Source organism: Papio anubis, chromosome 3 (assembly GCF_008728515.1).
Source record: "Papio anubis isolate 15944 chromosome 3, Panubis1.0, whole genome shotgun sequence".
NCBI classification, from domain to species: Eukaryota; Metazoa; Chordata; class Mammalia; order Primates; family Cercopithecidae; genus Papio; species Papio anubis.
In genome coordinates, this window is record NC_044978.1 from 31,337,847 (window position 1) to 31,409,935 (window position 72,089).

Genomic DNA, 72,089 nt, shown 5'->3' on the forward strand with positions numbered 1-72,089 from the left:
TAGCAGTTTCTACCCATTAGACTGGATTAAACATGTTAATACAGGCAAAGCACTTAAGAAGGTGCCAACGCATGTTAATAGTAAGCCCTGCCTTTAGTCATCCACCTCTCACCAACATGTCCAAAGAAAGCTCCTACACTCTTGGCCACACCACCAGACTCTAACCAGAGCCGTGATTGACCTTCTTAACCTTGATTGACTTTGTATAGGAAAACTTAGAGGGCTTTCAAAAAATACTGACATTTAGGTTCCTACTCTTAGTGAGTTTGATTTAATTGGGTTAGAGTTTGACCTGAGCATAGAGATTTGTAAAGGCTCCATAGGTAATCCTAAAGTGCAGATAAAGCTTAGGGAAAACTGGACTAGATGTGATCAATAGGGCTTGTCTATCATTAAATCTTATAGCTTTTCCTCAGAGTATCTAGAAATCAGCAATAATATATCAAAATCACTCCTCTTAGATTTACAACTCTTTTTATGCTAGATGAAATCCAGATAGGTAATATCTTTATAATGTAACATATTTTTAGTTCTGGATTAATGCCTCTTTGGCCCAGGGTGTGTGAGTTGTTAAATTCGTTTCTGTCATTTTAGTGTTATCTTTGTGAGAAATGAACATGCTGTTTAATATTACATTTTACACATTTATATACTTTAGAAGTGGCATATTTTCAAAGCCTCTTTGTAGAGACTACTGCTTTGACTTTATATCAAGGAATAGAATGGCTAATGCTCTCTGAATAGGCATTTGTTTTGCTGTAAGAATTCCTTAAGCATGAGGTCGGCGACTGACAAGATGAAAAACGGTTCTGTGATTCATTTCCAGCCTCAGGCTAATAGAACCACTTAAATATTTTGAGATGTCCTCCTACATCCTGAAATTGTACTAAATCAGAACTGAAAAGATCTCAACAGTCTGAGATTGATCCAAGGGTTAAAACATCATACTCTATTTCTTTTCCATAATATACCAATGCTATGAAAATAAAGTTTACTAAGAAAGATTAAATATGATTAATAGTCAAATTTGAGCTTGAAACTCACTATCATACTTCATTATAAATTATCTGAACAAGTTAAAAAAAATGTTACATGCCTCTCTCATACTCCTAAACATCAGATGCTCCTAATGAAACAACATATCCATGGATTCTTGAAAGCATTCGCAATTCCAGACCATTTTGAGCCAGTCATTAAAATCTTTTGTTCTCTTGATGCCTTGTAAAGTTATTCTCAAGCAATGTTCCAGCTGACTATGACTCATAGTCAGGGGACCAGGCCAGTGGAACTTAGCGTGAAGTGTTTCTGTGGTATAAAGAGGCTTCTACTGTATTTCAATGTATGGACTTTGAAAGCAACACACAGTAAAACCAGATGGTAAACACATGTTGACCCCATTCAGAAAACACGGTCCTGAGATTCAACATAAGCTCTACATCAAGAAAGAATGCAAGGTTGTTAAAGAATAACAGACTCTCACTGAAATAGATAAACAATAGTGTAAGGGCCTACAAAAATAATTCAACTGAAATACTTCCTTGTTGGTTTTAGCAAAAAGAGAGTATCCTTGATATTTTCAGATGACTGACTATATTCATGTATCAGACTTCATTTTAGACACAGCCTCCTGACTGTAATATTTATTATAGATTTATTCATTCAACAAATATATAGAGAGTGTCTACCATGTGTCAGGTATTGTGATAGGAGTTGAGACTTAGTGAACAAGATTAGCATGAAACTTATTAGGAGCACTGGAGAAGCACCCAGAGGAAATTATTATTTATATAGTTATGCTCATATGAAGTCCACCAAAATCTAGAATAACACAACACATATAGAACTTAATGTGTGTGAGATTCTGTTCTGAATGTTTACATATAATAACTCATTTAATCTTGCAAAAATCTGTGAAGTGGTTTCTATTACTATCCCACTTTAATGTGTGAGGAAAATGAAACAAAGAGGGGTTAAGTAACTTGCCTAGGGTGACCCTGCTAGCCATGTCAGAGCTGGGGTTCCTTGCTTTTCAGATAGTCTGGTGTCTGTTTTACCTTTTGAGCTACATCATGAGCTAGTGATACAATTACTTGACACTAATCATACCTTACAATAAAGCATAATAATTCAAGTAATTTTCGTACAGTAATCCTTTGATGTTTATTATCTGAAGGAATAGTACAGGTTAAGACAGAATAACCAGAAAACTTGAATGATAATAAAGAGATACCAGGGAGAAAGTGTCACTTTATGTATTATGCCCTAACATTTAAAATATTTTTAGTAACATTAATTTTAATTTTTAAATATAAAAATAATTAACACTCATAGCAGAAAATATAGAAAAGTAAAAAACCACCATACACTCTCTCATTTTCAAGATGAGAATGTTTTATTACTATTCTTTTTCTATATGTAAGATCCAAAGAATTATAACATTATAGTGATTAAAATAAAATTATATGCTACTTATTGCATACATTAGTATAATATAAACATATCTCACAGTAAAATAGTTATTTCTAAACCTGAGTTTCAAAAGTAGCTCCCCATCCCATCTTTTTAGGAAAAGAGGATTATCTTCCACATTATTCCTTGATACCAATGTTATCCAGAGTCTGATATTTATCTAAGCCAGCCTGGTGGTTTGGGAGTTCTTGGACATATGCAGAAGGATGGTCTGGAAAAACCTAAGTTATTGTTCAACAGCTGAATAAACTATCAGTATCAAGAGAGCAGTACACATCTCTCTAAATAATTCTTTTAAAAGGAAGCCATCACAATGGAAATGGGTGAATATTTATCCTTTGTAATATTATGATGCTAATTTCCAATTACTGAACCCAATGTCAGCTCCTGAACAAGTGAGATAAATGCCTTAGCTCATAGGTACTTTTGACTCCCGAGACATGTCACTCTAAAACCTCATGTTCATTTATTTCACCAACATTTAATACCACAGCACATGATTTATTTGGTATGATTCCAATGCATTGGTGGAGAGAATAAATAATAGTTCTCTGTATATAATTATCTAGGAGACTAGGTCTTTGACAGGGGAATTACCCATTTAAAGATGAATGGCAAATGCTGCTAGTCATTGGAGAATGTCTGAAAGCATTTTCTTGTTCCGAAATGAGTCTTTAAAGAAGGCATCTGTAGAACAAGTGATTATAGAGATCACATAGTTCAAAAGACAAATTCTGCTAACAAAGCAAGGCTCCTGTGTATTACTGGGCGCTTTTGCTTCTTAGGTCATGGAAAGAGAAAAATAAAGAGATAGCGAGGAAAGGAAAAGCAATTGTTCTAAAAACCACCACTATCACCAGCACCACCAATGTTAACAATAAAATCACCAAAACGATTGCAACAAAAAGTAGATAAAGTTGAAGAGAGAGAGCAGAGGAGGAAAAAGGGAAGTGAAATATGGAAAAAAGTACATATGGTAAGAATTATGGAGAAATTCTACCAGTGGTATTAATTGAATAAACTGTTGAACTGATGTAATATATGGTTCAGAGGACTGACAGCTGAATTTCACGTATCTTCATTAGTGACTGTGCACCTTTAAAATGGGGCATATCTTTATTTTCTCTTCTTGAAATAAAACAATAGAATATCAAGAAACTCCATTTACCTATAAGACCCTAATCAGAATGAAAGGATGGGTATTAGATAATGTTCTAAACATGATTTCAAATATAAAGACCCTTTATTTTTATTTTATTATGAACAGATATTTTTGTGATATTCTCTGATCTAATTTTCATCCTTTAAATCTCTGTATGATTGGTATATTTATCTAAATTCAAAAAAACAGAGCTGTTTACCAATATCAAGTGAAAAGTCTCGTAATAGTGAACAGTTACTAACTGATTAAAATACTAACCTAAGAGGTCAATGTGAATTTTCTCATATAATTCTCATAAATTTATTTGAGTTAGGTGGTATTGTTATACTTTTTTTTACAGCTGGGGAAACTGATTAACAAAGCAGTTAAGTAACTTGCTCAATAGAGGAGCCATGACTTACAGCCCAGGCAGTCTAATTCTGGAAGCTGTGCTCTTAACCACCACATGAAGTAAAAGAAAAGTAAAAGAAAAACAAGCCAGGTATAAATGAGGTTTCTTCAAGCATACTTTATGATTTTTACTTAATATTTTCAACATTGATTTAACTAATATTTACTAAGTACCTTCTACATTCGTTGTACCATGTGCACTGTATTACTGTGATTGATGAATGATATGCGTGGTGCCTGCCACATGGAATATATAATTTAGAGAGATAATGAAATACAAATCATTTGTCAATTTTTCGTTTATTGCAAACACTGACCTGGGTGTTCTGGGACCATTTTAATTTTTACAATATAATTATTACTAAAGGTTAAATAGCTTAGAATACATATGTATACATATACGTATGTTAGTGTATATATATACAATATATGTACATATACAATATATACATATATTGGGTTTGTGAGGATTTTATTCTAATGTTAACTTTCCTAAAATTGTTGAGTGTGTTATTAGGCAAGTTGTAACTACTTTTTACATCAAGTATCCCATTCACCAAACAATGCTAATGCCTACTACAAATGCAGGAAAAAATGATGACATAATTTTTGGGTAGAGTTCTCAGCTCTGTGGTAGGGCAAGAAAAACAAAAACCTTCATTGTCCACCTTGAATAATTACTATATAGTGGAGACTAATCCTTGATCTCAAGTTAATAACGGGAAGCTACCTGAAGGTGCTTACTTTGAAAGGTTACAGGCTTAAGCAGATACAGAGGGATCAGAAATAGCAGACATATTGTGAAATAAAATTTTACTCCAGGAGTACTAAGAATGTTTTTCCAAGGATGTTGAAATAATGGGTTGAATTGAGTTAGGAAACTCGGTTAGGCATTGGATCAGGCATGGAGATCAGGCATGGAGACTGAGTTAGGCATTGGATCAGCTGTTTCCACATTGTGCCAGGGGTGAAAAGATGAAGGTGAAGAGTGAAGTTATGGAGCTGTGAGAAGATTATAAGTAAACTAAAAAGTGGATTGAAAGAGTAACTATGTTTCTGTAAGGAGTTTCCTAAGTCAAAAAACGTTTCCTGGCATACCCATAGAACATCTCGTTTTTATGCTGAAAAGAGAGTCCACATTAATGTAGTTTAGTTGTGTTCGCATCCTTGTGATTTTCTGAAGCTCATAATAAGTGTGCTAGGAATAGCTTAATTATTGTAGTTTACATCATAAAGTAATTACCACCATCATGGTGGTCAGTGGAGATCTTCTAAGGGCAAAATCTGTGCTAGTATTTTTTTTACTTTGCATCATTTTTTTTTTCTTTTGTCTATGATTTCTTGGGAATAACATAGAGACAACAAATGATGTCTTAAATTCATAGTTCTTACTCTTCTCCCTCCTACCTCTTTTTTTCATGTAACTATTCCCTGGTTGGAATAGGATTTTCTACCTTTGGAATATGTGTATTAAAATCTGAATTTGTGGCCAGGTGTGGTGACTCATGCCTGTAATCCCAGCATTTTGGGAGTCTGAGGCAGGCGGATCACTTGAAGTCAGGAGTTCGAGACCAGCCTGGTCAACATCGTGAAACCCCGTCTCTACTAAAAATACAAAAATTGGCCGGGCGTAGTGTCGTATGCCTGTAATCCCAACTACTTGGGAGGCTGAGGCAGGAGAATCACTTGGACCTGGGAGGTGGAGGTTGCAGTGAGCTGAGATGGTGCCACTGCACTCCAGCCTAGGTGACAAAGAGTGAGACTCCATCTCAAAAACAAACAAACAAACAAATGGAATTTGTAATTGTCCAAAACATACAAACAAACAAACAAACGGAATTTGTAATTGTCCACAACAAAAATTGACAGGAGAGAATATAACCAGTTGTATCTACTTGTAAATAGATGGTTACATTTTGTGTTTGTTCATAACATAGAAATAATGATATTATTAAAAATCTCTCTTTTTTTTTTTACTGGACATGGGCAAAGTAGTAGTGATGTATTTCAGTATGTGAGACATGGGTAGATAGCATCAGCATTACCCACAAACCAGCCTTTTTACAGCCCTACTGAATTAGAAACTGTTGGTAAAGTTCAGGAATAGATGGTTTAACTAGGTTCTCAGGTGTCTTTATGAAAACTAAAGTTTGAAAAGTCCTAGTTCATGTCACTTTCATTCACATTCTCTTGGCCAGAACCCAATCATATGACACTAATTTCATGCAAGCCTGTGAGAGCAGCCAGTTTCCAGAGCAACTCTACCCTTTGGTGCACAGAAATACCCAACTCGACCTAGCCTTTGGCAAACAACTAGCTATCTCTAGCTAGCATTAATCTTTCAGAAGAAAAGTTGTGCCACAAGAAAATAAGTTTTAGAAGACACTGAAAATGTTGTTTCATCAATAGTCAACCCAATTTTATTTATTTGTATTGCTTTATATCTGAAATATAGTGATAATTCTATTTTATATTTATGGTACTTTGAAAAAAGTTTAATCAAAAGCCTTGATAGAAAAAAAAGTTTCAATGAGAAGGATGTGTTCTGAGCAGAGCCAAATTTCTACTTATTTCTACCAATTGCTAACCAAGTGGCTTTGGGAAAGTTTAACCTGTTTTAAGAAATTCAAATTAAAATAAAAGCTTGAACATGAGGTTACTTGAGGTTTGACAGTTTTATGTTTTCTAAGTTAATATTTTGGGATTATAATTAAATCCAATGATTAAATGAATATGTATTTATTTTATGCTTTGCAAAGGTAGTTACTGGGGATTAAAACCTAGTCTCGTGATAAGAGAATTAGATATGTAAATAAATAAAAACACTACATATGTAATTTTATTGTCCTTTGATAAGTTTCATATGTTTCAGCTTTAAAAATGAATCTATTAAAATAGTTAATTCACAATTTAGGATTATTTCTAATGGTATTATGAGACAGACCATGCAGCAGTTATTTTTTTATTTTTTTATTTTTGAGACAGTCTTGCTCTGTCACCCAGGCTGGAGTGCAGTGGCATAATCTTGGCTCACTGCAACCTCCTCATCCTGGGTTCAAGTCATTCTCCTGCCTCAGCCTCCCAAGTAACTGGGATTACAGGCATGTGCTACCACGCCTGGCTAATTTTTTTTTTTTTTTAGTAGAGATGGGGTTTCACCATGTTAGACAGTCTCATCTCGAACTCCTGACCTCAGGTGATCTGCCTGCCTCGGCCTCCCAAAGTGCTGTGATTACATGCATGAGCCATTGCACCAGGTCCCATATAGTATTTATTAATTACATGTTTTAAATTTTTTCTCATTACTGTATAAACAATAACTATTTATTACTGTATTCTCAGTTCCTGGAACTGTATATACTTAGAATAGTATGCACTATATATTTGTTAAATGAATGAAACAAAATATTAAAATATTAAACCCCATGGTTTAGTTATGACTCAGAGTATCTTCCTTACCATTCCCTAGCACATTGTGGCCAACAATTTTCATGCCTTATGTATCTATCAAGCAATGTGATCTTTGATAATCACCAGAGTAACTAAAGAAAAATAAAAAAAGCTTAGTGTTGTTATCTCTGAAAAGTGAAGTGAGTCAAGTGGTCACTCTGGTGTATGTGGATTTTTAAAGCTTTGTGCTGGTAATAAAGAAGTCCAATTTGTAAAGGAGAAAAAAAACACATAGCAAAAGGAGAAGACTTCTGTTGGAGCCTCTGAATAGGCAAGAGAAATAAGATAGATTTAAATAGGAAAATTATATAGCTCTTCAATTAAAACAATAAAACTAAAAGATGTTAGAGTGTCTTTTAAAAGAAATGAATGCTTAGGATAAATTCAGGTTTTTAATTGTTGTTGTTTTGTTTTATTGTCACTTATCATTAACTTGTTTGTCGACCCAACCCCAGTGGCACTTTCTAGAGATCTTTGGTTTATTTCTTAGGAGTGGGCTGTCTTCTTTCTCTGTTTCAAAGCAATAGCCATCTATTTCCTCTCCTAGGCTCTAAAAATGAATCATACAAAATGTGTCATTTGTTCAGAGCAAAGATAGCCTCTTCTATGTTCAACAGGACCAAATCAGGTAATATACATCAACAGCCTCATATAACTTGTTTTTGCTGTTGTTTTTAGAATCTGGAGAACAACTACCCGACTGCAGAGCGCGGGTGTTGCTGCTGCCCTGTGTGTGTGTGTGTTTTAAGAGAGTAAGTGAAATCACCCATTTGAAAGGACAGATCAAAGACATTTAAACAAAATTGAATGTGGAGTTCAGACGAAAAATTTAGTTCATTTTCTTACAAGAACCAAACTAAATCAAACCATGTTTTCATTTTGTTCACCATTCATTGAGAACATTATGGATTTTTTTCTGTTTTCTTAATTTTATTATCATATATTAAAATTTGGTTTTAAAGTTTGTTTTTTTGTTTGTTTGTTTTCAGATGAGATTGGGTGCGTTCAGGGCGGTATGACCGTAGTCTGGTTTTTTTATTTTCAGAAACGATGCCTTTAGTCCTTTAATTTCCTCTTTCCTTGCTCATCTGACATGTGTTCATGGCTCTCATTCTCCTGCTTCTCCAAATAATATTAAGTAACAGAAAATGTGCTATTTAAGAAAATTAAAATGAAGTATATTAGCATATTTTTCAGAATACTGTATGTATTCTTAATATTTGTTTATGTCCAGATAATTTTTACTGTAACATAATATGACCCTAGGACTAATTAAATTGGAAGTACATTCTAAAGGCTACTTACTCCACCATTCTATGTTAACTCACAAACCATATAACAGAAAAAAGTCATTTTGTTCTCTATGATAAATCTTAGATTAATTTTGACAAGCTCAGCATGGCAATCAAACTTGCTGTACAACTTTAATTTATGTGAAAACACACACACACACACACACATACTATCCATCAACTCTTAAAAATTTCTTCTGATTGATTGGCTAGAGAATGAAAGATTTACAGGAATATATTAGACAAAAGAACAAGGTATGAAGCTAAAATAATTACTAATGACAGAAGGGCAATAACATTCATAGGGAAAAGTATCTCTTCCCCTGAAGTAACTTAAAGGTCGTCTATTGATGGCTTCAGTGCTTTTCAAGGGTTAAACAAGACAATCAAATTAAATTCATATTTGCATATATGTAAATATGGTTGAACAGTATAAATGCCACCTTTATGTCTAATAAATTATACTACATGAAAAAGACGGACTACTCATCTTCAACATATTCTAATTAAATCTCTTCTGTGAACTGAAGTGTGCAGTTCACAGTATGTGTGAAAGCTTTCCAGGCTTTCAGTTTCTTGAAGCATTTGAGAAGAATCACAAATCTGTAAACAAACAGAGTCCTCTCTAAGTAACCAAATTAAGTCTCTTATCATAATTAAAATAATTTTCTTAAAGCACATGATCCAAATTGAGCCTAATAATTAATTTAAAAAATAAGCAGAAAATAAAATAATATTCAATATAAAACTGAAACTATCTACAAAATCACCTTATATACAGAAATATGTTATGTGATGACAGTGAATCATATGTTATATGATTACATATTCTTCCCACTTTGCTAGAAATCAGTGCTTGTGGGGGAAGAAAGTTTGAGAATTACCAGGATAATATTTCTTCTTATTTCACCAGGTACATATTAACATCTCAGTTTTCCTAAACCAAATGTATGCATTTTTTCATTATAAAGTACCTTTACTCACTCAAAGCTTCCAGTTAGCAGAAAGTTCACTTCTGTGTGGCTTTGGGATTTGTACTCTTTATTTGGACTAAAGCCTTGTGAAGCAAAGACAGCTGAGGGGAAAGGACAAGAAGCTACATGGAATTCTTCACCTTAAGGCTGGAGCCAGAAAGGAAGGGAGCACCAGTGGCCCCAGACGGGTGTTGAGGCGTTCCCCTCCCAGAGACTTGGAGCCAACTCCAGCCACTACCTGGTGAGATAGTGTACTGCCACTGCAACAGAACCATCTCCAGGATCCACTTCACTTCTTTACAATAGCTTGCTCTGTGACAAACCCAGTGCCCAATCCTACTGCCCTGAACAAAGAAGAAGATTCAGGTGCACACTCTTTGCCAAAAACTTTAATATTGACAGTAGTCTTTACGATGTGTTTCAGTCCCACTGATAAGTGCAGGAGGCAACTTGAGAAGAACTGATTGCGTATAAACTAGAGCCTTGGCAAACATATCACAATATCAACACTGTATATAGCTGGAAGGCATTGGCTTCCAAAAGTCTTGGCCACATCCCCAGAGGGGCACGGGAATGACGCAGAGGTGGGGAGGGGCACGGGAATGACGCAGAGGTGAGGAGGGGCACGGGAATGACGCAGAGGTGAGGAGGGGCACGGGAATGACGCAGAGGTGGGGAGGGGCACGGGAATGACGCAGAGGTGGGGAGGGGCACGGGAGTGACGCAGAGGTGGGGAGGGGCACGGGAGTGACGCAGAGGTGGGGAAGGGCACGGGAATGATGCAGAGGTGGGGAGGGGCACTAGGATGGGGACCATGCAGAGTTCTGTTACCTTTGGGTTCCACATGTCAAACAAGCACCAGCTACAAATGACAGTTCCAAAAGACTCAGCATTGGTACATTGGAAAATACCCAATAAATGTGGTAAACATAAAAAAAAGTGAAATTTGACAATTTATCAAAGTTGTGATTATCAAAACAAAGCCCCCCAAATTTAAAATGGCAATATTTAAACCATAGACTGTAGTGACTGTACAGGCTGTAATGATAGTGAATGAATATCTTAAATTCAGTTCTGGTGACAACTATGACCGAAGGTGATATTTTCTAAATTTATTCCTTTAGAAAATAAGTGATACAATTTCATTTAATTTTTACAAAGATAGAATCTTTCATAATCGAGAAATGCTGTTGGCTTTTATTCTCTAAGAGTTTAGCAATGGCTATAAACTTCAGTTCTATTTGATCATTTGTTCACATCTCCATGCTAACAGGTTGGCTTGTGATGAGCCATATTCAGCTAAAGCCACCAAAGTACTGTAATATAGGGCAAAACAAATCATACAGTGTTTGTAGTGGGTTGTCAAGATACTTCACGTTTTCTCAAGCATTTTCTACTGCATTGTATAATGTTTCCTTTAGATATTTCAAATGTTGCAGTTTAAGATCCCCATATTCCCTCTTCTCAAAACAGACATTGGCAGGCCAGACATGATGGCTCATGACTGTAGTCCCAGCACCGTGGGAGGCTGAGATGGAGGGGTTGACTGCTTGAGTCAGGGAGGTCAAGGATGCAGTGACCCATGGTCACACCATTGCATTCCAGCCTGGAGACAAAATGAGACCCCATCTCAAAAAAACCCAATAAGCAAAAAAGTAAACAAAAAGCAGACATTGGCCATCATTACCCTTTAGAAAACTAAACCTTAACCTCCAAGGAAATTCTATTCCCTCATTTATACTCTCCTTGTGCACTGTAGAGACTTCTCTCAAAGCATTTATAGTGATAGATTCATTGAATCTGTCTCTCTCTCTATCTGTTATCTATCTTGCTTGATTTTTAACTTACTGTATTTATTCCCTCACACAGACTTATGTGCCCTGTGCTCTGAGGGCTTAGGCTGTATTCATTTTTGCATATTCAGCTCTCTGCTCTAAACCTAGCACACCTAGTTATTTAACAACTATGTATTGTGCTTACTTAGAGTCAGACTGGTGTAGTGGAATAGCGCATTAACTGTGTGATTGTCAGAAGTGTTTGAACCAGAGCAACTCCATCTTGAATAGGGGCTGGTAAAATAAGGCTGAGACCTACTGGGTTGCATTCCCAGGAGGTTAAGGAATTCTTAGTCACAGGATGAGATAGGAGATCAGCACAAGATACAGGTCAAAAAGACCTTGCTGATAAAACAGGTTGCAGTAAAGAAGCTGGCTACAACCCACCAAAACCAGTGAGGTCGTCATCACTGCTCATTATACACTAATTATAACACATTAGCATGCTAAAAGACACACCCACCAGCATCATGACAGTTTACTGATGCAATAGTAACATCAGGTAGTTGTCCTATATGATCTAAACAGGGGGGAACCGTCAGTTCAGGGAATTGCCCACCCCTGTCCAGGAAAACTCATAAACAGCCCAGCCTTTGTTTGGTATATAAACAAGAAATAACTATAAGTATCCTTAGCTGAGCAGCCCATGCCGCTGCTCTGCCTATGGAGTAGCCATTCTTTTATTCCTTTATTTTTTTTTAATAAACTTATTTTCACTTTACTCTATGGATTCACCCCAAATTCTTTCTTGCATGATATCCAAGAACCCTCTTTTGGGGCCTGGATCTGGACCCCTTTCCGGTAGCGTGATCATGGGTAGTCACTTTATCACCCTTTATTTCCTTTTGTTCATTTTTAAAATGAGTGTAATATGGCATTTAGTTTGCAAGGTTGAAGGGATTGGAACACAAACCTTCTCGACGAGGCTGATGAACTTGCCCTCAGGTTTGTCAAGGAGCAAGGTTGCAGCCGACAAATGGAGCCACTGTTCTCTGTTTCTCTGCTCTGTCAAGTTCAAAACTGATGACCCAAGAATGGAGCTCATCAATTTCTAAAGGAAATAATTCTACACTTTTTTTAGCCTCAGAGGATAAATATTTCTTGTGGTACTTCTGACATGGCAACATGCCCATGCATGTCGGCCGTACATAAATGGGGCTGGTGGATGGAAATGGCAAACAGACTGGACAGACCTCATTCAAAGCTTACAGCCGCAGGCCCTGAGAGGGCCAGTGAATCTCTCCATGATCCTTGGTTAATGGTCAATCTGAAGCTTTTTCTACCAAAACAAATAAAGATATGTCTACAACAACTGATACTGACTGAGAGGCATTTCAGGCAGGGGTAGCTGCATGAACTCTGAAAGGGACAGAGAGGAGGCACAGTGAAGACAAAGAGGTGATGTGTAACTTTTAGGGAATGAGGAGGCTACAGAGCCTGATGGAAACACTATGTCAGCTGCTCAGGAGGGAGAAGCTGGAAGGGAATTTTGTTGTTCTTGGCAGGAGGGAGTGGAGGTTGGAATGAGTGTAGTCCTTTTAAGTTTTGTTTTGTTTTCTTTCCAGAATATCAGTGACCTTTTCTCCCAATCTAAGAATTTAACTTAAGAGAATATATTATGCGTAAACTTGGGGCAATAAGAGCAAAATAAAACAGCAACAACAACAAGGCAATAGCATTTGCTAATCTTTACCTGACAGCTGAAATAAATAGCATTTGTAAAGATGCCTGGCTCAAAGAAAGTACTCACAATTGATAATTACTGCTGTTGTTGATGTTTAGTTGCAGATCTGTTACGAGTGCCATTTATTTGTTGTGTCACTAGGCTTTTGTTCATGTGCAATTCATTTTCTCTGATATATTCATAACAAATTTAAACAAAAAGTATCAATTTCCCATTTTGTACTCAATGGAATTGAAGTTGAGAAAAATTAAACTAACTGAATAAAGCCACATAGACAGGAAGCTAGAAATCAAACACAGACTAGTATATGTCCGGGTTCTTTCTTTTACATGGCATTGCAAATATTTAACATACCAAGTGTGAGGTTCTAACCTATACAAATACAGAAAATGGAGGAGCAAATGGATGGCAACTAAAGTATGAATACACTAAAGATCTATTTTCTATTAATCCACACTTTTCCTTATTTTGACATTGTTTCTATCCCAAGCACAAGTAAGTATTTCCATTAAGATGCTAATAGGTGCAAGCTTTCCAGCTTCACTTTTAAGACTTGTTAAAAGAAAAACTTTAGCTGAATTAAATTTAAAAGAGTTTAATAGAGCAAAGAACTATTCGTGAATCATGAATCAGCAGCCTCCCGAGCCACAGTAGGCTCAGTGACTCCAGGACAGTCACAGATTCAGGGACAGAAAAAGCAAAGTGATGTACAGAAAACAGAAGTGAGGTACAGAAACAGCTGGGTTGGTTACAGCTCGGTGTTTGCCTTATTTGAACAGGGTTTGAACAGTGGCCACATCTGACTGGCCAAAATTTGGTGATTGGCACAAGAGTAGGTTACAACTCCATTTGGGTTATAGTTCAGGATGTACAGAGAAACCTTTAGGTTGAACTTAAAATACGTAAGGAGATGGCCTTAGGCTAAACATAATTGTACCAACTTAAGGGATTTGAATTGTTCCTATAAATTGTGGGAAACATCAATAATTTTAAGATGATCACTTATATCATCTTTCATCAAACTATAATTCTGTATTCAAAAAGCAAGAAACCGTTGAAAAGAGAAAAATGACAGGTTTATAAGTTATTAATAGCCTAAGTCACACCTTTGGAAGACAATTAACATTTTTAAAGACAATTATAAAACTTATGAACATGGTATCCATGGTAACCACTGTTTGCTATTTAATTAGGATATTCTTAAAATTCTGTTATAAAATAAAACACTTCCAGCAATTGTCAAGATATAAAAAGGTTCATGCTGTGTTATGCATGGTAAGGGTTTTCCAGAATTAATGAGGAAGTGTGAATTTGTTGGTTTGTTGTTCTGCTACAGCTGAGGGAAAATGCTGTAATACAATGAGTGGGCACTCAGCCAGGAGACCATTTCCTAATCAAAACACTTAGCATTGTGCCATAGGCATATGAAAAACAATTTATAAAACACCAGTATGAAACTTGAACTCAAGGAAACAGAGGATATGATTTTTTTGTAACATCCTAACTTAAAAATAAATGTTCTCTCTTTTGGCCACCAGTATAATACCTAAAATAGTTTGATAATCATTTCTACAGTTGTGTCACTTTTTCTTTTGAGCATTAAAGTAGGTGACACATGATCCCAAGTCAGGCACTTAAAGCATACACCTTAAAAATAGATTGTTGTCCGCCTTAAAATACCCTTGTTTATGAGCCTTCGGCAAAGTTATTTTTAGCCAACTGAAGTACTGATATAGAAGTAAATGAAAAGAAAAAAAAAATTCTGGTGGAACTCAACAGAGACAAAGCACACAACATTTGAATATATTTAGGCCCTAACACTCCAGTTTCTACTCTGTGTGAAAATATTACAAATAAGCATAGTTATTCAAGAATTATAGCTTTCTTGCTTAGAAGTAGTATACTTAAAGAAAAGATTTTTGAAAGGACCACACATTTTGGAAATAACAGTGTAACTGCTATTGCCAGTGGTTTGTTACAAATTATTTTAAACCCTGTATAGTAATTTTCTGCATAAAGCCAAAATAACAAAAAGAGTGTGAAAAACAAAACCCCACCGCTGATTGACAAAACCTCTGTATTATGTGTGAGAGACATACACAGAAGATCACATGTTTCAGTTGTAGTCTTAGAAATGATAATGACTTTGGAAACGTATGAATCTATTTAGAAGGTTGGGGAGGTCTTTGCAAAGGAAGAAAACAGATAGCTGAGCTTTACTGGATAAATAGAAGTTTTCCAGGGAGGAAAGAGAAATAAACATCCAATCAGAAGCCTAATAAGAACCAAGTCTTTAAAATGTGAAAATATTGGTTATGCTTGGTGTGGCTGTGGTATAAAATTGTGCAATGGGAAGGGAGAAATAAATTCAGAAAGTTGGGATTTTTTTTCCTGTTAAAAGTGAAAGCAAATTCAATCTCAAGAGTCTCTAACTAAAAATATAATTAATTTGTTTATATTACTGAAAAATCCAGAGTTAGATAAATGTGAGTTTTCAGTTTCTCAATTCAGGGTCTGATGCAATTAGTAAGACTCAGTTTCTTTCTCTTCATTGTTGAGCTCTGCTTCCCCTCTGATGGGTTCATATTCAGCAAGAGACTCTCCCCATCATAAAATGGGCCTTTACCTTATTTCCTCTCTGGTACAAATCTGAACCAGGTCCCTTCCATGTTTGATCTGTAATTTCTTCTCATTGAATCAATTTGGTCACTTGCCCATTCCTGATCCAATGCTGCTGTGCACCATTTGGCCAGGTGTGTGGTGCTACTTTACTACTGAAGTTGAGAATAGAGCTACATTTGAATAACATAGGGGACATGGGTCCTGGCAAATTAAAAAAAAACGACTATAATCCATCCCTTTGGCCAGCTAATGTAAAAACAGTACCTTATTCTTAAATTCCTTTTTCCCAGTTACTACATTCACTCCAAGTCTATGGCCTCTGGTCAATATTAATTCCTACTCATCAGGTCTGGGCATAGTTCCTCATGGTCGTCAAACGAGTAGAGAGTTTATCTTTGTCATATGCAAAACACATTGATAGAAAATACAAATATCTACCACAAAACTTCCATTGGATGGAAAGAATGGGAAGCAAAACATGGTAGCCAAGAGGCTGTACCATCTGTCATATCTGGCTCAAAAAGAATAGCAAGGAGTATTTGCTCCATTTTCCCTGACACTGTATGTTCTTTTGTCAGTAGACCCGAATTAGTCACTCTAGTTCTCTTTTACTGTACAGTTTTCCTTATTTTTGTCCTCAGAGGTCATGTGTAAGATGTGTGTGTTGGGTATCCCCCATCTGTTTCCCTTGCTATCCGATTAGAAATTTGGGATATGCTTTAGTGGTTGTACTTGCAGCCTGTTTTATTCCAGTGTTGATAGGACAATTCCATTAAAACTTAAGTGGACTTTCGATCTGTCTTCTAGATAATTCCATGGGCAAGTGCCAAAGGCCAGAAATCTCCTCAAGCTTGTCTTTGTATGGGAACTAGGCCCCATATTTTTTTTAAGTAATACCCGCCTGACACATTGCTCTGCCTATATTCCTTACCCTGAGAATCTGCATCTTGCCCCCTGCCTTGGGCCATTTGACAAAAGGACTGGGGCTGATGTGGGATCTTTATACTGAGGTGACCATCCCTCTCAGTGTAGTTTAAAATAGGAGCTTTTTGAAGGATCCTGAGGAGGATGGCTTCTCTCTGGTTTTAATTTACCTCCTGTGATTGCTCCTACTTCCCTGCTTTTGCTGGCAATAACTTTAGTTTGGAGGAGAGAATCCAGCTGTCTGAACTTTCAAATTTCTCTGTGACCTCAAATGGAAAGTCTCAGGCAAGAAAGGTATTTCTTAGTAAAGTCATATATTTTTTTTATTCCTGTCTTTACTTAGAGGAACAAATTTCAATGTCAGCTTCTTTTTAAAAATAGGACTTACAGTGAACCGTAAGAACTAGGAAGCATACGCCACAATTCTCCATTTTTAAAATTCAAAATCATTAGTTCTATAGTCTCAGTAAGGATAGCTTCTAAACACCAAGCTAATACAGGTGTAAATTCACCTATTTGTAACCTCCACTACCAATTACAAGTGTTACCATTTTCCCAACACGGAAGTGTTAGAGTCCTCCTCCCTCCTTGATTATTCCAATTATGAATTTAGTGTCTGTCATTTGTGTTGTTCCATTCTTAGTATCAACTTTTGTGTGTTCTGAGGGCATGTGAGAGAAAAGACAATCCAGAGTACATTATCACAAAGGGGGTTTATAGACTCACACAACTGAAAAGGCCAGGGTTTGCTTGAGACAGAGGAATGTTAACAGGATCAAGTTTTTCTTTGTTCATGTTTAAGATTGACATCTTCTTTGTTGACTTGTTTTTCAGAGTGTGCTTGTTTGAGCTGTGTCGATTTTTTGAAAGATGGTCAGATACTGTGTGAGGATAGATAGGTGAGAAGTAATTGAATCAGAATTATGGATTTGCCTAGACAGGAAAACACAGATGAAAAGAGAAGGACACCAGGCTAGAATTCAGGAATATACCAATGCTTACTGCAAAGGAAGAAGTGATGATAAAGGAGGTAGAGAAACAGCAGTAAAAATGTAGTTAAAATACTGGGGTAAGTCTTCTAATAACTTCACTAGACTAGTATATAAACTAGTACTCTTCAAGAAAAATTGAATATTTAAAAGCTTTGACAATTTTTTAATGCATTTTTGGTAGCACATGATTCTGAAAAAATAAATGTGACAAGTTGGTTTTTTGAAAAGCAAGAGAATAAATTGGAAATAATAAGCAAACATAAAGTGAGTTTTTTATTTGAGAATAAAACAACTATAAAGACAGAAACTGAGTAAAAAGTAATCTGCTCTTAGAAAAAAGAGTTTGACAATTTATCCAAGTTTATCATAGAATACCAGTATATGTACACTATTTAGTAGGTGCTTTAACATTTTGGAACATTCCAATTTTGTTACTTATCAATAACACTTTCAAATGTTTCCTATTAAGAAACACATGTATTACATATAAATTTGTTATTCTTCTACTGTTCCTTCTACTTTTTAGAATTATTCTTTTCAGATCAATTCTTGAGTGTTCATTTCACCAGAGCCAACACCTAACCAGAGAACCCCAGGGAAATTCAGGTTTTGTGGTTTGTATTGCAGCTTCTCAGGAAGCTAGCATGAAGTTGTGTAATGTCTTTCTATCATCTATTCCTTATGGATATAGTGAGCTATTTTCTCATGATTAGACTCTATAATTACAGACATTTAATAACAAATCATGTCATGATTGGCCTAGGAATTTTAGCCATAAAATTGGCACTTACCAAGTATAAATTATAACACTCAAAGCATTATATAGATATTGGTGTTATTGTTTTGTTCTCAGACCATCAACACATATGCATAACAATTATTGTCATTGCCACATAGATTTTAAATCCCTTTGGGAAGATAATGCCTGCCTCAGTGATAATAGTATTTATCGTTTGATCTTTCTGCCTAAGGTTTTATAAGTTACTAACTCCCAGAGTCTTTTGATTTCTTTGAATAGGTTTTTGTTAAAAAAAAAAAAAAGCCAACAACACACAAAAACACCCACCATGGTGAAGCACAATGAGAAGAAAAGGTAAACTGCTAGAGACTGCCCACGAACTCGGAGAGTGAGTGAGATATTTCAGTGTCAAGTATATCAAGGGACTTGAAATCACTCTCAGACTACCCCCATAAAACTTTCAGCTCAGTGTTTTTTAACTGACAAAATAAAAATTTATATGTTTATGATATACAATATGATGTTTTGAAACACCTATACATTGTGAAATGACTAAATCAAATTAATTAGCATATGTATTTACCTCAGCTACTTATCATTTTTTTTGTGGTGAGAAAGAATACTTGAAATATACTCTGTTAGCAATATTCAAGTATACAGTATATTGCTACTAACTATAGTCACAGTCTCTTGAACTTATTTCTTCTATCTATCTGAAATCTTGTATCCTTTCACCAACATCTCTGCAACCTCAACCCCACCCCTACATTCCTCCCGACCCTTCACCACCACACAGCCCCTGGTAACCACCACTCTGCTTCCTGCTTCTAAGAGTTCAACTTATTTAGATTCCACATAAAAGTGAGATCATGCAGTATTTGCCTTTCTGTGCCTGGCTTATTTCAGTTCACATAATGTCCTCTAGGTTCATCTATGTTGTTGCACATGATAGACTGTTTTAACACACACATAAAAATGAAACTATCTATCTGAATGCTGTTATGTAAGACAAAATTCAAAGAGGCAACAAAGTTTGTAAAGGAAAAGCAGTAAACAAAAATTTCAAATTGTCATCTAAATGATATTTGAGATAAAAAAAGTGATTAAAAGTTATAACTGTAGACTATTAGAACAATAAAAATGAGAACCCGGTATTAAAACTAATATAAGTGGTTCAAAGCTAAACTCAAATGTGATTTCATAGTTAAACAACAACACAAAAGCAAACTAAACCTTCAATGTAGAATGGTCCAGAAAAAATTAAAAGAACACACATACACACACACAGAAGAGAAGAATAAAAGAAACAGGAAGGAAGGAATTAAAGTAAGGAAATTAGAGAGCAGCAAACAACAGTCAAACTGCAAGGGAAACATGAGAGTTGATTCTTTGGGGAAAAATAGTAAAGCTAAACTTGTGGAAACTATAATAATGAGATAAAATTTTTTCAAGAAAGAAAAGGAATGTAACAATAAGTAGGATATTAAAATTATGAGGCTATTGTATACTCAGTGCTAATACATTTAAACATTACTATGAAATAATTGTTTTGTAGAAGATAATAAACTTCTAAAATATATCAAGAATAGAAAGTAAAAAATAAATTTTGAATAATTATTTCCACATAAAACTCTAAACAAAAACAGATGACTTATTACAGATTTACAAGGGATAGAATTAACATTTCCATGCCAAATTGTGTGGCCAAGAGTATCAAAAAAGATGGAAAGTGATTCAACTAGATTTTTGAAGGTAGGATAGTTTTGAAAGTCTCATCACTTATATAATTGTAAGCATAAACATTCAAAATAAAACTGATTATTGAGAAAATAATCACTATTTTCAAGTAGTTTTATTCTGTGAAACAATGGTTAAATATTAGAAAATGTATGATGTAACACAAATTATATATCCAATAATTAAGAAAGCTTATTTTAAAAGAGGCTAAAATATATTTAATAAAATTAATCCTTTGACTATGTGTCGCAGCTCTCAGAAAATGAGGACGGAAAAGCCCTTTTTTGATTGTAGTCTTTTCCCCTATTCCACACCATGCACCCACTTTTGTGTTTCTATTTTGTAGTCTTTCACCAAATTTTTTATTTCACATAATCCTCTTAGCCCTACTTTTTATCCTTCTGGCTCAATTTCTCTACTAATCCCTAGGATGATCATGGTTTGAATTAATAAAGGTCTTCAACACATTTTTCCTACCACATTACTTTTCACCAACCCCTCCCGCCTCCTATCTTCATTTACCTTTTAGCCGTGTCTAAATTCCAAGATGAACCATCATAATCACTCCCTTGCAAACAGATTTCATCTCCTTTGTTATCTTAACCCCTTGTAACAATTGTTAATATCTGAGCCTCAATTAACCCAGCTGCCCACCTATACCATGCTTGCAACCCAATAGCTTAACAGGGGGAAAAGTCCAACTGATTTCACTTTAATTTGTTAACCACAAGCCTCAAAACACACTCAGCCCTGTCTGACACTCCTACTCATTTTCCAATTATCTGAGATGCCTGCGTTATCCTTCATGTTGTTGTCTCCAAGTTCTTCCACCATCTCTTGCAAGCCTTGCTCTCAGAAGATTATTTAGTGTTATAATTCATGGGTTCATTACATGCAGGATATCAGAACATCCTCTACTTATCTAAAATTATAAGAACTTAGCTACATTTGTATCCATAATGCTGCAGTCTACTTGTTAACATGGAAGACGTGCCCCTTCTCCAACAAGGCCAAGTCTTCCACCAAAGATTCGTCACTTTCACACAAAAGAAATCTAACAACTTTCTTCATTCTACTTGTTAAAATGGAAGTGCCCCTGCGCTAATCACAGGTGAACCTTTCTGTTCACTTGAATTTTGTTCCTTGGGGCTTCTGAAGACTTCTTTACTCGCCTCCATTTGAATCACATCTCTCTCTCTCAGGTTGGTTCAGTCTGACTGATATGTAGTCAAACCCTTAGGGCGTCTTCTAACTTTTTGTCTATAAAGAGCAATGGACGGTCCCAACAAAAATAACGAAATTTTGATCACACATTAATCTAATTTTTCAGCATCCTTCTCAGCAACAGGACATATAATTGTCCTCACTCATTGCCTTCATTTTATTACTTTGCATTCACTTTTTGTCCTACTTAAATAATTTTAGTGTAGTTTTTTGAGAAGGCAATATATGACTGTCTTACAAAATTAACAGAATATTAGCACCCTTCTGTCATCAATCCCCAATACTCAGGTTTCTCCAAGTTGAAGTGATTTTTTTTTTTTTTTTTTTTGTCACAGATAATAGTATGCTTTGCTTTTCCACTTACCAAGGAGATCTTTCACATAAGTGTACACAGGTATGTCTCATTCCTTTTAACCACTTCTTGGCTTGCTGTCACATAAATGTATTCACACAGTTCCCTACAATAAAGATTTAGAATACTTGCAATCTCTTGCTAATACAGAAAATACTGCTCTGAAAATCTTTGTAATTATATTTTTATGCCATGTATTTATAGGATAAACTCTTAAAAGTGGGATTATTGAATCCAAAGGATATGTTTATTTATAATTTTGGTAAATCTTGGAAAATTGCCTTCCAGATGTTTTACTAACTTAAATTTGTACCAATACTGTATGAGTGTTTGATTCTCCACACCTTCACTAATACAGTCTAGTAAGAGAATTTTGCTTTCTGCCAAATGCAATATTTGAAAACTTGATATCCAAATGTAATTATAATTTACATTCATTTTATTATGATTGAGGCTGATCATATTTTCAAATTTTAAAAAGCTTTTCATTTCTTTTTATTTCTGAATTCATGTATTTGCCCATTTTTTTCCAATGGTTTGTTGATAATTTTTACATTTGTTTGTATGGGCAATGTATATATATTAAGAAAATCAACATTTCAGCAGCTGTATTACTAAAATATTTAAGCTAGCAAGTTGGTAAATTTTCTTTTTATTTTTCTTAAATTTATTACGTTTAAAACTTAATTTTGATGAACTCAAATTTATAAATTTTTGAAGTTTTGCACCATGTTTTGAAAGTTTTTACGTCATGCTTATAAATACCTTACACAATCAAGTATATGAGAAGATTTGCCAATGTTTTTCTTTCATTTTCTTTCTTCAATTTTATAGTTTGGTTTTTATACTTTCAAAACATTGGTCTTCTGAAATGTGTTTGTTTTAAGAAGCAAGAGAGAGAATCTAGCTCATTCGTTTTCCCTATAAGATATCCAATTATGCTAGAATTATTTAATCCACACACTTCCCCCTGTCTGCCTCTCAATACTCATTGATTTAGAATGTCACTTTCATCAGTAACTAAAAATCCATATATATTTAAGACTATATCTGACTTCTTGGTTATGTTGACTATTTGTGGCCAGTGATAGTATCTCCTATTGTTTTAGAACATTTTTTTCTTATGTAGCTAGTCTTTGCCCATTATTCTTCTGCTTCATATTTTCTTAGGTATTATTACAAGTTTATTTTTTCTTTATAGACTTTAGAATCAATTCATAACATTCCTAATCATCAGAGAAATACAAATCAAAACCATAATGAGATACCATCACACAACAGTCAGAAAGGTTATTATTAAAAGTTAAAAATCAACAGATACTGACTAGGATGTGGATAAAAGTGAATGCTTATTCACTGTTGGTAGAAGATAAATTAGTTCAGCCCCTTTGGAAAGCAGTTTGGAGATTTATCAAAGAACTAAAAATAAAACCACCATTCAACTCAGCAATTCCCTTACTGGGTATCTACCCGAAGGAAAAGAAATTGCTCTACCAAAAAGACACCAGCACTCTTATGTTCACCACAGCACTACTCACAATAGCAAAATCATGGAACATCCTAGGTGCCTATCAACAGTGGATTGGATAAAGAAATTGTGGTACATATACACAATAGAATACTATGCAGCCGTAAAAAAGAATGAAATCATGTCCTTTGCAGCAACATGGCTGCAGTTGGAGGCCATTATCTTAAGTGAATTTGAGCAGAAACAGATAATCAAATATCAAATGTTCTCACTTACAAGTGGGAGCTAAATATTGGGTACATGTGGACACCAATATGGAAATAATAGACACTGGGGACTCCAAAAGGAGGGAGGAAGGGAAGGTGGCAAGGATTGAAAATTACCTATTGGGTACTATGTTCACTATTTGGGTAACAGGTTCAATAGAAGCCCAACCTCCAGTATCATGTAACATATCCATGTAACAAACCCATACGTGTACCCCCTGAAACTAAAATTAAAACAACAACAACAACAACAAAGTTTCATGAAAAACTCTGGAATAAATTCATTTGTATTGAGTTAAATGGCTAAATTATCTTAGGGTAATAGATATATTTATAATGAGTCATTTCATCAAAGCACAATAAAAATTTTAAACTGTTTACTCTTTTAAAACTTAGGTAGTTTTATTATTATTTTATGAGTCTAGACTTCATGGAGTTCTTATTGGATTTATTTGTAATTTAATGCTACCCGGAGTTTTTAAAAAATTACGTTTTTTAGCTGTTTATTGTTCCAATCACTCAAGTGTAGCTCTTGTCACCGCAAGTCCACTGAAATGTTTGTTGTTAAGGTGACCAATTATTTTTCTTTTGCAGAACCCAGTGGCCTCGTCTGTATTCTTCCTTATTTTGATTTTGAGCAGCATTTGACCCTATACTCAATTTATCTTCCTTGAGAATCTTTCCTCCTCTGGTTTATTGGGCACCATACCCTCCTGATTTATTTGTTTTTTACCCTAACTCACCAGGGACTTTTCCTCTACCTGTGTTGCTGTCCTTTCCTCCTTACCTAACTTAAATATTGAAATGCCTTTGGGTCCTTTTGTCTTCTCTAGCTGCAGTCTCCCTAGGTGATGCCTTTCAACTTGCTGCATATTAACTTATACGTTCTATTTCATGAGATAATCATGAGAGACTTTCAGATATTTAAAATTAACCTCCCACCAGCGGTTCATATAGCCCTGGATGAAAAGTTGTTTATCACCCTTCAAAAGGAGGTACATATATGCTTTTTAAAGAAACTTTTGGAAGGGATAACTGACTCCTTCATACAGATTATCTGAGCTATAATTTTCACATTTGAAATAATACAACTGGTAAAATGGTGCAAAGCTTTACTTTGACCCCAGCAAAAGCCATAAATAATATAACTTATACTCTGAATGCCCAACAAACTCGTCTCAATTCGTTAGCTAGGGTTAGGAACAACTTGCAATGTTCTTGCTTTCCTTATAATTAACCAAGAGAAGATTTATATTACAGCAAATACTTCTTGCTGCACTTATGGACTATAAGACAAATACATAAACACATGAAGAAGTTAAAAAAAAATAGAGGCCTGACTTTCTAAAACAAACACAAAAGGATTTATTGCCCAGATTTTATGATCTAGAATCCTGGCTTCAAGACTCGTGTCAAGGACTAATAATCATTTTGCATCTAACAGTTGCTTACGTTGCGGTTGGCAGATGTAGGCCATTCTGAGTTTCTATATAGCAGTGATCATGCCAGCACATTCAATAACTCATCCTGCAACGAAAGACCAGGTGACTAATTTTAATTCAACTACAGACTGTGTTCTCTAAAAACATTCTTAGAAGCAAAATCTTAATGATGGTAAAAATATAAATATTATGGATTAATGTCCCATGGCCTTCCTATGTCTGCCCTTGACCCAGAGGGGAAACTGAGAAAGAAGAAAGCAGCCTTTGACATGTGTGACTGGCCTGGTCCTATCGGCCAGACTGGTATGAGGAGCTGGCCTGGCACTTGCAGTTAGGCCTTGTGTATTTCTTTTGATCATAAACAATTTCACAGAACATCAACATCAGACAAGGTCATTCCATGAACAACATAAATCAAGACAAAAGCAAGACCACTCATAACCAGGTCTGAACACAGACAAAACATAAACACTGCTCCAGCCACAAAATACCAAGCGTCCCCCTAACCTGGCAAACACGAATGCCTGCTGCTGTGTCCCAATGACAACTCTATTCTGACTCCAGTCTTCCCTCCTTCCAGATGACATTTATTAAGATAAACAATCACAGACTTGCCCTTGCTTCCTGTCGGCGTCTACTCCAGAGCAAGGCCTGGTTTCCTGAACTCCTCCCCACCCCCCCACGCCAAAATCATCTCATATGAACCCAAATTCTTTGATAGTGAGATTTAGGGATAAAAATTTTAAAAATAATATACTATGGAAACAGAAAGATTTAAAAATTCTTAATGTGTCTAGTTAGGTAGCACCTTACTAAGAAAAGTGAGAGCATGTTCAATAGTAGAAAGGCAAAATGATATCATTTTATATGGAAATAAACATGATCAAGTTCTAAAATCATTTACCATTGTATGGAATGAATGAAACACAGGAGAAAGACAAAAGTGATGCATGGTTTGGGTATGAACTCAAGATTTTAATAGTAATTTTCAATATGATCTCACTTTCTGTCACCTAATTTGCCTCTGCTTTGTGATACCTTATGACAAAGGTACCACAAAAGTACAAAACACAAATGCATAGCATTAATTTTTCATATGTTGATTTCCTTTTATTAACTATATGTAAGCATGGAAGCCTCATCATAATTTTTTATCCTATTTCTTACCAAGTGTAATTTTACACTGATGTATTTTAATATTTAAGGATTCATTTTAGTATCTTTTAGAATTATTTAACTTTAGCCAAATCAGCAATTTTTTTGGATGCATAATAGATAAATATGGTACCAAATTATCAAATGCAAAGAGAGAACTAAGGTTGTTCTCTCTTGTTTTATGCATCAAATAGCAGAAATAGAAAGTGCTTTATGGTTGGGCCAAATGAAGGCCACTGTATCATGAAGAATTTACTTGTATACAAATTGAAAATCAAGCAAGGTATGTATATATGCATATATATATATAAAATATATATTCAGAATATATATTCAGGATCCACCAAGAGATAAGTAGATGATCTCTTTCCTTTAACATTTTTAAAGATATAGTGAAAGATTCGTTTATTTGGCTTTGCTCTTTCCTGGCTTGCCACGCTCATGCCGTTTTAATTAATCTGCATCAGTTGCAACAGCTTGATTTTTCTGGAATAAGAAATGAGCTGTTTTGCTCTATAAACACTTTCTATGGGCATTCAGACACATGAGGAGGCGAATGAACAAATGAAAGGTCTTTCATAATACTGGTAGTTTACCGAGCACAAACAGAAGATGAAAGTGCCTTTGTTTGGCTTTATCCCTTTTCTTCACAGGAAATGCCCGGCCATGACTGTTCCTTGTTTACAGAAGTCTCAAGGATTTCAGTTTTTTGAAAGGGAAATGTGAGAAAAAAGGAATGCAATTAAGAAACTGAAAGACTGTCTTTGGGCTATACTGTTGGGTTTAAATGTACAAATCTCCAACACACTTTCATTGTTCTCCACATTGCTTCTGGCAAAAATGTAAACAATATTTGTTTCATCAATTTCTGTCCTAACTACTGCCTACTCTGCTTGTTTTTGCTAGATTTTTCTCTAAAGCTGAAGAATATATTAAACTGACGTGTTTAATATATATACAAATATATATATACACACACATACACACACATAGGACACACATATATACATATGTGTATGTGATATATACACAAGACATACACATATATACATATATATGACAAATACATAAACCCATGATGAAATTAAAAAAAAGATTTTTATGTCAGTTTAATATATTTTTATTTGCTTTTATTTTTTATTTTTTTGAGATGGAGTCTTGCTCTGTCACCCAGACTGGAGTGCAGTAGCTAAATCTCGGCTCACTGCAACCTCTACCTCCTGGGTTCAAGCAATCCTCTTGCCTCAGCCTCCCAAGTCACTGGGACTACAGGTGCACGCCACCACGCCTAGCTAATTTTTCTATTTTTGGTAGAGACGGGGTTTTACCATGTTGGTTCGGCAGGTCTCGAATTCTTGACCTCAAGTGATCTGCTTGCCTTGACCTCCCAAAGTGCTGGGATTGCAGGCATGGCCACCATGCCTGGCAGTTTAATGTATTTTGAATATCTATTACATATATACATACATATATATTTAATTTTCTCACTTTAAATATTTTGATATCACCCCAACAATATTCTGGTTTTGTGTCAACACCCTGTCTAAATGTAGAAATACTGAATATTGGATTCTTTTGGAGTCAACAAATATTATTCAAGAATTTGCTTTAAATGCAATAGTAATGGCTATTTTTATGCCATATTAGGACATTTGGACTCTATTGTATAGATGAATGGAGACTTATTTTAGGCATTTGGGCAATTGAGTGAGATGGCATCTGTGAAAGCGTTCTCATGGTATGGGTAATGTTTTTGAGAGATTCAGCGTAAGTTCAGTTAAGTTACTATAGGTCTCTAAAGTGACAAAGGATCTGAGAAATATCTATAAAATAAATATAACATAAATTAATTGATTTGAGGACATGCAGGAGAGGATATAGTCAAGGACGATTTTTGGTTACTTTGCTTGGATGAAGTGGTGGGATGTGGAATCCTCACACTTTGCAGAGAAAATGAGAGGATGGGCAGCTTTAGATGAGAAGGCCATGAGTTAGCTTTAAATACACTGACTTTGAGATACTTCAAAGTATTTGAACGCTGGTAGAAACATTCAACTTTTTGGTTATACGAGCTGGAAAATAGATTTGTAAGTTGTTAGCATTTAGGTTAAAATGTAAAGTTTTGTAGTCATAAAAAAAGGGGTTTTCACGCATTTTATCTCCTTTTTATCTATTTTATTTTATGTCTTCTTAAAACTTCAAACCAATACCTTTTTCCTTCTACAGATAAATGGGAAACTTGTAATGATACTGAGAGGTCTTTGCTTTAACATTTTTATGTTTTTATCAATTCCCAAATGGACCAGCTACTTCTCAGCTTCAAACACATCTTCTTGTTTAATAAGTACACTTTGTTTCTCCTTTAATATCTAAGCTTCAAGGAAACAAACTATAATTTTGCAAGAATGTTCAATAGGCAATAAGCAAAGTCAACATCACATGGTCAAGGTCAATATTAGAACAGTGACATTATAAACAAACTCTTTTATTTTGTTAGTTGACAACTCTAGTATTGTGTTATTCTGTGGGTTTTATTTCCAAATAACCCCTATAAAATTTGATGTTTCCTTAGATCTGGTAACCCGCCAGAACCAATGCTAATAAAATCAGGAATTTCAATGCATTTTATTATGAATTTTAAAAGGCCCAGCAAAAGTAGGATATATCACTAATAAGTGACTTATTTTTATAAGTTTGGACTCCCTTCTGATATTAAAATAATGGATGTTTATTTAATAAACTTTTAAATATGTATACATAATAAGCTGAGAATTCAAAAAAAGAAAGGTAGATGATTGAGTTTTCCTATTAACCTATTTTTAAAATATTTTAAAGTAATTTCTATTAGTAGTAATGGCCATTGAAAGTATAATTGATGCAATATTTTTGCCTTTATAAACACTTATGTGCTTCCTAAAGACTCAGAAAATAACACAGTATTTAAAAAGTTATAAATCTGTTTCATTTGTACTGCTCAAGATGGGGAAACAAAAATCATGAGGAAACATCTGGTCTTTTTGGAGAAGCAGAAATCCCACAGAAAGTCTAAATGACCTATTTCATAACTTCCTTAAAAAATTGGAACTACCATAATTGTCAAGAAGTTATGCAGTTTTCATTTTTGAGAAAGCCTTAAAATGTTCATTGTTCCCTGATAAAAATTGAAGTGGCAGTCAATTTTCCAAAAGGTGGCAGAATACTGCAGGTTTTTGTTCCAAGATGATGTATAGATAAGACGATAAGATTCAGAGAAACGTTTGGGGAAAGCATTGGCCCTTTGGTATCTCTCCAACACTCAGTGTTTTTATTATCTTGGATTAAGAAATCAGCATTTGAATTCATGCCTTTTCTCTGATCTTTGCTGCCCCCTAGTGACTCACATTACTACATTTCTGTTTAAATCTACGTAGTCTACGTCTAATTAATATTGTAATTATTGTGCTGAATTGAATATTTATGAGAAACAAATATTTAAAGATTTCTAATGTTTAGGTGAAAACACTAACCTTGCCTCAAGGTTAACCCACTGGTCTCAAGAAATAAGTTGGTTGGATGACTCACCATGATGGATGAAATGGTTGAAAAGAGAAACAGTATTCCAAATTACTAAAATAGTAGCGCTGAAAGTGTGATATGACAGAATATTTTGGATGGGGAAAACACAATACTTGATGAAATCATATAAATTTTCACATCTTTAAGCCAACTAATGCCATCTTGGGTATAATTACTACCTAAGAAAGTAACGAAAAAATATAAATTAAATGCAACTATTTTTACTAAGTTGTTAGTAAGTTTGATATAAATGATAACACAAAATTAGGAATGCATCATATGGCCTAAAGTTGAGAAATGCTTTAAAAAGTGTGTGCATATATACATACTCTTACAGATGTTTGTATAAAATTGCATGGTCCTCTTTTGCCATTAAAAATAGAAAATATACAGAATTTATAACTATAAAATAAAGTGGTTAGTATGCAAAAACGAAGAACAACAAAATTCAGAAGGGGTTTTACTACTTGTAAATGAAAACTCGATTTGTATTTTGTGGGTTTACTGATTTGTTTTTTCTGTATGGATGAATAATTACGCATGAAATATAAATTAAAGGATGTGGCATGTGCATGAATGATAGGGCTTGTTGAAATATTGTCAAGCATTATTTTCATTTAACCTTGCTTGGATTGCAGCTGGGGTATAGATTTAGAGTGCTTGGCTGAATAGCCACCTGGCTATTATGAAAAATTCATGGTTTCAGGCAAGATTTCAATCACTGCCACTTTTCTAAAGGCAAAAAATAAAAATCCCATCTTTATTCACATAGATGCCCTAAATGGTAACATCTGTGATGTGATAACTATAGTAATTTCAGGAAAAAGTGGATAAAAACTTATCTTTTGTATAACTCCTTAGAATTCCAAATATTTTATTTTAATTTGGTTTATTATCAAAATTTCCTAATTGTTTAAGTTCAAAGGTGATTTTTGAATTCATAAGACTATCAAACCCTTCATACTCTTCTAAAGCCAAATGTATGAATAGCTGATCTGTCCTGTTATATATACATTTTTAAACTCACACCTTCACTATTCTAGTTTTCCCCTAAGGTGAACAAGTTTAGTCCTATCTTTCCATTTCCATCTCTATGCTTTGGAGATCTTACTCTTTCCAGCTGTGAGTGTATATCCATGTAGATACCTCTACAGTCAGCCTCTCCAGCCCTGACTGCTTGTCTCAACTTGTGTTTGACATTTCTAGCAGTCTCCTGCGTATAAGTCACTTGTTTGTTTCACGGTTAACACCAACACAAGTGTAAGTTCGTCTCAGACAAGATGGAAGAAAGGTAGAGATCATTGAGTTCAAAATCTTTTTACAGCCACATGCCACCACGTCCGGGTAATTTTTGTATTTTTAGTAGAGAAGGGGTTTCACGATGTTGGTCAGGAGGGTCTTGAACTCCTGACCTCGTGATCTGCCCGTCTTGGCCTCCCAAAGTGCTGGGATTACAGGCGTGAGCCACTGCACCCGGCCAAAACCTTTGCTTTAAAGATAATACGACGGAAGCTATAGAAGTAAATTTACTTGACCAAACTTATAAGTAAATTGGCAGTGGAACAAGGATTAGGAATCATGTTGTCTGACCGCCAATCAATTCGGCATACATCCTTCCTCACCAAACTCCTCGTTCCACTGCTACTTTCTGATTTCTCTCCTATTTGATTGTTTCCAAAATCATCTTCAATCATCCAGACAAGATATCATAGGGTTATTTTAAAATTTGTCATTTGCTCCAAAATCTGGTCATTCTGCTTTTTTCCATAGATTCTTCTTTGCAATAACTTCTGCACTTTCCCTTCTTTAAAAAACATTTAAATCAAAGCAATTCATACCCACGGTTTAAAATGTAAAGGAGTTCAACAAGACTTATAAGAAAAAATAGTGGACCATTTCGACATTTCTTTCCTGAATTCCGTTCCAAGATACAGACATCTTTGCATCTTTTACCTGTTTCTTTGGAGATTCACATCCATGCCTCTAAAAAGAAGGCATATGTTTTATTTTGTCATTTTTTATTTTTAGGTAATAGCGCTTTGCTTTCTTTCTTGGAAGCTAGTTCCCTAAAATGTTCACCTTCTTCTCCTCTTATCCTTTCCTGATCGTATTAGTGTAATTATTTTAGTTTTTGGTTAAACATTCAGTGTTTTCATTATAGTATTTATATTGATATTATCCACACCTGTGACACCTAAGTACACTATGATCACATATTCTTTCTTGTAATTTTTTTCCCTCAGGAATTAGTAATAATTGATTTATTTTTGTTTTTAAGTGTACTATGTAACTCTTACCATTTCATCTACGAACACTTTGAGAGCACAGTCACTCCCTCCTTGACACGCTAAATATCAGATGGGGTATCAATTCTGTTTTATTAAAAGAGACTTCCTTGTTGGACCCCTTCTATAAAACTGTGATCTAGACAGATCCTTCTCTAGAACTGCTGCACAGTTGTTTTCTTGAGCTTTCCCTTCACTGTCATTGTGGAAGTTTTATAGACTCCTTTTTCCACGTACTCTTTGTATTCCAGGTTTCCTGTATCTTGGTTATTCTTTGATTCTTTTTTTTTTTTTTTGAGACAGAGTTTCACTCTGTCACCCAGGCTGGAGTACAATGGCACGATCGCGGCTCACTGCAACCGCCGCCTCCTGGGTTCAAACGATTCTCCTGCCTCAACCTCCCGAGTAGCTGGGATTACAGGCACTCACCACCACAGTCCACACCCGGCTAACTTTGGTGTTAGTAGAGGCGGGGTTTCACCGTGTTGGCCAGGCTTGTCTTGAACTCCTGACCTCAGGTGATTCACCCGCCTCGGCCTCCCAAAGTGCTGGGATTACAGGCATGAGCCACTGTGCCCGGCCTATTCTTTGATTCTTAATAAGGGTTATCTTCTTGTAATTTCTTGAGCAGAAGAATATGAGAGGTAATTTTGTTTAGAACTTGTGCATATGAACAATTAAAATGTTTGTTTCTACCTTCTCGTTTGATTGATAGTTTGTCTGGATTCAGAATTCTGTGTTGAAAATTATTTTTCACAGAATATTGAAGGCATGAAATTCAATTTTCTTTCTGATTCCAATTGCCTGTTTTTCTCTGTATCTCAATTCTCTGAAATTTTACAGTACTGTGCTTTGCTGTGAATTGTCTTTTCATTCATTGTGGTAGATACTAATCTGCCCTTTCTATGTGTAAATCCAGACATTTCAATCCTAGGTGTTTTTTTTTGGTTTCTTTCTGTATAGTTTATTTCCTTTCATTTTCTTCTTTGTCTTTTTCTGAGGCTCTTATTTGACTGTTTGAACTTCAGTAACAAACCTCTAAAATTTTATCTAGTCTTAACTATTTTTCATTTTGTAGTTTGGCTACACTTTCTGGAAGATTCTGTCATCTTTATTTTAACCATATTTTATTTCTAGGAGCTTGTATTGTTTGAATGCTCCTCCTTCATTTTAAAATCATATCCTAAATATTCTAATTTATGGATATATTATCCATAAATTTTTATCTCTTTAGGGCGACTTTTATCTCTTTAAGGCGATTGATTAAAGAGTTTCTTTGCATTCTTTCTCCTAGTTCCTGCAATGCCTCAGGTTTTCTGCGTTGCTTATTCTCTTTGTTTGGCTTCTATGTTTTGAATTAGTGGTATGACTTTCCTCATCCTTGGCTGTTATTTGACATTTGACATTTAAAACCCTAGAAATATATTAGAAGCTTTGTATCTAATTTCAGGGCTTCTTGACCAGCGTGCTTTTCTGTAGGATAATTAGACAGAAGCACAGTTATTTTCTCAAGGATACTCTTTCCCCAAATGTCAAGAAGTTTTCCTTAAGCCAGTGAGGTTCCAAAGAGATGAACCCTCCAGCTTTCATCCTGTGAGTGAAGCTGGTTGCTTTTGTGATGGAAAAGTGGGAGAGTATAATATGGGTCTCACTATTCAATGTGTAGACCTTCATGCAAAGTCTTGACTGTGTTTGATGTCTCTGGGTTCAGTGTGTCTCCAGAGAGTAAAACCTGAACCTTGTTATTCTGTTAAGTGGGGAAAATTTTAGACCTGATCTCTTCTCATATAGAATTTTAGGATATGCAAAGGTCTAAATGCTTTTGGAGAGTTGCAACCAATCTTCGTGTTGTCTGCCTAACTACACCTCAGCTGTCAGAGCAACATGATGCCTCTAACTTGTAGGCCTCCCTGGATTCCAGGGCATGAAATGACTAGTCTTGACTCTGCACTCTTGCACCTTGCAGACACTATCTTTCTTCTTCCTCTGGCCTTAATTTTCTGCTTTATATCTTCCTTTTTTTTCTTTGCATCTCAATTTTTTTTTGTTCCCACTTCTGGTTTTTCTTATGAAATTTTATGCATTTTTAAAATCCTTTTACCGAACTTTTATGGGATTTTAAGAAGTGAAAGTTAATCCCACATAATTCACCAAAATTCAGTTCCTTCTTTTTTTTTATTCTATTGCTATTAACTTCTATCATACTTTAATCACTTAATGCTGGGGTAAATTGTTTCCTAACTAATTTCATCCTTTCAATTTTTTCTTTCCTTGACTAAAATGTCCTATTAACTGCCACCCTGGGAACAACTCTCAGATATCACTCTACTTAGATCACTCACCTGCTCAAAAACTACAGATACTTTTAATGCCTAAAAAAGTAAATTTCTGACCCATTCATGATCTACTCAGATTTCCAGGCTTATCTTTTACCATGCTTCAATATGTACATTCTCCTTATACAAATGACTTTACTCATTGTCTTTGGAAAATATCTGCCTGTCTTCCCACTATTCTTGGCAAAATCTGTTCTTTTCATTTAATCTTACTCATTCTTCTTAACTCCTCCAAGAAGTCTTTTTGATCCCTCTAGTAGAAAAAAAATTATTAGTGCCAGGTTTGCAGTCTGTTTCTTTCATTATAGCATCTGTAACACTTAGTATTTATATTTTTATCTTTCTCTTCTAGACTCTAAGTTGCACTGGAGGCCAAGACCTTGTTATATTTTCTTGTTGTATACCAATTTTCAATCAATACTGAATACCTGCTGTGTGCCAGGACCTGTGCTGAAACTTCTTTAGGCATTCCTCAGGTAAAGAAAAAGATATGTAAGCAGCAGTTTTCAGAAACAGTGAAAGCTGAGAATGGGATCTCAGTGGCTACCTGGAGTTCAGAAAAAGGACTCCAGTTTCTGAGAGGATGGATATAAGCCAGCCTCATCTCAAGCCTTACAGGAAATGAAAGTATAGACTCAATTCTATCATAGGTATCCAAAATGGATGAAGAATAGGGAAATTGTTTTCTTGCTGGCCAATAGACAAGGAACCAAAGCAGGACTAATAGCAAGGATGAGTTGCTTAATGTTGTCTTCTTCCCACCCCTTTTTCTCAGGCAGGGTTGGTCCACAAACTTCAAGAGCCAGTGACCCTGACTGCCACGTGATTTGCCAAAGGGATTTATGGTAAGTTAATAAAACACCTGGAATTGTGAAAGACTAGATTTCTCTGAACTTTCTAGAAGGCTTTTTGACTCCATAAAGTGCATGAGTCACTCTCATCCCAGGATGAGTTCTGGATTTTTCTCTTTATGGTTTTCAAAGGCAGATTTCATATGCTTAAGAAAGTTACTCTACTTACTGTTGACTTTTAAGTTACATTTATATGTTAAAGTTTTTCTATATGTCTAATCACAATAGTTCGCTTAATTTATGCTAATTATAAAGAGCTTTACATTTTTATGTTATTCAACATTATGTTGACTGTAATTCTTAAAAGTTAGACTCTTCTATGTGTTACAGAAGTTCACCCTCCTATAAGTAGTTGGAGTGTAGGAACCATGGTTACGCATCTTTGAGACTCCATTACATTTAGCATGTTAGAAATGCTGAGTTAAAATAGTGTGGGAAACTAACACTTTTAGCATTAGAATATGTAGGTTTGGGTATCAGTGATTCTGTCAACTAATGGTGTGATTTTGCTCAATCCCTTAAACTTTTAGGAGGGTCTCAGTTTTCTTATTTGTTAATGCAAGATGTTTATCCTTGCAAATTTGAGGATTGTGAGGGTTAAACAAGAAGAATATGAAAATACTTTGTGGTCTCTAAAGCACTTTAACCACAGAACTTTTAAGTATTCGTTGAAATGAACAAATGAACGAACACCCTCTGGTGAAATCCTGAAAATTATTTGTTTCCTGCAGCTAAACATGAAGACACTTCCATGTTTTATTAAAAAGAGTATAATATGGGGTAGTGATTAGAGGAGGGGCGAAAGATTATCTTGCCCACCGAATTTCCAGTAATCTCCCTGACGATATGCCTAAAATACTCTTAATTTTCAATCTTGTGTATTAAATGTTTGAGTCCTCAGGAGGCTAATTTTTTAATATTATATACCTGCTAATATTTTAAAAAGCAACTAATTTAATGTATCAATGTACATGTTTATACAGACTAATATATCAACAGAGAGCAGAACCTGAAGAAGGAAGTTCTAGGAAAGATAGGCTGTAGAGAGACCTATGCTGCTTTTTTTTTTTTTTTTGAGACGAAGTCTCGCACTGTTGCCCGGCCTGGAGTGCAGTGGTGCGATCTTGACTTACTGTAACCTCTGCCTCCCAGGTTCAAGCGATTCTCCTGCCTTAGTCTCCCAAGTGCCTGGGATTACAGGTGCCTGCCACCACACCCAGCTAATTTTTTGTATTTTTAGTAGACACAGATTTTCACTATGATGGCCAGGCTGGTCTCAAACTCCTGACCTTGTGATTCGCCCTGTCTCGGCCTCCCAAATGCTGGAATTACAGGCATAAGCCACTGCACCCGGCCAGACCTATGCTTCTTTAGAGTAAAGGTGCATGATGATTCTGGGTAAAAACAAGAAATTTGTTACTTTATGTAATATCTTTCCAGACTTCAATTTTAACATGTAATTAGGCATTCAACCCTTCTCCATATTTTAATTTAATTGACTGCTATAGGTTTATGCAATAGTTAAAACTCCTTTGAAAATATGGTAAGAAACAATAGTTACCCACTGTCTACAAATCCTTGGCAAGACCTCAGAAAACCCATTTGTGGTAGAAGTTTTCCTAATTTTACTCTGAAATGATGTGCAATGATGATTAAATTATTTCTTAATGAAATTAAACAAAAAGTTTACCAAACTAGATGAAATCAAGATAAACATGAATACATTTCAGTTTTATGTAATTTATTATTTATGTTATATAACTTATTGTTTTTGAAAGATATATAAAAACCATACAATTTTCAATATTTTTTAATATGTGTAAACCCAAGGAATAAAAATTGTAGCCAGACTGGCGTGGTGACTCATGCCTGTAATCCCAGCACTTTGGGAGGCTGAGGCAGGCAGATCACTTGAGTTCAGTTCGAGACAAGCTTGGCCAACATGGTAAAACCCCATTTCTACTAAAAATACAAAAATTAGCTGGGCATGGTGGCATGCAGCTGCAATCCCAGTTACTCAGGAGGCTTAGGTAGGAGAATAGCTTGAATCTGGGAGGTGGAGGCTACAGCAAACCGAGATTGGGCCACTGTACTCCAGCCTGGGTGACAGAGCCAAACTCTATCTCAAACAAACAAACAAAAAAATTGTAGCCATTCCTGGATTCTGATCTGCTACATTGCTCATCTCACAGTCAGTTTGCATGCAATGAAGTAAACACACTGTGTATAATATAGTCTCTAGATGGAATTATTTAAAAATACAAGTCAGCTACCATTTGTTAAGCACCTGTTAAGTGTAAAACATTCTGAAATATCTGTTGGTGTAACTGTGTATATGTGTGTGGGAAGAGGGTGCGGTACGGGACTGCATGGATTTCCTCTTCGAACATTTTTTGAGCACTCACCATGTACTTGACCCTCCACTGGGTACTGAGGTGGTCAGAGCTTACATAATAGTGGAGAGAAAGATAAGCAAGAAAATTAAGTACATCATGCTAGATGGGGATGAGTACTATGGAGAAAAATAAGGGAGGCAGGTACATATGAGTCCAGAGTGGGAGCTGCAATTCCACCCTATGTGGTTAAGGATGACTTCTCTGAGAAGCTGGTATAGAACCCAAACCAAACAAGGTGAAGGAGCCAGCCATGAGGATGTGTGAAGGAAAGCCATTTCAGCCAGAGTAGCCAAGTGCCAAGACCCCGAGGCCAGAGCATGGCCCAGATACATGGAACTGCAACATGGTCTATGCGGCTGGAGCAGAGTTAGAGAGAAGAAAACTAACAGGAATGATTTTAAGGAGAAAAGGGGAGAGTAGATCATGTAGGTCCTATAGACCATTATAAAGACCTCGACTGTCATTTTGGATGATAGGTAAAGTCATGGGAGGCTTTAAGCAGCAGAATGACATAATATGACTCACTTTAAACAAGAAAAATAAAACGGGAGTTTCTTCTGTTTTTAAAATTTATTTATATTTTAGACAGACCTCACTCTATCACGCAGCTGGAGTGCAGTTGCATAATCATGGCTTATTGCAGCCTCAAACTCTTGGGCTCAAGCTATTCTCCTTCCTCAGCCTCCTGAGTAGCTGGGACTACAGGTGTGCACCACAATTCCTGGCTAAATTTTTTATTTTTTGTAGGGAAGAGGTCCCACTATCTTGCCCAGGCTGGTCTCAAACTGACTTGGAGCTTGGCTTCCATTTATTTCACCTCCCAAATGGGATTAAAAGCGTGAGCCACCACACCTAGCCATGATTCACTTACAAATTTTAAATAGACATAGAAGAAGAAAGTGTAAAAGTAGGAGGTGATCCTTTATGCTGTTATTAATAACTCAGTTAAGAGTGGATGTTGGATTGGACCAAGGCGACAGGGGTTAGGTAAGATATTGTTGGGTTTTATAATAGATGAAGGTGTACCTTATAAGATTTGCACATGAAATAGATGTGGGTGTGAAAGAGAGAAATTAAGAATAACTCTAGGCTTTAGGGCCTCATAAACTGGAAGTATGGGGTTGCCATTGACAGCAATGAGGAGGGAAATAAATGCATCAAGGAGAAAAGTTAGGATTTTGGTTTTGAAGAGTTTGTGTTTGTGATTAGACTTCTAAGTGGAATGCAGGGTAAACAACTGAACATTTGAACCTGGAGTTGAGAAGACTAGTCTGAGCTAGAGTCAAGTAAAATTATAATACTTGGGAATTGTATATTTATGTAATATTTACTAACAAAGATAAGATGATATCATCAAAGGAAAGAGTGTACTTAGGGCAGAGAAATGGTCTTAGGTTGGAGGCTTTCCAATGTTAAGAGTTTGGGTAGAAAGAGAAAGTAGCAAAGGAGGTTAAGGGGGAGACCAGAGTGGGGAAAGGAACAGCAGGAGAGTGTGGCATCCTGGAAGAAGGAGTTTCCAGGCAGTGGATTTGACATCAACTATGTCAAATGCTTTTGATAGATGGTCTAATATTCGTATAGAACATTGTCCTTTGGATTTAACAGTGGAGAGCTCATTGGTAATATCTTCATGAGTAAATTTCATGGAGAGGAGTGGGTAAGGGTTTGACTGAGATTGCCTCAAGAGAGAATAAGAAGGGAAGAATTAAGAGGGGAGAAGTAAAAGCATGTATTTTATGTGCGTGGAAATGATTCAGCGGAAAGGAAAATGATGCAACAGGAGAGAGAACTGCTGAAGTCACAGCTTCGAGCCAGTTAGTGGTGCTGGAATCTCACGCACAAGTGTAGGATTTGGCATTCTTCACTCAAATTAGGAGAGATGGAGGGTTAGATAATAAGCCCAGCTGAAATTAAGTGAAAAGCTGTGGAGGTGGGAGCTTTTCGAAGTTCTGTTGCGACTGCTTCTATTTTGTCAGTAAAATAGAAAGCAAGGTGGCTTCACACTCTCAAGTATTTTAAAATACAGTGGAAGAGACAGAGGAACATACTATATCAAGGCTGAATATTATCAGAGTTAAGGCAGATATATCTGTTGTATTGAACAAACATGACTCATGGGATATTATAAAACAACTTCATTTTTGTCCTCCTTTAAATTATTCTGTGTGACCATCTTACTTCCCACTGGATGAAACTTAGGACAAGTCACCACATTTTTTCCCATCATGTTCATTAATAAAAATATCGTAAGGAGCAATTAATATGTCCAGTGTAATAATCAAAATTTCATAAATATTATTCAAAGATAAAACTACTCTACTTGACAAGTTCTGACCATTGACAAGTTGGTTTCCTTAATAAGAAAGGGGCATATTAATTGGGGTTTTTTCCTTTTGTATTTCTAATCCTTTCCCCGCCACAGTTGCCATTCTGAACCCCTCTAGTGTTTGACACAGTGTGGGTAGTATAGAAGATTGAGGAAGAAGTAGGATAGTTCTTACTTAGTTAACACCATCATGAACTGGCATTATATACTGTGGGTCTGCAAGGTTTAAAGCTGACTTTGACTTCTCTTGGGAGACTTGTAGTAGTTATGATGTGTGTGATGCATCTTGTCTGGCTGGCTTATTGTCATCTCATACAGAAAGAAGAAATCAGTCATCTTCTGACTTCAGCTGATGCTGAGGCTATATTAGTTCCACTTTAGCATTTTATTGCATAAATGAAAATCAACTGTTATTGGTAAGTAGAAGAGAAACGAGAGAGAGAAAGAAAGACAGAGAAAGAGAGAGACAGAGAGAGATAGAGAGCATACACTGATTTTTACTCTGGAATATAAGGGCAAAAGGAAGAAGCCTTTGAGTTTGGTGATAGGACTTAATAGAACTGATGTTCTTAGCAATTGCCACTCTCATTTTATCAATCTCTCTCTCTCTAAAAAGAAAAGAAAAGAAAAAAAAAGCAGCTGCTGGTTTCCTATGGGTCACCATGTGCTATACCGTGTAATGTCACTACACTGGGTACATGTGACTGACCCAGAGATCAGATATTGAAAGGAGGGCCCCTACCTCTGAGGTTCCCGTGTATGTATTATCTAATATAAATTCTTTATATGGGATGCTGACTATGACCAATCAAACTTACCTTCAAAAAATTAAAATAAGGATATTCAGAGTTGGTCAGCAAACAGGATGGAGAGGAGAAGAAAAATAAATGAGACAGAAAGAAGTATGGAGTAGAAGCCCTGGGACAAAATAAGCCCTGAGCAACTGGTATCATAAAATGGAAAGTGAGTAAAGGGAGGTGTTGGCAGCAGCTCACTGGAAGGACTGAAACAACAGAAGATTCAGAGTAGCTGAATCATCAAAATGATGATGCACTAGACTCTAGAGCCATATTTGTAAAGTGACCATGGGTTTATAGATGTTCAGAGACGTCATTGACATCTAAGAGCAGCTTGAGTTAATCACACAGTGAGTCTAGACAATCACAAAGTTGAAGCTGAGTGCTTGGTCTCTCACTCTCCACCCAGATTGGGCTCCTCCATTATTCTGTCCATCCCTGGTAAAGTTTCCTAACTCTAAAATCATGGACTTTAGTCTTTGTTCTTCTTTTTTCCTTCCCATGCATGCAATTCATCAGTTTTAACTCTGCACAAGTCTCAAAGAAATTGCCTTATTTTTCTTCTTCACTACTACACTCTGTTTTAAATCACAATAATTTCCTACCCATGGAATTATAATACTTCTATTTCTACTGTCACCCACTTCCAATTCATTCCATTTAGCAAAGTGATTCTCATAACAATGTAAGTTAGATGATTTTATTCATCTTTAAAAACCCTCTGAAGGCTTCCTATTGCACTTGGAATAAAATGCAGTTTCCTGGCCCTCACCACAAAGCCTTGGCTCATCTTACTCTATGACCACGCTGGCCTACTTTTTCCCACTCGAACTTGCCAGGATTATCTCTGCCATTGAGCCTCTGCACACCCATTCCCTTTACCTGGACTGGTCTTCCTTCTAGCCTTAGCATGGCTGGATCCATCTTGACATTCAGCTGTCAACCTAACTGTCATCTCCTCAGAGACGCCTTCACATTCACCCAACTGCAACTAACCATCCATTTGTGGTCTAGACCTCACCCATTTTAAATCTCTGGCATAGCACTGTTGATTCTTTCTGGGTGACATTTTTGTCAGTGCACTTGATTGTGTATGTGTATGTGTGATTTATTGATCTATTTTTGCTTGATAGGAGAGTGTGTCTCTATTGGAAGATTAGAGAAGTAGGTTAAGTAAAATGCTCACATTTACAGGTTAGACAGCTGTTATTTTCGCTTAGTCTCTAAGTTTTGATTTTTTGACCCAGCAGAAAATTTGTTCTCAAAATCCCATGCTAGGGGTAAGGGTATAATTAGTCTGAAAACTATTTGTCTTAATGACAAACTGACACCAGTTAAGATAAAAAACTTGAGATATTTTCAACAAATTTATGTCTCTTTTGGTTAAAAAAAATCTATCCTGACACATATTCAATATTGGCATAGTCAGTATTCCTTCCATTCATTTATTTATTGGATTTATGAAGAGCTTTCTCCTCCACTAACTCAATTTAATTTTATTCAGCTTTGTGGTTGTCATAGTTCATATTTGTCTATGTGCAGGTATCAAATCTGGTCTGGTTTGATTGGGTAAGAACATAATTCCCTGTTTTCTCTACTCATACAAATATTAATAACTGAAAGATAATGAAGAATTAATGTATTTCCAAACAATTCTGAACTCATATTCAAAGATATTTACATTCTAATTGATTAATGGTTCCAAACAGCAGTGTCCCAAAGTGGGTTTAGATTATAAACTTAAAGTATTTAGGCCCCTGATTTGCATTCTCTTCTTTTTCCTTTCTATTAAATCTGCTTATAATAGCAAGTGTCATTGCTACACACACCTGTGAACAAAAATCTGCAAATCAAAAATGCAAGATTTGCTATTTGGTAATTTACTTCTTTTCTGTAGTTAAAAGTTATATTATATGTTCTCTAAAGGGAAGTGATGATATTTGGTTTTGTGGTCTAAACAGATGAACCAGAGGCAGTTCATTCCCAGCTCTCCATGGTGTAAGTGAGCAGGGCTGAAACTCCAGAAGTTCCCATTTACAGGTGGGAGGATGAGAAGTGCTGAGAGAGCCAATGAAAAGGCAGAGGTCTGAGTGAGAATGAGGAGAGAGAGTGTGTGGTAACTTCATAACAGGAAGCAAATGGCTGCAGCCATGGGCTCTGACACTAGGTGCCAGTAGATGAGAGGGCCAACCTGCTCAGAAGCATGGGCTAACATCACGAGGTCACTCTGCAGCAGAGGCCAGAGAGGATCGTGATGATAATCGTGGGTTTCTAGTTCCCAGGGATGGTAGCTTCTCAGAAAACATGTCAGAATTTATGAAAGTGTGGCTGTATCATTAATGGAGAGATGGTGGTGATGGTTGGGAGCACTCCATTTCTGGGGGCAGGTGACATGGTCTTGAATGAGAAATGGTCCCTGGTGTCATATATATCACAGTCAGCTGAACTTGGATCAATGCAATTACAGAAATAAGGATAACCTACAACACTCTAGCCCTGCCTCCCCCACTTACCCCCATCTTTTCAAGCTCATCTGGTACTTAAAGTGTATAAGATGAAAATTTATATTGCTTACAATGGAGCACTGATTTATATAGATGTAATTCACACTGCTTATAATCGGGTGATGCTTTATGTTACATACTGTTAAAGCATCAATCCTAGGACCTTTAAGCCTAGAGTAATGGAATGTTTTCTTAAAGAATATTTTAATGTAGAACAGTAAAATGAATTAAATGACCATGGTTGGTGATAGTTTGTTAATCAGCTTTTCTCTTTGTCTTAGTATTTTGCTACTTTAAAAATGTCCAGAGGGAAAAAGAGAGGAAGCTATTTGCTATTAGAGTATTTAAATAGTAAGATCTGAGAGTTGCTAACCAGGGTGACCATATAATTTATCAAACAAACCAATTTCCTTTGAAAACAAAAAGGGGGTGCTGCTAAAAATCTCACCAAAAGAATTTTAAGCTGGTCTCTCTTTTATAAAATGGAGTATATTATTCTTATCCTTTGTCTTTTGGTTTTCTGGTTACTTTTACAGAAATAATCAGTACACAAATAAGAAAGTTATTATTATTTTTTTAGTAGAGAAGTGACTGATGGTCTTTAAAATTTTACCCAGGGATTGCATTCACAGACCGTCCAACCTAATGCCTAGATTTAATATGTCAGTTGAAATTTTTGTGGGGAGGAATTTGAAATTACTACAAGCAATGCAATTTTGTAATTCATTATGGATTTTAAATATCCACATTTTACAAATCCTCCTTTTGCTAAATAAAATTATGTTGTCTATTGTTCCTCAGAAGGAAGAAAGGCAGGGAGGGAATATGGAAAGTAGTAAAAAACAAAGCATACAATAAAATTTTTCAGGTACTTTTAAATGGTTCAGGCAGAAAGCATATAAAATTTGGCTAAATTCAGAGGCTCTGTTTTCTCATGGTGAGACAAAAATCACTGTGTTAGCAGCAGGGATATCCCTAGTCTCTCAGTGAAGCGTAAAATGGTGTCTTTTGCTTTGCAGATGATGGAAGCTTCCAGATATTTAGCTCTCAGCCACTAGAGGGCAATGGAGTATTGGGAAGAAAACAGTCTTTAACAAAGAACATTCTCTTACCCACACGCACCCCCCCACCGCCCCCATTAGCCACTCACTGTTAAAAGAGAAAGAAAGAAGCCATAGAGACAATCAGGATAGAAGAAAACACATGATAGCGTGAATACACATTTCATTTCAGTATTAACATGAGGGAAAAAAGGAAGGATTGCTTCAACATGCCCCAAAACCGAATTGAAATGGAAATTCTTGCATTTTACAGAGTGAATTATAGGGACCGAAACAAATTATTTAAGTCGGTAATTTTAAGAATTTTTTTTTTTTCTAATTTTTGGAAATGCTCAACAGTGCAAAATGAATTTCTGAAAATCTACAAAAAGTTGAGAAAATATAAATAAATAGTTAAGTGGTTTGCAATCACTGATTTCCAATCACATAGTTCCAACCTTTTGAATTGTTTCCTCTGTTACTTTTTGTTATAGTAAGAGTCTAGGTATGGGATTCAGATAATTGAAAGATTTTTTTTTCTTTTTCCCTGATGAATAGTTCAGAGATCTAATTATTTTCCTTTTGAACAAGTCATTGATAGCAACTGAGTTTCTACTGTTTTAAGTGATTTTATTTTAATTCACCACATAAAACAAGATGAAGTCATATATCTTAATAAAAATGCTTTATTTCCTTTTTTGTTTTTTTCCCAAGGTACAAGTGATTTATTGGTAACTGATATGTTATGCTGTATCACCCTTAAAATTCAGAAATTTCTCAGTTTCTAAATGTATATTTAGCATCAAGACTTGCATTTTTTAGTACAGCACATGTCTGAGAAAACGATAAAGATGACTTTTTTTACGGCTTACAAAGGAATCTGGTGAAAAGACTTGTACTGTTAGAAATAAATAGCAGCTCCTATTATTAGTATTTAAACTATTTATATGTTTGCAGTTTTAATTCAGTCATTACTTAAAAATTAAGATACTGCTGGGCATTATTGAAAAAATGTGTTAGAAAATGTTTCCAGAATGTTTCAAATTTAAGAAGCAGCAAGAATAAAACGGGATTTGACTCTGTGGGCTCCTTGCTTTAAGTCGTAGCTGTATTCTTCAAAAGATGTCTGTCAATTGATGTTTTTATGAATGAAGTCATATTTTTTACTGACTTTTATGAAAATTTTAGAGATGCTTTATCTTTATTGTTTGTCAGTGATTCCTAACATTTAGCTTCAAGGTTTTTCTGCCTGGCATGTAAGCAATCTAAAAACAGTCCCATGAACCAAACAGTTACTATTTTTTTTTTTTTTAAAGAATCCTGTGGAAAATTACTTTCAAAGTAAAGAATCATTTGGCGATATATAAAAATAAATCCTAATTTATCTTTCTGTAAAATGTGACTTTCAATCTTAGTTTTTTGGAAATATTTTCTACCTCTCCCTTGTGTGTGTTATCAAGGATCATGCTGACTAAACAAATCTAAACCATTAGTATATATCAACCAGAATCTTAATTAAAAGAGCATGTACAATATGTTCATTCCCTTTTGAAAGAATATTTAAGAGCTTTATTTTCCAAGAGTTCACTTATAATTTTCTGAACAATTTCATAACTCTTTTCTATTTACATGGGGGAAATCTCTGAGAAGAAAATATTTCCTAGGCTGCCCATTCAGTGACTGTCAGCTGGATTCAATTATTTTTCCACAGTAAGTAGGAAACATTGTTGAAATAATTTTGCCAGGGAAGCAAAGCCGGTTGTACATTCTACCTTTTCTGGGACCAAGGCGTTAGTGGCTTGGAAAAGTGCCTTTCAAAGTTAGTGTGTTTGTTTTGAATTTCTAAAATAACAATCCATTTCCTGAAAAAAGGAAGGCAGAATTTTAAGGCTGTTAGGCAAAACATGAATGTTTGAGGTCCAGTGATTCTAAAAACTTGTGCCCCCACTTCAAACAATTTGTGATATATAAGCACTTAATATGCCAAAGGAATTGAAATACACAAAATAATCTAATAATCAAGTCATGTTTATATTTGGATAAAATTGCCTTAAATATACAGCTTCCACAATTTTCAAATGTCAACCTATGTTTTTTTGAAAAATATAACTAAAATATTATAAATTTAAAATTCCAATGTGTAGCTCATTATACTATATTCATATTAAAAGAGTCAGGTATTGAAAAGAGTCATCATAATATTAAAGCTGAGCCAATTCTAATACATAAGTCTTCTTGCTGCCATTACATAGGTAGCTTCAAAGATGATGATGATGATAATGTGTGTGTGTGTGTGTGTGTGTGTCTATGTGTTTATGCATGTTGGAGGTGGAGTTCCCTATTAAATTAGTTTGGAGAAAGGTGATTAATTATGTATCGTTAGTCAACTGTCATTTTTACATCATCAATATTATTTCTTAAGTAAAAAGATGTTGACTCATAAGATACAATATTGTATTTATGCAATTCAAAGTTTTAATTATGCATCTTCTTTGTGCTGGGGGCTACAAACATTTAAAAATGTTTATATTAAACAAGAATTTCAATTCAGGTGAAAGCATACAATACATACAAGCTTAGAGAAAAGGCAAGATGGTAGAAATAATCATTCTATCTCTTGAGCTAGGCATTACACTAAGTGCTTATAAGTGATTACTTCCTTAACTACCTGTACCTCTATGAGGTACTGATATCATGCTCATTTTACAAATGAGGAAATGGAGGAACAGAGAGATTAATTAAATTATCCAAGGCAACACAGTCAGTTGGTAAAGTCAGAAGTCAAACCTGGACACTGGCCCCAGAACTTACGTACTTAGCCACAGCACCACGTGACTGTTCTTGAACAATTAAATGCCAGAAGGGGTAGTACTGACATAAATAATTCATGTTGCCTTCCATTCATGCCCATCTCTCTGCCCATACTTTGGCATTTTAAGATTGTTTATGTTTCTTTTTCACTGAACCCAATAAGACAATTCTGAGGTTTATTATGTTTACCCATTTTAAGAAGGACCTTATATTATCTGGCATTTTCACTAGATGGATAACAAACACAATTTTTTTTATAGTTTATGAAAAAGGAGGAAAAACTTTTTAGCATGTACTGACTAAAAAATACTGAAGAAAACCATATTATGTCCATCTACTCAAAAAGAAAGGTAAAGGTAGACTTCTTTTGATTATTAAAGTCACTGACTGTCTGTGATTACATGATACTGGAGTTTTTCATTGCTTAATCAAATTTTGTGGATATCAAAGGTCAACATGATGAAAATCATTCTTTTGAAAACTTCCATCAACAGTACAAAGCATTATTTGGTATAGTTTTATAAAATAAAATGTTGGTATAGTTATTTGTTAGTATGTATTGATTTTACCTAAGTCAAATTTGGGTAGTAATTGTCAATTTACTTTTGTTTTAGATGGATAATTAGATGAAAAAATAGGATTAGTATAAACATTTGAAAGTCAGTAAATAAAGCAAAGTGTAAGATTTTTTTAAAAATTTTGTTCCATGAACATGTTACATAAAATTAAGTGTTTGGAAGACATTTTTTCTTAAGAGTTTTTTTTCTCAAAAAGATAGGTTTTTTTTTGGCTGTTTGGAAGCTCAGAGACATATTTGTGCTGCAGCCATAAAAACTATATAGACATTGCAACAGTTGCTTTTACCTGTTCTCTATCCTGGCCTTCTGCTATTTTATTTTGTGTGTCTCTTGATTTAATTCTTTTTTTTTTTTTTAACAAGTATATTTTCCAAGCTTCATCAGATGGATATACAGTTGGGTGCAAATGGTGCAAATGATGAAACAACACACAACTCCACCCACTGATTTTTAAAACTCTAGCTAGCATTCAAGGTCTCATCGAGGGTTAAAAGGTGGGGAGGACACCCTTCAGGTGATGCAAAACATGATTTTTAAATGTTCTTTAGCTGTCAGAGCCTCTTGATTTCATAGGTCATCAAGAGGTCTCACAGTTGTAAAATCTTTTACTTCCTAACTATTTTAATCATCAAGGTTTGCAGCAGAGACAGGAGGAGGAAATGGGCCTCAAAGTCTTATTTTTTTCATAGAGGTGTATGTGTCTCTTAAGAATATCTGTTCAACCTCGGAACTTCCTTGATGTTTTCTGTTAGGAAAATAAAATCTTAACTTCCATGTTATGACTCATCTTCCACTGCTAACCTTGGAGACTCTAGATATGATTTTATGAAGGTTTTCTATTGTCAGTGAATCTGAGTACCACATAACATGTGGCATGGATGCCTCAGTGATGTCATTTGCTGTTTGCAAGCTCTACAATGACATCTCCTGCAGCACCCACACCACCACTATATCTTTTCAATTGACTGCTTTTCCAGATGCTGAGACCAAGCCTTTGAAAAGCTTGGTTCAATGAAACATGTGCCAGTGAAACCAGCTACCATGACCCATCATCATGGCACTGATATTTACCTAGACAATAGCCTTCTCTTTTCCCATTTCCCCATAGTTTAAATATTTAATAACATATTTACTGAGCTTCTGTTATTATTACATGCCAGACACTGATATCTTTAGTGACTTTTTCTCACTGTTCCATTATAATTGTGACTAGCTCACACATACCTACACACAGAGTCCTTGTATTTATGGCACTTACATTGAAGGGGAGACACAAAATTCGGCAGATAAATAACTGATGTAATCCTGGGTTTTGAAAAGTTACAGGTGCAGTAATAGAGAAGGGTGAGATAGGTAATCCAGGAAGGTTTCTACAAAGATTTAGTGAGCACATTCAATCTCAAAAGCTGCCCAATGCACATATTTCTACTTTATCATTATTTGTTGGCATAACTGCTCTGAAATCAATCCAAACTTTTATGAAAGTAGCAGGATAGAAATAATAAGTAGCAGAAATTGCTGGCTAGCAAACTAGTAATATAGATATAAATGAGTATGAGGTTTGGGACCATAAAAAGAAACATAATTGGTAAACTAGTTTCTACTTCAGTGTAGACAATTTCAATTATATGACCAGCAGGTGTCTGATATTAAAGTCCTGCAAATCTTATATCTAGAGTTGTTTACTCATAGTAAATCTTCTGGGGGTTCACTTATCTATACAAAGAGAAAGGAATTGAGTTAAGCTATAGAATGTTGCAAGAGGGAATTTGTGCAAGCTTATTCCAAATTCTGATAAATATGCCTTGAACATTGTTAAGATTTCTGATGACGAACATATATTGAATGAGCTTTAGGATCATTAGGCAGAGAAAACACTGGATTGTTGTTGCTACAGTGCAGTGATTTACCAGCTTTCTTCATGCTCAATTAGAAGTTTCTAGAGCACAGAAGTTATCAAGTCTTCCACAGAGGCTGAAAAGGAGAGCAAAGAACACAGAATCAAACTCCTATCATGTTTGGTGAAGTCATTAATTTTAACTGCATTGCAATCTGAAGTCTGTTATAAAAAGACCAAAGAAGTCAGAGAGAAGCAGTAAAATAGTATGAACTGGATAGAAAGTAGGATTCCAATGACACACTGGAGGCCAACTGCAAGGAATATAATTTAAGAAGTCTTGGCCAGGCGTGGTGACTCATGCCTGTAATCCCAGCACTTTGGGAGGCTGAGGCGGGCAGATCACCTGAGGTCATGAGTTTGAGATCAGCCTGACCAACATGGAGAAACCCCGTCTCTACTAAAAATAGAAAATCAGCTGGGCGTCGTGGCGCATGCCTGTAATCCCAGCTACTCGGGAGGTTGAGGCAGGAGAACAGTTTAAACCTGGGAGACGGAAATCACAGTGAGCCGAGATTACACCATTGCGCTCCAGCCTGGGCAACAAGAGTGAAACTCCATCTCAAAAAAAAAAAAAAATACAAAAACCAAAAAACTAACTTTTGGAAAAAGTATTACAGAAGCAGGTAACATAATCAATATTTTTTCAGAAGTATAGTATGTATAATGAACAGTATTGGGTAATAAAATAACTAACCTCCTGCAGATTTAACAACATGCATGCTTCAATTATGCTGCATTGCAAAAAAGTTTCCAGTGATAATGTTAGCACTCAAAGACTGTATTGTCAAAGAAATATAATTATTTTTATAGAACAATATCTTTATTCAAAAGAAGCTAAAAACACTTTCTTATTTATATCAATGAAAGTCTGTGAAAGCAGAGGGAAAAGAAGCATGCCATTAATTTTAGTTCATGTTCCTTTATATTTTGCTCTTCTGTTCTTTGACTACCAGCCTTTAACCTCCTTTTTACCCAGACATTCAAGGATCTTATTGGAACATCTGGAAAATAGCTTATTTATAAACATGGTTTTAAGAATTATAATCTATAGGATATAGTCTTACAAATGGAATGAAAAAACAGAAAAAATAAGGAGTGATATTGCTGTGATATATATAAATAAATTGATAAAATAATTGATAATACTTTCTGGATTGATTAAAAAAAAAGAGAGAGGGTAAATTATTCACTTTTTATTCACCCCAACACATTCCTAATGTGTTAATATAACCACAAAGCAAGACTGGTCATGAGTAAAATTATGAAATAAGTAAAATATATGGGAATTTTTCCAATTAGTTTCTTATTGCTGCATAACAAATTACCACTCATTGGCTGAAAGCAACACAAATTCATTCTCATAGTTTCTCAGGGTTAGGAATCTGGGAATGGGTTAACTGAATTCTCTGCTCAGGGTCTTTCACAAAGCTGTGATCAAGTGTTGGCCAGTGTTGGAGTCTCATCTGAAGGCTTGACTGGGGACAAATTAATTTTCAAGCTTACTATCATAGTTGTTGGTAAGATTTAGTTTCCCAAAGATTGTGAGACTGAGGGCGTGAGTTCTTGATCGCTGTTGGCTGGAGACCACCTTTTGTTCCTTGCAATGCGGGAACATGCAACTTACCTCATCAAACTAGTAAGAGAGAAAGAGCCTGTTAGCAAGGCAGAAGTTACTATCTTATGTAACCTAATCACAGAAATGCTATCTCACTATCTTTGCCATATGCGGATAAGAAGCAAGTCACAGGTCCCACCCAGACTCAGGTGGAGGAGATTTTGTAAGGGCATGAATACTAGGAAGTGAAGTTCTGGGGGTCATGTTGGAAGCTGCCTGCTATATTCTTCAAGTTCATTTCTTCACTCTCCACTTTTCTGTTCCTTAATTTGTTCACATGCAAAATCTTTATTAGGAACAAAACACAAAACAACTGGCCGTGTAATTCCCATGAAGAAATAAATAATCCTATTTTGTCTGCTGTTAAAAAATATATAGTTTGCTTCATTCTACAGAGACAGGAAATTGAAAATTCATGCAGTGAAGAAAACCATAGAAAATAGAAAGTAGAACAGATTGTCAACATGGCAAATGGAATATATATTATTCAGCACATAAGATTTCATGCAGGTGTTATTGCTGCCCTGAGATTTTGGCTTTGATTATCTAAGTTTTAAAGCAATAAGAAAGAATGATTGTTTATATAGTTCTCCATGTCTTTGAATAAAATGTGTGACATTTCTTAAGGGAAGCAAAATTTTTTCTGGTACTTATTCTAAAATAATGTGTTTTTGTTTTGTTTTGTTTTAATGGGACTTTATATAAAGCAAACATAGAAAAGTCATCTACATTTTTTTTTTTTTCTTAAGAGACAGGGTCTTACTCTTGTGGCCCAGGCTGGAGTACAGTGGCATGCTTATAGCTCACTGCAGCTGAGACAATAGGTGTACACCTCCATGCCTGGCTATTTTTTTTTAAAAAAAAGCTTCTTAGAGACAGGGCCCCACTATGTTGCCCAGGCTGGTTTTGAACTCCTGGACTCAAGTGATGCTGCTACCTCAGCCTCCCAAGTAGCCGAGATTATGGGTGTGAGCCACCACTCCTGAGCTAAAATTTCTTAGCAAATGCATATATTGGTTCTGATAGGCTATTCTTGGTATTGTTTCCTGATGAAATCCAAAGCCTATATTAACACACAACTTAAGGGGGAGTAATTCTGTAGAGGACAAAATAATAGGGCCCAGTTGAGCAACTTTCTTATGTCTCAGTTTGATCCCTGAAAATAATTGAGTCTATATAGATTCTAAGTCTTCTAAGAAACCTCAATACATATTACTTTTCTTAATTGGCTTTTCATAACACTTCCAGCAGTGGACAGTTGGATATTTTACCCTCTGGCCTGGGTGTGTTATACAGATCTCCAGTGTGACAGTTAAGAGTGAATTCACTTGTTTTAGGGATCACATGAAGGCAGTAGCCTTGGCATTCTTTGAGCAAAGTATGAAGGAATAACATTATATCTTTGTTTGTTTTGTGTATTGGAGTGCCTGGAAAGGCAATGGATACACTAAAGAAATCAACCTGCAACAGTGAAACTTTAAGTATGATAACACATGACTGAGATCTGTTATTTTATGGCTGTATATGGAAGTAAATGAGGAATCTGATGCCTTCCAGGCCATAAAATCTCTTCCTGAAGGCTTTTCTGCACATAAGGATTCCTTTATTTGAGGATTATTTAACTAAATCAACTACTTTCTAATCTGTTATATTTGTGGCTATGGAGGCAATGGAGGGAGCGAAAGAGAAATAAAGCAAAATTTGCTTCTTAGACACTAAAAATAGTAACAGTAAGAGAATAGGAGAAGAATTATAGCAGGTAATATTTAAGCATATTCCATAAGTGAAATAAAGTCAATGTAATCAATAAATATTTTCATCTTCTGTTCTTTTAGTTAACACATACTCAAGGTAGAAAGGTCAAAATTCTGTAGTCTTCTGAAAGAACTGAAAATAGAATGACTTTATTCTTAGTGACTTAGTGGCTTTGAAAAATCACTTAAGGGGAAAGAAAATTAGTGACAAGATTTTCAAGGGGGCTGAACTGTGCACATCCCATTTTTACATTTATTTTAAATTTATATAGAAGATAAATGGACTAGATTGGATGCATTTTTTCATTTATTTGTTTTTTTGTTTGTTTGTTTTGGTTATATTAGTATCTTTCTTTTTGTTTTTTAAACATATTATCAGGCCCTTCCCCATCTTGCAAGATGGTTGTGGAAACAACTGAGAAGCTGGATACTAAGGAAAAGAAGCCTGAAGCCAAGAAGGCTCATGGCAGTGGGAAGGTTGAAAAAAGTGATCTCAAGGCTAAAATGCCCAAGAAGGCAAAGTCCCATGGCAATCGAGATCTTGCCTTTTTCAGGGGAATTCGCAGGTATTCCTGATCTGCTCTGTATTCTAGAAAGGCCATGGGCAAGAGGCAGTACTCAGCCGATAAATCCAGGATTCAAAAGAAAACGAAGGAGGTCCTTGCTATGGTTACAAAACCAGTTGGTAGTGGCCAGAATAGTGGTGCCCATGTGGTGAAACTCTGCAAAATGCCTAGATATTACCTTACTGATGATGTGCCTTTAGGGATGTTGAGCCATGGTAAAAAAACCCTCCAGTCAGCATGTGAGAAAACTGTGAGCCATCATCTCTTCCGGGACCATTCTGTTCATCTTCACTGGGTGTCATCGAGGCAAACAGGTGGTTTTCCTGAAGCCACTGAGCCGTGTTTTGCTGCTTGCTATTGACCGAACCTTGGATCCTCAATCAAGTTCCTCTGTGTAGAGCACGGCAGTAATTGTCATCATCACCACCCAAAAATTGATATCAGCAATGTGGAAATCTCAAAACATCTTACTGAGGCTTACTTCAGGAAGAAACAGCTGTGAAAGCCCAGACAACAGACAGTGACATCTTTGGCACAAAGAAAGAAATATGAGAAGACCGGGCTTGGTGGCTCATGACTGTAATCCCAGCACTTTGGGAGGCTGAGGCGGGCAGATCACGAGGTCAGGAGTTTGAGACCAGCCTGGCCAACATAGTGAAACCTGTCTCTACTAAAAATACAAAAATTAGTCAGGCATGGTGGCACGCGCCTCTAGTCCCAGCTACTCTGGAGGCTGAGCCAGGAGAATCGCTTGAACCCAGGAGGCGGAGGTTGTGGTGAGCCAAGATTGTGCCACTGCCCTCCAGCCTGGGCAACAGAGCAAGACGCCATCTCAAAAAATAAATAAATAAATAAATAAATAAATATGAGATTACAGAGCAGGGCAAGTTTGACCAGGCAGCTGTGGACCCACAAATTTTACCAAAACCAAAGCTATTCCTCAGCTCCAGGGATACCTGCAACCTGTTTGGCCTGAAAAATGAAACTTATTCTTACAAGTTGGTATTATAAATTTCTTATCAAGAACATAATTAAATAACTGATACATTATGAAACCAACCAAACAAAAAGAAACATATTGTCAGCATCATGGATTTTACCAACACACTTTTGCTGAGTATAGTTTATGTGTAAAGAACTACGAATAAGCCACGGAACACCTTGTTACTTCATTACACAGAATTCAGTTGGGGAATCCAGCTACTGATAATATATATTAGACATTTATGATATATTACATTAAATATCTATGCATAGTATATATTAGTCACTAATAAATGTGAAATGACTTATAAGGCTATTGAATGTGATAATCAGAATTAAGTAAAGTAAACATCACCAGGGTCTCATTAGTTCTCTGAAAAGTTGTCTAGACAAAATGCATATTATAAATGGGCCATTAAAGTTACATGGAAAGTAAGAGTAGAGTTTGGAAGAAACAGAATTCATCTGCCTGATTCTCTACAACCTAAAGTTATGGGATATTACTGGAGTGAGAGCTTTAGTTATATGAATGGCACTGTAATATCAGGTGGTTTTGAAATCATCCTTCCAATATTAAGAGCCACTTGTAATACTAAAAGAGTTTGGCTTTTTGTAAGGGGAAGGACATTACTGCCCTAAAAACAACATGTATTTTATTGTGCTACAAATCCAGAGTACACAAGTAGAAAGAACATGGCACATCAAGGCTGAAGAAGGGGCTGATCCTTTATAGCTTTAGTTATATTTTTGCTACACTGTTTGGATTCTGAAATAAAGATATATGGTTAAAGAAATATGTTGCGTAGCAGCTTTTATTGACAGAATGAGAATTGATTTTGTACATACCGTGCAGTCAAATGATATACACTTGTATATACAAATGATATATAACGTTTCTTGATTTCGAGAAGCTTTTATATGGCCTGGGAACCTAAATACAAACAAAAGAAACCATAAAACTACGTGTAATGGGAAAGACAAGTGGGATTATTTGTAGCCATTCATGAGGAAGACTAAAAGGGTGTTGTTGGTCATCCAGAAGCAAGAGGAAAACTCAGCAAAGCATGGAAATTAGGCCCTTTTGCTGCCAAATTATTTAAAAATACATTGACTACTTACTGTGTTCATTGCGTGGGCGAAAAGAAGAAGCTTCTGCTATCATATTCTTTTTTTTTTTTTGAGATGGAGTCTTGCTTTGTCACCAGGCTGGAGTGCAGTGGCGTGATTTCGGCTCACCACAACCTCCACCTCCTGGGTTCAAGTGATTCTCCTGTCTCAGCCTCCCAAGTAGCTGGGACTACAGGTGCACACCAACATGCCCAGCAAATTTTTGTATTTTTAGTAGAGACAGGGTTTCACCATTTTGTCCAGGATGATCTCGATCTCTTGACGTTGTGACCTGCCCGCCTCAGCTTCCCGAAGTGCTGGGATTACAGGTATGAGCCACTGTGCCAGGTCTTGCTATGATATTCTTAATGAAATAATATTAATTTAATGTTTACATAGTACTTTAACTTTCATAAGGAACTTCAGTGTTTGATCTTACTTAATTCTCACAGCAGTCCTTTAAAGTAGGCATAAGTTTTTATCATTATCTATTTAAAAATGAAATAAATAAGTAATGAAAGTAAAAGTTAAATAAGGTATTTGAAATGCCTTTCTTCCTTAGATAAGTTACATTATTTTTTGCTTCCTTTTTTTTTTTTTTTTTTGGAAAGAAAATTTGACTACTTTTGTTATTTCAAGGAGATTGTGTAGATTGGAAATTATTTTTTGTTTGGTTGTTCCCCAAGGTGTATTTTTCTTCCCCAGCTAACTTTTGGCTCATCAGGACATGCCAAGTTGATGCTACATGACAGAAAGGTGTTGAAGAGTAAGCCTCCATCATCTCATTAGTTTATAATCAAATGTAGTTTACTTGGGAGGAGAGTAACCACTGTCACCCTGCCTGTCAGGATAAGAGAGAATAAAAAGTTACAGCTGTATGCCTAATGTAATTCTGGCTCCACTGGGGAGAATAAAAATAAATGTTCTCATTTTAAATTGCCTCAGGAAAAAGCCCCGAACATTATTAACCTGGCATAATGTTTTCAGGCAGTCACTACTATAAAACTCAAGTCCCTGAAAAGCATGATGCAGTAGCCCATATTGGTTTCTTATGGAAGTAGTGTTAAATTATACAACTTCAAGATTGCCTCAATATATTTAATAATTAAACACTGCTATTGATTTCATAAACAGACAGAAAGTATTGATTCATGAGAAAAAGCACATAATTTCATATGTAAAATCTAGTTAAGCAACAATGAAAAGAAATGCAATATTTTAGTCACCATTATATACCTTTTAAGTCTTGTAGGTAAAGGGAGAAATGATATATATTTGGGATTACTGTAAAAAGATACATGATACGACCGTGGGAAGAAGGGAAACAAACAGGAAAGAGTACGGTATATCAGGGTTTATCCTGGAGTGTATTGAATTCTTAATAAATACTTCAATAGCATCCTGAGATTATGGATAGCATACATGACTTTAAAGGAAAATAAATGTTTCATCTGGGACGAAGTAAAATATCAACAAGCAGGAAGTTTTATCATGTTTCTAACAAACCCCACCCTTCTTGATGCGAATTGTTAGTGCAGATGAAACTATATACTTGAGTTCAGTCCTATTGAGTACCCTGTCTATGTTATTTTTCTTATTTTACGGATTTTTGTTTAACCTTTCAATTTATATTTTGCTTGTGAGTAGGTAAAACTCTTTTACTTTGCCAACCAGTCTTGGAGATAAGTCATAGATACGGTTTTCAATCTTTCAAGAAAATACTTCATTTGCTTGTTTGTACTTAGAATCCATTCTGTTTTCTGAATATTTGCCCTTTTGAGTTTCATCAGATTGTGTGTTGTTAGACAGCCCTTACCAGATTCATGGAGCTTTTGGTTTTTCTTAGACATTCTTTGGGTATTCTTAGGAAGTAGTTTAATGTCTTTAAATTCAAGTTGCAGATTCTGATACTTTGCTCACAGTCAGAATGGGAAAATAATAAGAAAAATAGCCACCCTGGCCTTTGTTACCATAGCGGAAAGTGAAGGCGAGAGGAAAGGTTCTATAAATACACAGTTTCTCCTCCTCTCTACCTAGATGTCATCAAATATTAAAGCTACTTGTTGCTGAATATGAACACCATATAGAAGTCACTGGTGAGATTTAATGAAATAACACTGTAAACTGAATACAGACTTAGGGCTGAATAGTTGGAAATCGTATGCTACATAAAAGGAAGGAAATTTTCCCTGGTGTTTTAAACCTGCATATGACAGTGTAAATCAGTGATAAAGGCCTGAAGAAAGAGAAGCTGGTGAATGAGTTTTGATAATTATCCCAAAGGTTAGATAGACTTCAGCCTTTGATATATGTAGCACAATCTAAAAATAGCAGATTTAATTGCTCAACAGTTGTCTGCTCATTAGGCCTTAACCTTAACAATGCATCAGTGAATGACATCCAAGGCTTTAGCCCTCCAAATCTCCACACCTGAACATCCTCTTCTCATGCTCACCTTAATGCTGTTCTCGAAGGAAGGAATTTGCCAGTGGGGAAGACTCTTACATATAGAATAGTGGAGTGTGGTTTCAAAACTTAGGTTAAAAGCTGTCAAATCTGTGCCTTGAGTGAAGGACAAGTTTTCCATGGATCAAAGGTAATTCAGTATTGACTGTAGTCCAACTTCCCCTCAAGCAAAAAATACCAGTTGAGCTGCTTTGGTTTAAAACAGGATGTCAGGCTAATTTTATCTTTTTTTTTTTTTTTTAATCTTCTTGTGCAACTTCTTTATCCAACTCAGCAATCTGATGCTCCTATTTCTGCATGAAACTGTATTTTAGAGCGAGGAAACCATGGTCTTATCAAAAAACCATGGCAAAACCCTTACTCGGAAATATGGGAAAAGTCATTCTAACCTAGGTGTTCTTCAGTATCTCTTGCCTCTTCCATAGAAATAGAATTTTTTTTCAAGGGATGAAGCCTTCAAAACAAAAACTGTATTTTCCATTCTTCCTTACCACTAGGTGAGGGCTGGTGATTGGGTTCTAGCCAATGGGGTATAAATGGAAGTGATTTGTGCAGTTCCTAGAAGTATCCCCTCAGAAACAGCTGGTGCACACCTTTGTCCTTTGGTCTTCGTCTTTTCCATCCCGCGGTTTGGAACATAGATGTGATGGCTGGATTATCATCTTAGAGTATGATTGTGAGGGCTGTATCCTAGAAATAACAGAAGAGAAAAGTGTAACAAGTCCCAGTGTCTGAAGACTTTTCAGAGATCCTTTGTCAGCTTTGTAGGACTACAAAGGGCATTGCAGGCTGTTCTGCTTGCCCTGAAACTGTGAAAATCCAGAGGGAAACTAAACTTCTAACTTGTTTATTTTTATTTTTTATTTATTAATTTTAAACTTCTATTTTAGGTTTGGGGGTACATCTGACGCTATGTTACATAAGTGAACTTGTGTCACAGGCATTGGTTGTACAGATTATTTCGTCACCCAGGTATTAGACCTGGTACCCAAGAGTTATCCCCATCCTACCCCTCATCCTCATGTAGACCCCACTGTCTGTTCTGTTTTTTTGTGTTAATGAGTTTTGATCATTTAGCTCCCACTCATAAGTGAGAACATGCAGTATTTTGATTTCAGTTCCTGTGTTAGTTTGCTAAAGATAATGGCACCTGGCTCCATCCATTTTCCCACAAAAGACATGATCTTGTTCTTTCTTATAGCTGCATAATAATCCATGGTGTATACATATCACATTTTCTTTATCCAATCTGTCATTGATGGGCATTTAGGTTGACTCCATGTCTTTGCTATTGTGAATAGTGCTGCAATGAACATTCGCATGATGTGTCTTTTTGGTACAATGATTTATGTTACTCTGGGTATATATACAGTAGTGGGATTACTGGGTCGAATGGTAGCTCTGCTTTTAGTTCTTTGAGGAATTGCCATACTGCTTTCCACATTGGTTGAACTAATTTACACTCCCACCAACAGTGTATAAGTGTTCCTTTTTCTCCACAACCTTGCCAACATGTGTTATTTTTTGACTTTTTAATAATAGCCATTCTGATTGGTGTGAGATGGTATCTCATTATGGTTTTGATTTGCATTTCTCTAGTGATCAGTGCTATTAGGCTTGTTTTTATTTGCTTGTTGGCTGCATGTATGTCTTTTTTTGAAAAATGTCTGTTCATATCCTTTGCCTACTTTTTTTTTTTTTAATTTATTTTTTATTATTATACTTTAAGTTGTAGGGTACATGTGCATAACGTGCAGGTTTGTTACATATGTACACTTGTGCCATGTTGCTGTGCTGCACCCATCAACTCGTCATTTACATCAGGTATAACTCCCAATGCAATCCCTCCCCTCTCCCCCCTCCCCATGATAGGCCCCGGTGTGTGATGTTCCCTTTCCTGAGTCCAAGTGATCTCATTGTTCAGTTCCCACCTATGAGTGAGAACATGCGGTGTTTGGTTTTCTGTTCTTGTGATAGTTTGCTAAGAATGATGGTTTCCAGCTGCATCCATGTCCCTACAAAGGACACAAACTCCTCCTTTTTTATGGCTGCATAGTATTCCATGGTGTATATGTGCCACATTTTCTTTATCCTATCTGTCACTTATGGACAGTGAGACTGAGTCTCGCTGTGTCACCCAGGCTGGAGTGCAGTGGCGCGATCTCGGCTCACTGCAAGCTCCGCCTCCCGGGTTTACGCCATTCTCCTGCCTCAGACTCCCGAGTAGCTGGGACTACAGGCGCCCGCCACCTCGCCCGGCTAGTTTTTTTTTGTATTTTTAGTAGAGACGGGGTTTCACGGTGTTAGCCAGGATGGTCTCGATCTCCTGACCTCGTGATCCACCCGCCTCGGCCTCCCAAAGTGCTGGGATTACAGGCTTGAGCCACCGTGCCCGGCCAGTGCCACATTTTCTTAATCCAATCTGTCACTGATGGACATTTGGGTTGATAATGTTATTGTTTGAAAAGCCTACCATAAAGACATGGAGTGTCAAGGAATGTTCTTGAAATTCATGTATTTTCAAAGGCAGACTTTTAAAAATATGACACAAAACTAACTTTGGTACAGTGATTTAATGCAATTGTAGATGTCTGAGAATCATTCTTATAAAATTGTGAGCAATAAATATTTAAATAATACTAATTCAGTTAAACATTTTTTACTTAAGATAGGGATTTTTATTTGTAATTCTAAAATTCTTTGACTTAGATAAGAACATTTATACTAGCTTTGACCAAATGAAAGTTTTATAAAGTTTGCTTGAAACAAAAACTAGTATGTTGGCTTACTAATTTAGTTTTTATCAATAAGCATCACTTTCATTAGAGATAGGTTGTTTGATAATAACACATAGAGCCGTTATGTGTTAATGTGAATAATGTTGTCATTTTGGTGAGGCTTCTGTCTTTGCTCTGCCAATTCTTCTTGGTAAATTGTAGACTACACTACTTGTTGAATTATTCTCTTTCTGTAGGCAGGAGCTTTATAGGCAAAAAAAAGAAAGAAAAAATGGGATGTACATTAGCACCATTGCTGTCAAGTACCCTTGCTATAGAGAAACTTCTCAGACATTAATTTTTCTGCTGTATCTGAATTACCGTGCACTGTAATTTACCTCTCTAAAAGTTCTTCTAAGTATTTTTCTCCATAACTTTAGGCATGTCCACCTCACTCATCCATGATGATTGCAATTCTCTGGCCAGTCCTTTCCAGTCTTTCCGGGATGTCTCTGTTGCTGTCTCCTACTCCCCAGTTCTTCCATCTTCTCCTAAACTTTGGAGCATTCTCTAGAAATCAAGAAAAAGGAACAAATGTAGAAATGTTTGGAAACACTTTCAGTTTCTTTTTTTTTTTTTTTTGAGGCAGAGTCTGGCTCTGTCGCCTAGGCTGGAGTGCAGTGACCGGATCTCAGCTCACTGCAAGCTCCGCCTCCCGGGTTTACGCCATTCTCCTGCCTCAGCCTCCTGAGTAGCTGGGACTACAGGCGCCCGCCACCATGCCCGGCTAGTTTTTTGTATTTTTTAGTAGAGATGGGGTTTCACTGTGTTAGCCAGGATGGTCTCGATCTCCTGACCTAGTGATCCGCCCGTCTCGGACTCCCAAAGTGCTGGGATTACAGGCTTGAGCCACCGCACCCGGCCATACTTTCAGTTTTTAATAAACTTTTACAACTGTTATCTACAAACACCATTGAATGTCAACCAGGACAGAAATGTCATGATATCATAATGGATCATGTTCCCAATACTACTTAATGATGGTATTTATTTATCAGATAATCTTACCTAGAGTATATTTATATATTAACTTGTAGTTGATTTTTAACAATATGCCCATTATATCAACCTTATTTATCAAAATTATAGATCATTGTTACAGTTTGGTGACATTGACATTTTGCAGACTTGTTTTCCACTTGGTAATAAACCACCAGAGGTTATGTGGGTGACTGATGACAAAGAAACTTCAGTTGGTATCTCAAGAGAATTCCTACTTTTGGCCACAATATCATCTCATCATTAATGAGATGCACTATTGAAACTTGCACATGCTTCACCTACTATATTGCTTTAGGCAAGAATTCAATTTTTAACAGATAGCATAATTTATAAGTCATGTTACCCTGCTATGATTTTTGACAACTGTTAAGTCAGCTAAACAAACCTCCTAAAAATGTTGGATTGTATATGAATTTCAGAGCATATTTAGAGAGAGAAAGTTAAATTGTCAGTTTCCTTATCTATTTTCCTTTTGATAAAATGTTTTTTGACAAACTATATATCACATGGGCTCCTAAGTAGGACTTCCACAATTTTCAGCAGCTCTTGTATTCTGGATCTCTTAAGGTGAGAATGGCTTGATATGAGTGGTCACGAGTCTTGAAAACAAATGGAACTAGGTTAACATTTTCTGAATATCTTACGTAAGAAATGTTAAATTCTTTGCATATTCAAGCCAGTCATCTTTTATATTAAAGCACTAAAGTATTAAATAAATTATGTTCTATATCATGCTTTTGAATTTATGACTCTATCAGTCAACACGAGACCATTGAACTTGTGATAGAGTGAAACATTTTTCCAAAGCAATTTCCATACCAAATCTGTTCTTATAAAAGCAACCTTATATGGTCAAGATACATTGATATAAAAGATTGAAAAGGGAACATTCAAAAATAGAAACAAAGAAACATTCAATTGAAGGAAAATCATAGCACATAAATGCAATCCTGTTCTGTGCAGAGGTTCTCAAGCCCATGCTTATGGAATCATGTGAGGCTTGACTGCCTTTGACTATGAATTGCCAAATTTAGTAAACTTTACATTTTTAGTGTAATAAAAAGGAGTTGAAGAAACACATATATTGTAATGATTTGGTTGTTCTTGGTTAGCCCCCGACAATATCCTTTCAATGAATCTAAATCAAGTGAGGAAAGGGAAGTCTGGGTGTCTCTTAATCATAGCTAAAATTCACCATCACTTTCTAATCATTTTATAATTATATTCTTCATGAAATTTCATGATGACTTTTGGTTGCATATCATTCACAATACATTTCTATTTAGACTAAGTGTAAATTATTAGGCTCTACATGTTGCTCTCAAGGAGGAAGACATTAGATTTGGTATTTAATGGGTTACTGTGTGATTCCAATATTAAATATTAAACATTTTCTTATATGTAGATGTTGTTACTGACACATAATAGTTCTGATGTTTTAAAAATGCACATTTGTAATGTTTTACCATACTTAATCCTCTTTAATCAACCTCTGCTCCCAAAACAAAAATAAAAATAAAAATAAAATAATGAAACTAAATTATTATAATAGAATTGAGATTTTGTTTAATGAACATCCATTCAATCACACAGTCATTCATTCAACAGTTATTGAGCACCCACAGGCACTACTGATACCATATTTTCCTTAGTAAACCTTTAAACACAGATTTTTAAAATATCTAGTATGATTTCTAACACAGGCACATGATAAATAGGAGGCTAAAATCCCGCCAAAGACAAAATCAAATCCAGTAGTTCAGTCTCCATGCATATACTTTAAGAACTAAACAACTGAGAAAATAGGTTAAGGAGAGCCCACTGAAGAGCCAGTTGTTTAAATGAAATGTTTCTATAAATGTCTGAATTTAGTATTATTTCTAAAAATTCTGGTTTTTAATTCCACATAGCCATACTTTCTGATAATAATTTAAAAATATATGCCTTTGTGGTATTGTAAAAGATATTGTGAGTGGTTTTGTGATTAGCTAATCTTTACAGTATGTTATGAAAAATAAATATAAGAAGCAGAAAGATTGGGGATTTTTTTCTGAAGATGTTTCTTTGCCCTTGAAAACAGAACCAACTCCATACTTAGATTTAGAGTCTAGAAAATTAGTTTGCTTTTACTTTTAATCATGAACATATCAAGAGTCAGATGATAACTTGGCACCAGCCAAAATGACAGAGTCAGGTCATTATGCTTGTCTTCCTAACTAAGAGAAAAGTTGAACCAAAAATAATTAGACATCTCCTTTCCCACACTTGCCACATACACATCCATCCCACATACTTCTTTTCTGCTTGCCTCTTAGGAGGCTATGAGAAAAGGAAAGAGAAACTTCCAGCCTTGGAAATACCTTAGGGGAGGAGGTACCAAAGAGAAGCTGTTTCAGTTTGGACAGAGGCTGTGTGGTATTAAAAGATCTGAACCCTAGAGTCAGATTGGGGCTAGTCTTTTGGGCATGTTACACATATTTCGTTAGGATGACACCTGGAGGCCCAACATTGCCCCCTCTCTTCACTTCAGAAAAACACAGATGAGGTCTTCTGTGGGAGTACAATTGTTCAGGAAGAACCTAAACACTGTTTGACTTAGTGGCATTTATCTCAAGGGGATGGATGCTTAGACATATGGAAATTTTGTGCCCTGGCTGACTCAGTGTTTTTTTCCATTTTTACCTTTTTCTCTTTGTTCATAGATTTCATTTTAGGGGCCACTTCATTTTTCAGACCTATATGTTAAATAGTGCTTAATTCTAATGAACCATGCAAATGACTAATGTTGTATCAGGACTCAATATACATCATAAGCCACATAAAAATCTATCCAAATAATTATATCAAAACCTTTTCATGGTTATTTTTATATAAGTAAAATAGGGAACATTTTCATAAAATGTTCTAGTCAATCTTTCCTTTCAGGTAAAGTGAATTTGGAAAAACAAAAGCAAAAAGAGGAGAGGTTTTGAAACAGCTTAGATTATTTTTTCTATCTCTCCACCATTTTCTTATTAACGGTGGCATCCCCATCCACTTTTAATCTTTGCAAATGTAACCATAGTTTTCACAGCTCATGGTATACCTTTATAGTAGTACATGGTTGAATATACATTTCTAGTCCATTAAAATGCTATTAACAATCTCTTTTAATCATCTAAATTTGTTTATATATAAAATAGAATCCTCTTATTTTCCAAGCATATATTATGTATTAAACTTTTCTGATGTCCTAAAATATAATTTACTATAAAAGACACAGGCTAGCGTCAGAGAAAGGGAAAGGGACATATCTTCTAGTGATTATTTTTATGCTTTGGAAAAATTAAACAAGTTGCCTACCATATATAAGATTATATTTACATTACTCTTACACAAGTCTCTATATAACTAAAGAATTAAAAATATTGGTTTTACAGTAGTTGACTACTGGTTATTTAAGTAGCTAATTTGAAGGTAAATACTCATGGTGAGACTAAAAAGAAAACTGTACATGAAATATTATACAGCATTATTATTTTGTTCATATTGACATAAATGTATTTTTCTAAATGTAAGAACAAATATATTTCTAAATGTAGGATCATCAGGAGTCAACAAAGTCTTTTCATTAACCTCTGCATAGTAAATATTGTAGACCTCATGGGCTATACAGTTTCTGCCACAGCTACTTAACTTTGTCCTTGTAGCTCAAAACTTGCCGACATTATGCAAATAAATTAGTGTGGTTGTGTTTCAATAAGACTTTATTTTTGAATACTGAATCTTGAATTTTATATAATTTCCACATGTCACGAAATATTATTATTTTGATTTTTGCCCCAACCATTTAAAAATTCAAGATCCAGTTTTAGCTCATGAGCCATGCAGAGACAGAAAGTGGGAAGATTTGGCCCATGTACCATTTGCTGACTCCTGAAGTAATTTATATGCCAACTTTTATCATTTATTCTGACAATGACATGCTCTTTAAAATCTGCTGTGATTTTAGTTTTAACATTTTCTGAAGTTACATGATTGATTTCATATCATATTCAAAAGCAGGCCTAAATCATATACTACCAAAACCATATCATGTGAAAGTTTTTAAAAGTATCTCACCAGATTTCTCAATATAAAGGGATTTTTTGTATCACCTTTTTGTCTTTTTCCAAAGCATCATTTTTGGAATTAGGTGGGGCCCTGACTTACTGCTTTCTCCGCAGTGATAAGACATTAAAAGGTCAGTGTCATTCTAAAATTTAAAGAAAAAGAAGTTGGTTTGTCCTGGTATCAAAACTACCATGAAGTTCCATAGTGACTGTACTAGTTTACGTTCCTACCAGCAGTGTAGAAGTGTTGCCTTTTTACTGCTTCCATAACAACATCTATTATTTTTTGATTTTTTGATTCTGGTCATTCTTGCAGGAGTAAGGTGGTATCGCATTGTGGTTTTGATTTGCATTTCCCTTATCATTAGTGATGCTGAGCATTTTTTCATGTTTGTTGGCCATTTGTATATCTTCTTTTGAAAATTGTCTAGTCATGTCTTCTGCCCACTTTTTGATGGAATTATTTGTTTTTTTTTCTTGCTAATTTGTTTGAGTTCATTGCAGATTCTGGAAATTAGTCCTTTGTCAGATGTATAGATTTTCTTTGTCCTTTGTCAGATGTATAGAAGATTTTCTCCCAGCTGTGGGTTGTCTGTTTACCCTGTTGACTGTTCCTTTTGCCATGCAAAAGCTCTTTAGTTTAAGTCCCAGCTATTTATCTTTGTTTTTATTGCATTTGCTTTTGGGTTCTTGGTCATAAAATCCTTGCTGAAGCCAATGTTTAGAAGCATTTTTCCGATGTAATCTTCTAGAATTTTTAGAGTTTCAGGTCTTAGATTTAAGTCCTGTATCCATCCTGAGTTGATTGTTGCATAAGGTAAGAGATGAGGATACAGTTTCATTCTTCTACATGTGGCTTGCCAATTATCCCAGCACCATCTTTTGAATAGGGTGTCCTTTCTCCAGTTATATTTTTGTTTTCTTTGTTGAAGATCAGTTGGCTGTAAGTATTTAGGGTATTTAGGTTTATTTCTGCGTCTCTATTCTGTTCCATTGGTCTATGTGCCCATTTTTATACCAGTATCATGCTGTTTTGGTGACTGTGACCTTATAAGGATAGTTTGAAACCAGGTAATGCGATGCCTCCACATTTGTTCTTTTTGCTTGGTCTTGCTTTGGCTATACAGTCTCTTTTTTGGTTTCATATGAATTTTAGGATTGTTTTTCTAGTTCTGTGAAGAATGATCATGGTATTTTGCATTGAATTTGTAGATTGCTTTTGGCAATATGGTGATTTTCACAGTATTGATTCTACCCATCCAGAAGCATGGGGTATGTTTCCATTTGTTTGTGTCGTCTATGATTTCTTTCAGCAGTGTTTTGTGGTTTTACTTGTAGAGATCTTTTACCTCCTTGGTTAAGTATATTCCTAAATTATTTTATTTTATTTTATTTTATTTTGTTTTGTTTGTAGCTATTGTAAAAGGAGTTGAGTTCTTGATTTGATTCTCAGCTTGGTCACTGTTGGTGTATACGAGAGCTATTGATTTGTGTACATTCATTTTGTATGCTGAAACTTTGCTGAAATATTTTATCAGTTCTAGGAGCTTTTTACAGGAGTCTTTAAGGTTTTCTATGTATGGAATCATATCATCACAACCACTATGGAAAACAGTGTGGAGATTCCTTAAAGAACTAAAAGTAGGACTACCATTTGATTCAGTAATCTCACTACTGAGTATCTATCCAGAGGAAAAGAAGTAATTATACAAAAAAGATACATGCTCACACATTTATAGCAGGTTAATTTGCAGTTGTAAAATTCGCAGTTGTAAAAATATGAAACCAACCAAAATGCTCATTAATCAAAGAGGGGATAAAGAAACTGTGATATATATACATATATCTATCTGTCTATCTATCTATATACACACACACACATATGTATGTGTGTATATAGATAGATAGACAGACAGATAGATAGATGGAATGCTACTCAGCCATAAAAAGGAATAAATTAGTGGCATTGTCAGCAACCTGGATGGGATTTGAGACTATTATTCTAAGTGAAGTAACTGAGGAATGGAAAACAAAACATCATATGTTCTCACTTGTAAGTGGGAGATAAGCTATGAGGAAGCAAAGGCAGAAAAATGACACAATGGACTTTGGGGACTCATAGGGAAAGGATGGGAATGGGGTGAGGGATAAAAGACTACAAAATGGGTTCAGTGTATGCTGCTCAGGAGATGGGTGCAGCAAATCTCACACATCACCACTGAAGAACTTACTCATGTAACGAGATACCACCTGTTCCCCAAAGCCTATGGAAATAATAATTTAAAAAAAACCCAACATAAATTATAATAAAAATATTTGGAAATTATTTTTCTGTATTTTATAACTTTTTCTTATAAGAGATGATCCCAATAATTTCTAGTGATGACAATTATTTCTCAACATGTGGTGAAAAGCAAAGAGAAAATAAATCCATAACGTAAAAATGAAAATTAAGACTTTCAAGTGTTCACTGCTCAAAATAGTTTACCAGTCATGTTGAGAAATTTAATCTTCCAAGTAGAAGTTTCTGTGGGTGGAATACTAACCTAGCTTTTTTTTCTTTTTCCACTCATAATAGTTAGTGTGGAAGGAGAATCTTCCAAGCAAGATGAATATAATTCAGATCAAATCTAATCTTGGAAAGTTACAAACCTTGGACCTCTAATAGTTTCTACATATTTTTAGCTGCAGAAAAACCTTAAGTGTTTGTTAACGCACAAGGTCATACGTTGTGAACAATTTACTTTACACACTACTTTATATATTTTAGTATAACTCTAGAAATTAGAATCTAATCATTCTTAGTGCTAAATGACTCAAATAAACAAAATATTTGTATGAATACCTGGAAGTAGAAAGTAATATTCTTGTCAATTAAGTGAACCAGTCATCGATCCAGGTTATCCCATGTTACTGAATGCTCTTTAGTCACAGATACATGCTCACAGAGATGAGAGCCCATGTATATCAAACATGAATAAAACTACATTGGTTCAGCTTGGTCATTTGTTATGGGCTAAACTGTATTCTCCTTCACCCTCAAAATGTATATGTTGAACAGAACTCCCTATCTGACGGTATTTGGAGATGGGGACTTTGGAAGATAATTAGACTTAGATGAGGTCATGAGCATGGTATCCTATGACAGGATTGGTGCCATCGTAAGAAAAAATGCCAGGGTACTTGCTCTCTTTCTCTCTCTGCCACGTGAAGAAACAGAAAGAAGGCAGCTGACTACAAGCTGGGAAGAGAGCCCTCACCAGAACCCAATCATGCTGGCATGCTCATCTTGGACTTTCCAGTCTCCAGAATGATTAGAAATAAATTTCCATTGTTTAAGCCTCCCAGTCTGTAGTATTTTGTTATGGTAACCTGAGCAGACTAATACATCACCTCTTTCAAATTTTACAGTGAGAAGCAATTTTAACTATACGTTTCAACATGATTCAAGAAATGAAATTGCAGGACTCTGGGAGTTTTTATTTGCTCACATTTCCGTATCCGTCTGTAGGTTAGTCTAACAGGAATGACTAACTCCAAACAAGTCCTTCTGCCTAGTTCAGTTCGTTCATCTGGATACAGGGTATATGTGATGGAACGAAACACTATTATTTCAAAACTTCTTTCACTGCAATTTTATGTACATATAAATAAAATGATTTGTTTTTATTTTGTTTTCAAATGATACTGATACCTGCTTTAATTGTTTACCTTCAATATGATCTCAACAGTGAGAAAGTGAAATAAATAATGTTTATATCACTAAAAATGGAATGCATTTCTATACATTACAGGAAATGATTGTACTTTTTGGAGGGAACTTAGATAAAACTTAAAAGTTACCACTTTTGTCCAAAAAATAAGCTGGCAATTTAGATAAGTACCTGAGTTTTCAAAAATATACAGTTTCTGTTCCTATTAAAATGGTATTTTAAATGCAATAGATCCGTTAGGTTCATCAGAAACTTATTAGGTATCTACTACTTGTAGTACAGTGGATAAATATAATTATTACCTGTTTTATGCTGCTTGAATTCCCTATATGACTTGATCTTTTTTGGAAATATTGACAGGTTATATACAGGGTTTTCATTTGTGTTTTAGTGTAAGTTTGAAAGAAAACAGAAGTGATCAAAACTGGTATTGTTTCTCTGAAAGTGAAAATATTGCAAAGTTATTTTTGTGAATTATTTTAGATAATCTAAACAAAGATAATAGATTATTTCAAATATTGTTACTAATATTTAATGGTATAAAATAAAGGTCCTATATGGTTAAATAAAAAATGGTGAAAAAGAACAGGTAGCTCTCAACAATATTATTTAAGTTTTCTAGACAAATATATATTACTATTCTATTTAGTAATCACACCAAGAAATGATATTAAAATGGATAATCTAGGAAATCCTCAAGTCTTAGACAAAAGTTGTGTGAGGGCTACATTTTTCCCATGGAAATTATATTATTCATGGTGTTTGGTTTTTGCAACTTCCCCCAAATCCTATAAAATTTATCATTTCTATGTTTTTTATACTCCAGACCAGTACTATCCAAAATAACTTTCTGTAATGATGGAAATTGGAAATGTCTTCATATCAGCAATGTCCATTGTGGTAATCACTAGACACATGTGGCCACTGAGCACTTAAAATATGGCTGCTATGATTGAAGAATTGAATATCTGATTTAGTTAGTTAAAATTTAAATACAAAAATTGTAGTAACATGATGTATTTTTCCGTTTAACTAATCTTTATTGTTCTAGTGGGACTATATTTGACTTTTACCTCTGCATCATTCTCCCGGAGTGTGCGTGCATTGGATCTATGTATTGTTCCTATAATTGCATGCAAAGACATCTCCAATCTAGTTATATTCAATGGATTGAATCAATTTGAATGATTATTTGCAATGATTGATATAACATTGTAACATATTTGTTTGGATATTTTATGCAGACAGCATGAGTTGTAATATCTGTGTAAGTTAGGATTGGTAATTAACTTGAAATACATATTAATATTTTAATCATAATATAAAATATCTTGCTAGTTGAAAAGAGTAAGTATGGATACAATTTCAAATTAAAAATGAAAGTATACTATTGATACAGAATCCAGGAGAGATACTAGTACAACTGCTATGGAACTGTATAGATAAAGAGAAACTGGAAAAAACTATGTTGCAGATTGCAGAGTAACATTTGCAATTTGTTGTGATGAAGCAAAATTAAAAAGATGTTTGTTGTGCAAAAAATAATTTAACAGAATATATCGTGATTTTGGTGTATTAGTCCATTCTCACACTGCTATAAAGAACTACCTGGGACTGGGTAATTTATGAAGAAGAGAGGTTTAATTGACTCACAGTTTCTCAGGCTGTACAGGAGGCATGGCTAAGGAGGCCTCAGAAAACTTACAATCATGGCAGAAGGTGAAGGGGAAGCAAGCCAAACATTGAAGATCTTTAGGCCACTGTCTTTAGAATACAGAAATTTCCACCAGTATCAAATATCATTTCTTTGAACATTTAGAAAATTATAAGGTTTTAGAAAAACTTTTAGATGATTTATGTGATATGAAACACTGCCCAGTTAATACTTTGGATACATTTGGTCTCAGAAGATTTTCAAATTGACAAAGAAATGTTACCAATTTGTGGCCTAAAATATTAAACTTTTGGCGTGGATATTCAACATTTTATATATCTATCAAAGAAAAGTTTTCAGCTAACATGAAAAATTAGTTTCAATCATAGCAAGCAACGCTCTAGTTTTGTTTGGTTTAAAAAAATCAAATTTTAAAGTAAAATATTGGTATTTCCCTTATTGCTTTGCTCAGTTGCAAGATACATGTTAAAACTATTTGTAAAAAAATTGTGCATTGTTTCCTGAAAGAGATTTTATAAAATCTATTTCTACCAACATATCTAATACAAAATAGATGATCAATACGTATTTCAAAGAAATAGATAAATTCTTAAATGAATAAGTAAATGTATGAATGAGCAGTCAGACAAAAGCATTAGTTTGTAGTTGCAGGCTAAATAAAGCAATAAATCTTTTGGTTTTTGTGCTTATAGATTAAGAATTTTTTCTCCTTCAACTCCTTCCTCTTCCTTCTATTGATTTAAGTTCCCAGGGACAAATGTACTAACTAAGTTGACCATATGT

The 72,089-nt window shown here is 35.3% G+C and overlaps 1 long non-coding RNA gene across 1 annotated transcript; it reads left to right on the top strand.

Annotated features, from left to right (window-relative positions):
• The first annotated feature begins 32,515 nt into the window (after positions 1–32,515).
• LOC103884732 lies at positions 32,516–54,118 on the top strand. The gene is made up of 3 exons (XR_002522274.2): positions 32,516–34,829; positions 35,129–35,198; positions 53,305–54,118. It is a non-coding gene; the product is annotated as an uncharacterized LOC103884732 (long non-coding RNA).
• Positions 54,119–72,089: the final 17,971 nt, after the last annotated feature.